Source organism: Maylandia zebra, linkage group LG19 (genome assembly GCF_041146795.1).
Source record: "Maylandia zebra isolate NMK-2024a linkage group LG19, Mzebra_GT3a, whole genome shotgun sequence".
Classification (NCBI taxonomy): domain Eukaryota; kingdom Metazoa; phylum Chordata; class Actinopteri; order Cichliformes; family Cichlidae; genus Maylandia; species Maylandia zebra.
The window spans coordinates 26,880,891-26,952,979 of NC_135185.1; the positions used below are offsets into that span (position 1 = coordinate 26,880,891).

At 41.0% G+C, this 72,089-nt stretch overlaps 1 protein-coding gene and 1 long non-coding RNA gene across 3 annotated transcripts; one reads left to right on the forward strand and one right to left on the reverse strand.

Moving 5' to 3' along the window:
• Positions 1-30,149: 30,149 nt before the first annotated feature.
• On the reverse strand, positions 30,150-55,425 carry LOC143413945 (uncharacterized). Of its 2 annotated transcripts, none has more exons than XR_013094502.1 (5): positions 55,234-55,425; positions 55,082-55,134; positions 44,670-44,867; positions 33,429-33,509; positions 30,150-33,240 (listed from the first exon to the last, which is right to left on the reverse strand). It is a non-coding gene; the product is annotated as an uncharacterized LOC143413945 (long non-coding RNA). The 2 variants fall into 2 exon arrangements; XR_013094503.1 differs by having other exon boundaries at positions 30,150-33,280.
• A 95-nt stretch (positions 55,426-55,520) lies between these two features.
• On the forward strand, positions 55,521-58,514 carry sox11a (SRY-box transcription factor 11a). The gene has a single exon (XM_024806195.2). The coding sequence runs from the start codon at positions 55,691-55,693 to the stop codon at positions 56,780-56,782; it is 1,092 nt and encodes a 363-aa protein (XP_024661963.1). The 5' UTR covers positions 55,521-55,690; the 3' UTR covers positions 56,783-58,514.
• Positions 58,515-72,089: the final 13,575 nt, after the last annotated feature.

The following is a 72,089-nucleotide window of genomic DNA, read 5'->3' on the forward strand; positions in this document are numbered from 1 at the left end:
TGCATCCCTTTCTAAAACCTCATCACTTACAGGGCAGATTTCGGGATTTTGAGCGCAAGGACATCTTAAGGCTTTAAAGGCCTCTATCTACCCGATTCAGCAGGCATGCAATACCAAAACAGCAAGATTTCTCCCCGTCTCTCTTACACACTTACACACCCCTGGACACAACACAGACACACTCACAAATGCATCCTGCTGACAACCCACCACTCCTAATCCTTCCTCATCAGGGCTGCCTGAGCCCTCGGGGTTCCAGTCATTTGGTGTCTATCTACCAGAGGAAACTGCTGCTGCTGTGTTGCCTGTGCAGGTGTGTCAGTGCGCCAGCATGCATTTGTGTATGTGTGCCAGCACAAAATATGGTTTCATGATTTGAAATAGGAATTAGCTGGCTTAAGCTCCTTACTTAACTTCAAAGTTCTCATTCGAAATCTAAACTTAATAATGAAAACAAAATGGAATTAAAGTGTCCTACTGTTGGGTTAGCTTCAGAACAATCATTAGTTTGAATGACTTATAAGTACAACTAAGATTGCATTGCAGACTAAATACATGTTAACCCTGAAATTGCACTGCTGTGGTATGACTACAGTAGTTATGGATAGTTTACGCCTCACTAAATTCTAGGATCAGGATTTTTGTTGATTATTTGGGGATTATTGTATCATGTCGGGACCGCTGTATTCTGTTATACTGTATTCTGTTTCTTCCAAAGTGAGATACTAGAAGCCAAGACTGTCTTATGAATTGCAATTAGTAACACTTATCTTCTCTAGACTGTGAATTCATACTTCTATTAATGAATTTTGAACCTGGCTTTTTCCAGTATCCTGGTATTTGTTACATATGGTGGATATTTAAATAGATTCACATAGCCTGCATTTACATGTTCCCAAAAATCTTAATTTAATAATCATTTACTTAATGTAAACAACTGAATGGGGAAGTTTTAGATGGGACACTAAATGTTAGCTATACTTTTTAGCTTCACTTCATGTTTCCTGACTTAACCTGGATCGAAGCCCCTTTATGTCATTTACTTTTATCACTTTTGGAAAGATAAAAGTAAAAAAGTTGCTTTGCGCACTTTCGGATTTTTCAACACACAGTGCCAGAGGCATTTTAAGTTTCACACTTTGTTCTCATATATTTGTTATTGTATCTCATCATGTCCTATAAGCAACAGCCTATATGGCAGCTAGTAGTAATTAGTAGCAGGATGCTGTGTGATGAAAAAAAATAGTTCCAGGTACTCTGACTCATATTGTAAGTGAGGACAAAGGCAAAAACATGATCTTAATCAAAATGACAAGAACATTAAAAATGCAGCATTGCTCAACAGAGGCAAAGATAAGAATCGATCTGAGCTGCAGATGATGGTTATCAACATTAATTATTGAATTAGATCTCCATCATCATATAAGTGCACTGCTTCATCCTTTAGGGAAGGGAGAGAAACGTGTTTCTCCCTGCTAATGTACAATCTGAATTCTTCCCAGCTCCTCTACATATTGCCCTCGAGCTAAATTCACACTTACAACTTCAACACATAAACATACTGGTTTTTTCCTTATGTTTTACACCAAGTGTCTGGCTCTGTTTCTCTCTTGCCATCTTTATCTATTTACAAAATCTGCTTGAGGAGTGAACTTTAACAAAGTGCTTCCCTACATCTGCAGCTCTCCCATTCCTTATATTGTGATCCTGAGATCCTGCGGCCCATCAGAAACGTCTTGTCCCTCAGAGGTGCATTAATCCAGCACGTGGGGCTTGGCGCTGAGGGCTGCCTAGCTATCTCCTTCCTTGGCCTCCCATGATGCCCTGCTTAGGCAGAGGACCTCCCCACTGACCCCCTGGCTACAGGGGCCCTGTGATTAGCAGCACTCCCCGTACTTTGTATCTGTCACAGGCCAGTGCTGTGGGGATGGATGGGCCTGGATTAGCACAGGGGAGAGCAAAGCTATTCAACACTTCACATAACTAAGAGGGGATTCAGGATTCTGGTCACTGCCTACTGAGAGAGGGGGTATAGATGAGACTTATGAGGTATTGCAGGCATGTGTGTCTGCCTTGGATGTTTGAATTAGAATTAAAACAAAGCTTTGAAAGTTAATCCCAGGGACTGTAAAATATACTGTACAGACACCACGGTCTTAACTCACTAGGGCTGGTGTGTTCTCACATTAAACAAAACTGACATGCACAATAATAATCTAACCACAACCACATAATCACAGACATAACAAAATGTTCTCTTTTTTCTTTTAATAAAGTCAGAATTCAAAGGTAACCCTGTATAATAAACATTGTTATTTGGTTAGTAATGGGTTTGTAGAACATAATCTGTCTGTTTATAGGTTTCAGTCTTGTAAATAGATAACTACTCTATTATGGAACATTATCTGGAATCTTATTATATAGCTATAACTGATTAAATAATACCTTAATGGTGTGCAATGAAATTGACATCACATCCACTGAAACAAGCTGTTGTTTTAGTGTCACTTCGGTGACATGGACATCAATTTTTGTAACCTGGAGCATTGTGCCACAGCTGGGTTAAAGACATAAGTGTACGTGTCGGTCTTTACCACCATATTAATGACATATCAGTACAGATGCTCAGAAATGCACAGTTTATACTGACAAGTTTGCAAAAATTAGACTTTGGAAAAAATCTGGAGTCAACATGCTACGTTCTTTTTGACGCACTGTAACATTTCACTTTCTCTACTGGGTTGGAGTTAATCGGAGAAACTGTTTAGTTGAAGAAAAATGATTTTTGGGTTTGTGTTAAATATGATGAGTTGGCAGAGTGACCTCTGTTTCCCTGTGTCAGACTGGTTACCTGACCAGGGTGTACCCCACCTCTTGCTCTGTGGTAGCTGGGATTGGCTCCATGCCCCATGTGACCCTGTTAAGGATAAGTGAATGGATGGATGAATGGGAGAGTGTCTCACTTTTGCTGCCAGGCATCTGTCACAGGATAGAAAAATAAAAACCTTGTATGCATCTCTGAGACACAAGTGGCTTTGGCTAAACTGTGACATTTAACAACCTGAACATTAGAATTAGTTCACTGTTCAATAATACATAATAATATTACAATAAATGTATATGGGTCTTTTCATGTTAAAGTCATCAATCAAGAAACTATATAAAATGCAACATTTTCAAAGAGAAGCACATTCATACTTCTTGAGACACTGATAAACTTGTCTAAAGCTCCCAAAAATATTGTGATTTTTTATTAATTAAGTGCAAATTTCTATTCTCAAAGTTTTAAAAGTTTTTGAAAAAAAAAACATTTTACCAATAATTACATATTTGGAGGATAATAATCTGCATTGTATCCTAATTCATTTTGCTTCAGCCTGAAGTATTCAGCTAAAGCGACTACTTGTTATTTGCTCGAAAGCATAGATTTACTCCTTCCTTCTTAAAAAAAGGCATTTGATCATAATATCCTGCTGTCTGAAGACTAAATGTAAGTTTTCTTCTCAGGCTGTTACATGGTTTAACTTTTATTAGTGAAATATAATATTACACAGAAATCAGTTCAGAAATTTATGTTGACATGGCTTTATTTGGCCAGCTAAAAGGTGCATTTGCTTCACTCTTCCCATCGTCTCAAAACACTGTGCACTGGCACTGCTCCAAACTTCATGTGCTATATCACTAAGGACTAAAGTTTTAATTGTATATCTTTATTTTTTACCATCCTGACAAACACCCAAAATATATCAGAATATATTGCGGCTGATTCTGGATATTAAAAATGTATTTACAAGTTTAGTCTTAGTTCAAATGTGTCAAAACTACAGATAAAACTGCCCTTTTACCAGTTTCTTTGAAATACTTTCTTGTATTGGGTATTGTTTTTGTTTTTTAAATTACCCTTGGCTATATACACTGCCTCCGTAACTGTCAGTGTTGACAAACTAGTAAACAAATAGCAAATTCATAAAATGTTAACAACAAAATGTTGCACAGAAACAAAAGATAGCCTTTTTTCTTTACCGAGATGTTTGAGTACACGCTCACAGCTAGTGCGACACATTGAGTGATGAAACGAGCCTGAAACATAATGCTAATCAGATGCTCAGTCATCGTAAACAATACACAGTAGACACTAAATATCAAGATGATTGTATAGTTCACATGAATAGTAGCCCAGGAGGTTCCAGGTGTCATTGATAGGACAGCATTGTGAAGCTCCATTACCATATGCTGTAGCTATTGTCATTAGCCTGCTATTTGTCGGTCAAGAGACCCTGACACAGAGAAAGAGAGCACCCATTTATCATAAACATACAACAGTGATTCAGACCCTCACAATGAAACTGTGCAACTCTGCATTAATATTCATTGCTACCCACATTGCTTTTCTCTGTCTTCCTGTTTCTCTGTTTCCCTCCAAGAACTCCTGCTTGCTAAAAGCTTTCCCTGTAATTTTTCTATTATGAGAAGTCTCTTTTTTTCCTATTTGATGTCATTCATCTCTACTTTGCATAATGGTGTCAAGGTTAATAGCCTTAGTAACAGTGCTTACATGGCATATTCTCAAATTCCCAGGCTCTACCAACCATGAAGATCACTTATTCTTCAGAATGCAGCATCTGTACAAACAGAAAGCATTTTAAAATTTTAGTAAGCAAGCCCTAAAACACATAAAAGTTAAAGAAATGCATTTATACAAGAGCTAAGTAACTGTGAGAAACTGCCACACACGGAGGGATGGACAGATAGAACCACCTTTCAGGCAACTTGACTAAGGGTAGTTAATAGTTTCCGACAGCCAGATTCATCAGTGGCTCATCTGTGCTGTTTACACTGTTTAATTGTTTGACAGTTCCTGTTTATGCTGTGCCACTTCCAATCCTCCATGCTTTCATTACAGACTGGCGTTTTCCTTCAATAAACTAGCATTTGGTGTTTGCCAGTAGCCACAGTGTTGAATGTGATCAAACAAATTGCGCTTGTCCAGCTTCCCACAGACATCACTCTTTAATCCTGGAACTGGAGCTGAAGCAACACTTTCAAGAGAGGAGCTACAGCACATGTGCATGTAAATATTTCTGCAAATGTATTCATTTGTGCGCATGAGGGAACGATTCGTTTTACCTGCAGCCACTTTTATCAGACATCTCAAAGTGGGAGGCCTTATCGAGCATCAGTAGAACCTTTGAAGTCTGTTATAAATAAAGGAACCTGTTAAAGGAACCTGCATGGGCAGTGATCTTGGATTGTTGGTCTAAGAAGCTTGATATATACAGGTCATTGACTTAAGATGACTTATTAGCGCACACATGCTGCAGGTAATGGAAGCGTAGCTTGCACGCTGCATGCCATGGCTATTCAACCTTCAACATCTCCTATATAACTGAGAACAGTGGACTCAGGGGAGAGATCGAGTGAGCGAGACTGAGAGAGAGCAAAACAGACAGCCAGAGGGTGGTAAGAGAGAGTCAGGGAGAGAGAGCGAAGGGGGGGCCCTGCAAAGATGAAAGACAATGCAATCAATAAGATATGTAAGATAACAAATAATGCCCTGGGTATCTCATTAATCGTAACATAGGCTTATTATGCTGAGCACAGGTTTATAAAGCTGGGTCACTTTGGCTCTCTTTATTGAAATATCAGCAGAGGTGAGAGGAGGTAAAAACACTACTGAGACTAAAACTTAGTGGTAGCTTCAGCAAAATATGTGACAGAAGGTCACCCACTCACCCCAGTAAGGAGCCTGATGTTTGCTGTTGCACAAAAACATATGGGGGCCATTTTTACACCGAGATGATTCGAGATAGCTTGTGCTCTGTGCACATGCTTTGCTGCATGAAAACTAGCTGGAGAAATGCACGCAGACCTTAAAACCAATCTGTTGTCGCATATCAGGTGGTGTGTGTTCAAGAGGGACTGTGTTGTTGTAGACACTGTGATGACATTGAACCCTCTGTCATTCTTCCCTCCATGCGTAAGAGGAAGAAAATGATAGCTTATCCCTTGATGCCCTTGAAGGCAAGGTGTCTCTACATAGTAGATCCATCACAATCAACACAAGATCATTTATATTAGATGCCTTCTTTCTCTTTTTTTTCCCCTTCTTTTTTTTAAAGGTACACCCCATAATATGTTGTTCTGAATGGAAGGTGAATTTAAACAGAGCAATAAACAGTGATCGTTGCACACAACTTGTCCTTCTAATTTACAACCAGGAGCCGGGCACTGGGCTAAGGAGAGAGGAAGGTTGGAAGTTGAGATGCATAATAACCTAATATGTATTTTCACTTAATCTCTATTCTCTGGGTGCCATGGGCTGTCTGCTGTAAAGGTGCATAAAATCCATTAGCGGAGGCCACAGTTTACAAAGAATATTACTGTAATTTCCATAAATTCAATGTTTTTCAGATCTTCAGATATTTATCGACACTTTTAATAGAAATTTAATAATGGTGGAATGTTTTTCATGTAAAGTGTGGTTGTAGTTGTATACAAGATTACATAATCATGCCTTAAGTCTTTTTTTAAAGTATGCCGTGTTTTTCTCAACAGTGAACTCTGCATCACCCCTACACTGTCTTTTCATTCAATATATCCTTTGAGCTCCTACACTTGTGTGAAAAGCCTTAGATTTGGGTATAAACATCTCAACATGGACGAGTAATCATGAATCCTTTTTATGACTGCAGGAATAAAGTTCCAAATTCACATTCGAGGATACGAAACTGGACTTGTGCTAGTGAAAAAGCATTTGTGCAACCTGCAATTACCAAGCACATTCTGCATGCAGCCCAGAAGGATGGAATCAGCATGCAGAGTAATGCTGATTCACTCACATTTTATTGCAATTGTCTTTCTCCATCTTTAAGTCTACACAAATGTCACCCACTATAGGGTGCCAAATGGCTTTCCTGCTCACATTAGTCTAACAGCAGACAGAGAAAAATGTCACCTTCATCAGGCACTGATCAGTGAGTTCCACAACATTGCCCCCAAATGTATAAGTGCATGTACATATGGAACCTTCTTCATGAATTGGAAATTTTCTATCCCTGAATATTCGTATGACTAATGGCATATTGTTTTCTGAGTTACAAAGATGGATATGGTGCAAGCGCTACCACTGCATAAATAGCTGAGCTAGACGTGGAACATTAATAAACCAACCCCCGCATTTTTCTTTTTGCATGTGATACGTTGGTGTTGGCTTTAAAAGGGGATTTGCTGCTTGAACTAGCAGATAGCAAGTGCTGTTATACCTTCAGACATAATTGATTGAAATCTGGGTCTTGTCATTTCTGGATTGCAGCACGATGTATGCTGCTTCATGTAAACGCTGCTTGCATTGACCCAGGCCCCAGGCAAGTCACAATTCACCTACAAAAATATGCTTGGCTGATTAATGCAGGAATCATGTCAGCCTATTAGGGCTATTAAGGTGTAAGCATGCATGTTAAGGGCTATCCAAAACAGGACAGTTTGGAAAAAGGCTGGGGTTAGCAGAGGGTTTGAATTTGACTTATGCATACACACACAGTCACACACAAACACTAGAACCAATCTGAATCTGGTCCACCCTACCGTACCGTTTCACTGAGTACTGAAATGCTTGAATGAAGATGGATAGGATTTCCTCGAATGTAATCCAAAGGAGACTGCTGGTCATTGCCAGCATACAGAGAAACCATCTTGGTTTCTCTGTATGCTGTCACTTTCTCACCCAGCCAGCTAGTGGTGGGACTAAATGTGATGGGCTTTATGTGCCCTTGATTCCCCTACAAAGGGAAATTACCAGAGATGCTGAAAATGAGCCAGGCATTCATGGCCATGTCTTTACAAGATGTCCAAAGTCAAGGTCTGGGTCACTTTGGCCTCCTCCCTTTCCCCTCTCCATCTCACCTGATCAATATGTCATAGAGCAAAGCCCAATCAAAGTGAAATACCCAGGACACGCCTCCTAATAACATATTTGCGGCCATAAATGTAAAGATTAATGATAACAAATGACCAAGCCAGTTTTATGTATGCCCTGACGCTCTCTCAATGCATGAAATTTCAGGCTAGTCGCTGGTTGTCTTCAGGTTCATTACCTCCACACAGAGGCATGGGAGGTTTCAATCATACCACCCCAAAATATAACCCCCAACCAGCCTCAAAACAGAGTCTACACACACACACACACACACATACACTCACCACCTCCTCCTCTCATAATGAAAACATAGGTTAGGCGCACATTAATCAATGCAGACACCAAGTTCTATGAAATCTAAATGGGGTAAACATCCCCTGAGCATTCATTACCATTTTGTGCCAGGCTACAGAAAAGAAATAAAGAATAGAAGAAGAAATATATTAGTGTATTGATTTTGATACCCCATTTTTGTAGGCGTAAAACCTACAATAAATGCACTGCACACAAATCTTGTGATCCCATGCATTATAAAAAGACTAATGACTTCAGACTAACCCTTTAAAGAAATACGCCATTAAGCTTAAGTCTATAAATGCATATTGTGACATAGTACTGATATAATTCGAATGTAGGTTACAACCAGGTTATAAATATTGACACAATAAAATGTAATACATGTTGAAAGAGAACCTTGTAAAAGCAGGAGTTATGACTGTGAGTGTAAAGGGAAAATAAGACTGCAAAAGTGTGAATTCCTCCCCATAATAAACCTACCAACAAGTCCCCTTCATTTTCTAGAACAAACACTCGTTTTAATACATTCCCATATACTTTAGAATTTCAAAACGGAAGGATTGGTGCCTTTGTATTGTAACGTGTAGCCATGATTCTGTTCCTTTTAAACGATAGTCCCTACTCTTGAGTTCATGCTCTTGCTATAGGGCAGTGGTAAGTCACAGCACGACATACAGATATTAGAAATGTAACAGTCCAAGCACAGGGCTGACCCGAGGGGGTGAGAAAAGAGAAAACGAAGACAAGAGGGAGGGAGTTAGATGCAGAGGCTCTCAGTGCTGTTGGCCTAGAACTGAAGAGCCCTTACCCAAATAAGAAGGCTGGTTTGAATGGCTTTCATGGGCCTCTGTGGGCCTCAGCAGGCCAGGAGCTGGCTGAAAGCAAGCTATGATGTATCCATAGGCTCAGAAGGTCCAGAACATCTGGGGTCTCAAGCAGGATCCCACCCTGACTCATCTTGTCTTAAAGGAGAAAAGTGTGTGTCCACGTGCATTAGTGCATGAGGCTACTTCCTGCTCTCTTTAGGCAGTGGTCTATACACAGCGGACATATTATTGTTATTCTTTGAAGACACATGCTGTGAAATGTGTCTTTATTTAGCCTAAGAATGGAGAAACTGTATTTTTATTTCTGCTCTGTTGACACTGCAAGTAATATGATTCCATCTTTGAAGACAGATTCAGACTAGTAAATATACATCATCAGTGCAGCACAGTGTAAAGCAGTTATCACTACTACCTGCAGCAATGATGAGCCTTTGTGGGAGATGGTACCAGTTGCCCTTTACTGTGGTGCAAATTACATGGCGAAGTGGCATGTCAGACACGTGTGACTGTTGGCCTATGAATACATAGGCAGTAATCAGCATTGTTTAAAATGCTCATTTGCATATGCATGCATCATTAATTCTATGCAAATGAGACAGTGGGGACTGCACTAGTGTGACTTTTCATGTAACCCAATAGTATAGCTGTCAGAGGAAGGTTATGAAGAGATGCAAAGTCATTAATTTGTGATAGTCCTTCCATATAGATTCAGTCTTGGTGATTTATGAAGAAGGTGTGCAAAATGAACTTTGTCACTGATGTGTGATCTGTTGCAATCTTTTCTATGTCTTAATGATATACATAAAAAAGTGCACCATCTACTATGTAGAGTCGTGAGTTATTAGTTATTGTTTGATTTTCTTATGTGATACAAAAATAATCATCCTGCATTGAACTGGCTTGTAAGATATTGTGATTTAAGTGAAACACGGTACAGTAGACAAAGCATCTTGCAAGATATTCAGCTTTTATTCTTTGTTGTAATAGTCATGAAAAATGTTGTGCAAGCATTTGCAATGCACTCAAACATTTCTGATATGAAATGCATGTTTTCACAGAACTAAAATACTGTAAATGCCTGATGTGTATTCTGCAAACACTATTAGTTCAAGTAGAGGCTAAAATGTTTTCATACTTATTAGTGGGGAGAACAAAAGATATGCCAGAGAGAAGTATCAGGAAGAAGCAAACTATAACATCAGTAATATATTGTGAGAATGGACTCGCAAAAAGTGCACTCACACCTGCTTAAATGATTCTACCGTCTAGTTTCTTCTTTGTAATGAGTTAGTCTGACACAGGGGAAAGGTGGCCTCAGCAAATATAGATGAGAATAACACCTTCTGCAGTTTGAGGAGTTGAAGAGGCATCTAATAATGCCACTCTCCTCCCTTCCCTTTGCCTTATATCCCTTAGCTGATGCGACGCTTCCTCCGAAGCCTAAGAAGACGCACGATGACAGCCATGCTCAGAAAAAGATGGTAACAAGATGTGATGCATAACACATGAGAGAAGCTGGGGTGTCATTACAGAGGAATGAGCAGGCTTCATCAAGCACATCACAGATACATTTTGGATGACATCTCTACTTGTGATGCGCTTACTTCAGAGAACACAACATTTATTACCCTGCTATCTTTAATGAAAATATGCAGATCTATTAGACTGCTGTGGTGGACCTGTGGCGCAGATGAACTACTGGATTCTCATTTGCTTTACATAAACTTTTTCTATTACTTTAAAATACTTTTTATTTATTTCATTCTCCACAGAATATTGGATATTAGTATTCTGTTGCTGATAGACTATCCCTTTTTGCTGCTGTGCTCAGAATAAATTTGATATGCCTGAGTGCCTGCAGTAGACTTTGTTTTGCTTCCAAAAAGTGGTTGTTATAGACTCAATACACATCTAAACTGCACGTATCCCCTTTTCTAGTTAGAGAGCACCCAAAAAACTATCATTGGTATGATTGCTTTGGAAAAGAGAAGAGAGTTATGTAAATTAACTACTCAGTAGGACCTTTCAGTGACATGAGGTTGTGGGCAAAACACAAATTCTTCTTAAAGTCAGTGTAAATGATCTGTTTGCAATTTTGAAGCTGCTTTTTTTGTTATTCCCAAAACATGCTTTTTTAAAGCTTTTATATGCATTTACAGGAAGGACTGTACTGATGATAAATCAAAATGACTTGTGCCGTATTAGACAACATTTCCATTGTTGCAAATATAATATATTAAAAACACTATAAATCTGGGTTACGATGCATTTTTGTCCTTATGTATAAATGGAAAAATTATGATTTTGGATATGTTTGTGTTAATTTGTGTTTGTTTCCCCAACTGAATGTTGACACTTTTTCTACAAAAAGAAAAAACAAATCTTGTCGACCATGCATCTATAGTTTTATGGAGAAAAGCTTTTTTTTTTTTAAATTCCCGTATTCCTGCTCCAGTATTCCCTTGCTGAAATCTTCAGAGGTATCCAATAGACTACAGGGATGATGCAGGGAAACAGAGGAGGGAGGAAAAAAACTGCTGTGCTATTAAAAGTTCCTATAGAGTGAGAGTGGGAGAAGGAGGGGGATACTGGTTTCCTCTTCTTGCCTGTTAGCTAATAAAAATGCTTACATACAATGAGAGAAATGCACAAGAGCAATCAATATTTTATGCAACAACTCAGACTGGGCCTGCAGCAGGGGAAGAGGGAGAAGCCAGGGAGGAGATGAAAAATAGATTGCATTAATCCCGTGCAGTGATTTACAACAATTATGTCATCTACCTGATGGACGGAGTGAGAGGAAGGCGAAATAATTCTGGGCTTCCACCTTTGTTTGTTTATGTGTTTATGTGAAAGCTAGACTTAAGTGTCATCCAGATCCTCGCACTAAAAAGAAGAAAAAAAAATTAGGAAGAGAGAGAGAGAGGGGGGGGGGAGAGAATGACAAAGTGCCACCTAATGTATATTCAGCAAGCCCTTCCTCACCCTCAGCTCAAGCCCCTTCCCCTGTTTCAACCCTGAAGCGCAATAGTGCTCCGCCGCGCTCGGCACCGTGTCACCATCCACATTCTCCTTCTCTGCTCAATGTTCCATGACAACAAGGTGAGACAGACAGCAGAGGTTAGGCTGAACAGCTGCTTCCTGGGTTGGAAATTCCAGGCATTGAGGGCCATCTGTCTATAGGTTCACTGATGTATATGGGAGCCATCTATCAGGCTGCTAGCCCTGCAGCTGCTAGGGCCGTCAAAGCCCAGTCTGCCACCCGCCCGCCCGCCCGCCTGCTTGCCTGCCTGCCTCCTTGCGTGGCTGGCTGGCTTCTCCCAGCCTCAACCCCAATACAATGAGAGCTCCTTCTTCACTTTGTGTCACACAGAATGGGCTGATTTGATTAAGTCCTGGGCTCTCATTATGTTAGGTAGGGGTGTAGAATTTCAATGATAATCCATAATGCATGACCAGGGGTTTTGTTGCCATGGTGACATAAATTCAAGGTTACCAGCTCAGACGCATAATTGGGTGCGCATTGAGCGCTGAAGAGGTGCTGTTAAAATTCCCCTCATGAAAGTGGAGCATCAATCATGCTGTCGCAGATTGCAAAGTACTCATAATCAGATGAAATGCTTGGCAGAGAGAAAAACGTCACAACAGGACAAGGCTTCCTACTCCGAAAGCCAATCTAACGTTTCAGAGTGGACTGTGAGACAACATATTTTTATTTTTGCTTTCTTTTAGTGTCTCTTTTCTCACTCCCATGAACCCCCGATTGGTATTTTTTGGCCTTTTTTTTGGTACAGTAAGTTGTTCTCAGTTCATTTGGCCCTTATCTTGCTCTTCCAGGCAGCATTATGCCCTCAGTCTGTGTAGCTCCCCCCCAAATGATGGAAATCAATTCTCACAAGAGATCAGGACCTCTATGACAAGCAGAGCCTCCAGCTCGAGGCTCATCAGACCCATTTGAACGTCAGACAAAAGCAAAAGATTTCTGCCCCTTGTGCCTTCTCCTGAAATCCTATTGAAAATCTGCTCATGCCTCCTCCAATCTGCACCACAGTTCTTTTATTGATGCTCTTTTATTTTTTTTTTTAGGGAGGGTTGGGTGGTGATGGTGGTGGTGAGGGGTGTTCAACAAGGGGATATGCTTGCTTGGAGGCGTGTGCAGGATGGGCATGGTGTCGGGCCCCTAGATAAAACCCTTTTTACCCCCCTCTCCCTTTTATTTTTCCTTCTCGAATCCCTAACAAGGAAAAAAAATCTAAGAACAGATGATTAGCTTGAAGCTACTTGTAAGTTGGAAAAGTTAAAAAAAAAAAAAGAATAGAAAGATTGTCAGAAATAAAATGAAAGGGATGAGGGGTTTTTTCAGGGGTTTTTTTTTTAGGTCAGGTTATTGTAAAGCATGATGTGTACCAACCTTTCTCTCTATTATGTCTGTCTGTGAGCTGGCAGGTTATATCATTTCAATCATATGAGCTTCTATCCTGAAATGCCCCCCCCATCCATCAATACATCACCACTATAATTCTCCTATGGTTAATAACCATAAATCAAATGAGATTCATAAACCATTAAGATGGTGCTTATTATCTCTTATACTAGGTAGTTCAGATATTCATGGCCTGGAGGTACGTGCCTTCAGACCAATAATCTGCTCCATCTATGCAATATTTCCCTCTTTTTATCATATGAATTATGCTTTGTGTCATAATTTACCAGAACATTTCTCATCACAAGAGTCATACTCTTCACTGAATTCATTTTCACTGCTTGCAGTCCGTGCCACTGTGCACCACCTCAGCCCTGTCCAGAGCCACTTAACAGGAAGGAGTTAGAACGTCCGATATCACTTGCGGAAAGTAGTACAGTGTGAAATTCAGACTTTTGAATGGTGCAGTACCTATCTTTAGGACAAGTACATGAAAAATGGATGCAGTTTACTTTAACTCCAATGAAGGCCTACTCTTTTCAAACGGAGGCAACAAACAGACGGGAGTTTCGGCGGTGCTCGAGCATCAAATTAAGGCCCTACAAGCCAACATCTGTGTATGCCAGTCACAGCTCACCTTCAAAGGCCCCGTGTACAACTACAGAAGCCATTTTTTTGAGAGTACAAAGAAAAGCAGGTTATTAGGAGGAAGGCTTTAAAAAATGGAGAGACAGACATTCCTTTTCAAGTCCAATTTTCCTTCCACTACTGTATTTGCCACCTATCATTCCAATGAACAAGCTGCTTAAAAAAAAAAAAAAAACTCAACGGGGTTCCTGCTGAAGATCTAAATCAAGTTTTTAATGAGCCCCGTCATTCTAGCGCTGCTGTCACAGGTGTGGATCTGCTGATGTCGGAGCTCAGTGGGGTTTAACACAGGCTTACCCAGTCAATTAAGGAGTCAGCTATTCACAAAGAACAAGCACCAAAACTATACGCTGTCGAGCTTTGTTTTCTCCCCGACATTCTCCGCTCACTCAAAATCCACGGCTTGACGACAACACCGACGCCCAAGTTAATGCTCTCAGGCCTTAATCAGACGTATGTTGCTTAACTTCTTTATTCGTCAGTGCCTTTAACCTATCAGCACAGTTCTCTTAGTTCCAGCTGTTCTAGAGCTCGTGCTTCACATCTGTATTCCTTTTTGATCCAATTGTTTTATAACTTTACAGTTTTTGGGCCATTTTACATCAGGATCTTGTCACTGGTTTGTGTGCGTGTGTGTCTGAGTATCTAAGAGAGAGAAAGAGAAGAGCAGTGTCAGATAGGAAGAAAGCCTGAATTCCCTGTCCTCCACATGAACCCTCGATACTGTCCCATATGTTATTTTCATCCATTTCCCTTGTCACACAGCTGATATGTGGCTTCTTTGAGAACAAACATGTGTTTCAAATGTGTGTCAGTAAATGCTAGGTAGTGACCTGACCCCAAAGTATATTTTATGTGCATGCTGTTCACTGTCTTTTTTTTTTCTGAGGAGAGCTAATATGTAACTAAACTGACACCGCTTATGTGCACTCAAAGCACGCAGAAACAAAATAAAGCAATACATGTGCATCTGCTGAATAAGAAGTAAAGGAGGAAGGAAAGAGAAAAAGAGAAAAAAATGGAGGGTGATGTGGAGAACAGAAGGAAGGTATTGGTCAAGCGTACAGGGTATCAACAAAGCGGTGCAAAGGCTTGTCACTCTTGGTCACTGTGCTTACTGCTTGGTGACTGGGGAGGAATGTGCTGGTCATTCATGCCCCAGAATAGGCGTTGCTCTTTTGCCCCTTCCTCCCTGTGCAACACTATTGTATCAGCAAGAACATTGTTCAAGAGGTCCCTTTGTCCCTTTAGACTTTTGGAGGTCCCTTTTCAGGACATCTACCAAGACCCCCAGTGCAGTCAGGCCAGAGCTGTTCCTCCAACAGCTGTCTGGGATAAAGCTGAAGTCACTCTAAGCTGGCTTTCATTTGAGCCAATGCATTGCAGATGTTTATCTTTCAGAACTAGACTGCTGGCTTGGTGGCTGTTTGGTAAATGATAATGCTGACTTATCTGGCTGACTTGATGCAGCTATGTGCTTCTGTTTTTGGGGTCTTACTCATGGTTGACCCCTAGTAAAAAGCCAGTTTCCAATGTGATTGAATTCAGCTCCAGCTTAGGGGCCGCAGTAAGGCCTTCCCAGTGTTCTGCTGGGTAGATTTTCAATGCGAAAAAGTCTGGCCTCCCCCTTTTCAATGTTTACAAGGTCAAGGTTGAAGGGTCAGTGTTTCTGGCTTAGTTAAATTGGCATGGGCTTTTTTGGCAAAGGATTACCAACGTGGTTACTGCTTGATGTTTAACGTCACTTTTATCGAGGGCAGGAGAATAATGTGGGGACAAGCGAAGGATTTAGGGCCGAAGGCAGACAATTGAAGCATCTCAATAGATATCGAACCCAGTGGTGGGGATTTGCATAACCTGGTCAGAGGCAGATAGGGTAGAAAAACTCTCTCTTGAAGCTGACAGTCTGAAGGATCATTTGAGTGATTTATGTAGGAAATTGTATTTGCAAAGCAAGGGAGATAATTTAATAAAGCAAGGCCTGGCGTAGTCCTCAAGATCAGAGGGCTCTTTGCTGAAAAATGATACAGCCTCCTGTGTCAGGGGATTGTCAGATAAAGAAGACCAATATTTACCGTGGATTTGTGCTCCTTCCATTTCCTGTCTTGGTTTTACTATTATCTTGAAGAGTATTTTTTTTAAAAAAATGAGCAAACATATTATATGCATAAATATAAATGTTTAATATATGCAAATGCGACCTGTTTCATTTCCTTTATGCAAATGGTGTATCATTATTATTAGCAAAAATTATGAGAATATCAGTGAATCACTAGCCAGCTATAACTACAGTGGTGAAAAATCACACAATTACAGAGAGGAGAGAAAGCACTAAGAAACCAGATAAGTTTATGTACATCAGGCTCATAACATCAATCCTTGACAGATAATTAGGCTCTTTATTTAAAGCCTTTACAGTTTGGCAAGGGACATGTCTTCCAAACACATTCCAGTAAGAGTCACATCACGGGAGATGAGCTGAAATGTGTGAAGGATGCTGACCTTTGTTTGTATTGCTGCATAAAAATAAATGAAATGGACAGAATTGGCATTGGACTGCTCAAGTGGAGTGCTTCGAGACCTTGCCTTTATTAGATGTAAAAAAGAATAAGTAGCCATATAAATATATAGACTTGTGACAAATTAAAAGAAAGCTTGAACCCATGACTTTTACAATGAGGGGATCTATGGCTCTGTTAAGCTGTGGGCACATTATGCTGGCATGGTTTGGGACCATTTGTCCTCTTAGAGGGAAGAGTCAGTGCAGTACAAAGCTATTCTGAGCTATCACTTTAACCTACGATGACTCACTGATATCCTTACAGGAGTAGTTACTTCCATCCCCATGACATTTGCCATAGTGATGGAAGAAATGAACTATGTTTAGCATGGTTATTGTAGCAAAGCATATATTTTGTGTACTTTGTAGAAGCTGTACCAGCGCCTTTAGTAAGCAAGCTTATTTTAAGCCTATTTTAGTACAATTTAAATGCCTCCATAACAGAGTAAAAAAATGTCACAGAATCAATGTGAAATGTCACAAGGGTTGTAAAACCTATGTGATTTTAAAATGAAAAGTATTATTTTAGCTTTAAGAAATTTGTGGCATTTTAAGGGACAGATTCAACACTTAGAAAATCCAAGAAATGCTTGTGATGTATAAGCTTTGCCAAAAATGTGCAGTTAGCAGCTTATAAAGATTCTGCATCCAATCTTGGCAAACTACAGTTAATTTAACTGTAGCCACTAAATTGTAAGTCTGTTTCTGGTAATAGAGAGTAGCTTTTCTGGTGCTCTTTCACAGTTTATCAATAATACATCCTTAATACTTTTGGTTGGCAGTTCCATAGTTTGCTTACTTAAGTTACATCCATAGTAGTGACACAGCACTACTACATATTCAGGGTATTTTCTGGGTATAACACTGGCTGATTACATTGTTTTAATGGAGCAAAGAGGTCTTTTTGGAGCACAAGGATGTAATTCAGTTAGAGAAGTATATCAACAAGCTCACTAATTGTTGTAATGCATTAGAACAGATTAGATTTGCTGTTGTTTTGGACATAAGAGCTTGAATATAATGTAGCAAGGTTAACCTCTGTGGAGCCAAGTATTCTTCTAACTAGTAATGACTTCATGAATTTCAATACAATTACATTTTTAATAATTAGAGAACAAATATTCAAAGAGGTCCCACATTATAGAGGTATCATTATGTATACTAACATTTAAATATTTACTGATATTTTTCTCTCCAATCTTTCTGAGTTAACTTCAATAATCACTTCCTCCAAACCATCAACGTGTCTTTTAGGTCCTACCATTAATTAATGTTTCAACATTAAATATGATCAATCTACCTCTATTAATAAAATACGCACCATAGGCCTTTGAGGTGGCGGTAATTAAACCACTCCTTAAAATGCTGTCACTTGATCCAGCTGTCTTAGCTAATGACAGGTCAATCTCTAACCTTTCTTCATTTCTAAAAATCTTGAAAGAGTGGTTGTCAAATAGCTAATGGATCGTCTACAGAGGAATGGTTTATTTAAGAGTCTGAGTCAGGTTTCAGAGCTCATCACAGTACAGAAACAGTACTGGTGAAGGTTACAAATTGTCTTCTTGTGAACTCATCTCTGTGCTTGTCCTGCTAGACCTAGGTGCAGTGTTCAATACTGTTGACCGTAATATTTTAACACAGAGATCGGAGCATCCCATAGGTATTAAAGGTACTGCACATCAGTGGTTTTAGTCGTGTCTAACGGTTAATTATGGAGTTGCACACGGTTCTATCCCAGGACCAGTTATATTTACATTATACATGCTATACATTATGAGAATGCAAAGCATATATTTTCATTGCTATGTAGATGATACCCAGCTTTATCTATCCCACAAGCCAGATCTCATATCTGTAGAAAGGGAGGCAAAGCCCTCAAGCCCTTCTTCTGAAGAACTACCTTAAAGTTTGGGAGACAGACATCCTCTCTACTTTCAAGGTCAGCCTTAAAACTTTCCTTTTTGATCAAGCTTATGGTTAGGGCTGGATCTGGTGACCTTGATGGCTGTCCATTCCTGAGCCTGGTTCTGTCAAACATTACTTCCTGTTAAAAGGGAGATTTTCTTCTCATTGTCACCGAGTGTTTGCTCACAGGGGGGCTGTCTGAATGTTGGGGTGTTTTTTCTTATATTTTAGGGTCCTTACATTCTAATAAAAATGCTCCAAGGTGACTGTTGTGACCTGGCGCTATATAAATAAAACAGAAAAAATTATTTTGTTGTTCCTCAATAATATTAATGGATAGTTGAAGAAATGTATGTTTTCCTTTGATTTGTAATACATTTGTTTTTCTTTAGGCATTATTATCAAAACATAGACATAGACAAAGTACATATCAACTGACTTTTTATTTCTACCAGAGAAAATTTTTACCAAGACAATTTTACTTTTACTTGAATACAGTTTTTGGTAATCTTCCCATTTCTGTTCATATGGTTCAATGGGTCATTGAGTACTTTGAAGTGTATAAAAATTATGTGATATACACTGTGGTCTTTGTGGTCACTGCATCTTAGCCCAGCGAAACACCTGAGAGATTTTGAACTTATTAAACGCTGCTCTCTCCCACAGATATCAAATCACCAAGTAGGGGAATATCCTTGGAAAGGAGTCCCATTTCTCTGCCGGGGTTTCAGAGACTTATAGAATTAATATTAAGATATTTAATATTACTAACTAGTATATTTAAGTGCACAGTTTCACATATTTAGCATCTTTGAGAACTGTTGTGCTACCTTTACATCAAATCCCCACATGCCTTTTTGCATGTGCACTTTACATACAAGGCCAGTGGAAGCATTGAGAGAGAGTTGGTCTCAGTAAATGTTGAATGTCAGCAGAGTTAGTTTCCCTCTCCTTCTGCAGTAGGTCTGTTAATGTTTAGAGTCAGGGGGCCCAGGGGACCCTAAATCCCATGGACACAAAGAGCCTCTGTTTGCTGGCATGGTCACATCTGCCTAGTGACTCTGTTTGTATGTAGGGAGCACTCTATAGGCCATCAGAGGGGCCTGCTGCAACTGCCCTACTTCCATAATACCACTCTGTGTGCACTGCTCTGACCAGTGGGCTTCGCTTAATGACATTATACCACATGCGCATTAAATTCGCTGTCACATAACACCATTCTTCTCAAGATTCTAGCAGAAATGTAACATCATCAAAATCCAGCTGTAGTGACACATTGAGTTAGAAACATTATTGTTTTGTTCATAAAATTACACAGATAGGACAAAAATAAAGGATCACACCATTACAATGTCATTGCAAGTATTAAAGGAAATGCAAATGACTATCTTAAGGAAATCCATTTCAATGCACCATATCGGTCTTATCATTTTCTGAAAGGCATTTCACCTATTTAAACCTGACATAAAGAGTCACAGCAAGGAGAATGTTGCACATTTGGCTTAATGTGGTGTCTTTGAATAACAGATGTTAGCTCGCTGAATTGCATTTTAGTGTTTCTTTCTGTGATGAAGGTTCTTAAAGGTGAAATTAAAGCTTTAGATGTAATGCTTAACTGAATGTCATTTTTCATGAAGCTTTTAAAAAGAAGTACCACAAGGACTCACTCTTGTTTATCGGGGCCTCCTCACCCAGCAATGAAATATACATACACCTTTGAAGCGATTAGTATTGCTATTGACATGGTAAACAATGATTAAAAATATGTGCCTTTTAATGGGCTCCAGCCCTGCCAATCAGATAGTGCGATGCCTAGTCAGCGGTGCAATAAATCATTCGGTCTGGCCAGTGGAAACCAGGACCACTGAGTACATGGATGACTCGATATCAAGATATCAGTGAAAGCCTTTGTTTAGTCCACTGCAGCAAATTAGACACGCTAAAGTGCTGGGCTAATATACACACTGCAATCTTCTCTGACCTACACAGACTGAATTTAGCACATGGGATTCCTCATAAAGCAGAAGTTTTATTCCAGCTGGTTACACAGATTGAATGTGGCCCGAATGAGAGGATGTCCAGAAAGGCCATTGGCTGGAATGAAAATAATCTGTTAAATGAGACAGTGTTGCTGTCATACAGCCAATCACATGGCAAAGTTAGCATTCGGGCCACTTAGAGTGAGCTGGGCTGTATTTAACCAGTTGTAATCATGTCTCAAAAACATTCACGAAAATTTTTTTGAGTCCAGTCGACCTTTGACCTTGTTTATATGGTACAAGATAAAACCCTGAAACAACAATGGTGAGTGGCCAGTAAAATGTACTCCGCCTGCACCATACACAGAAAGCAGTGGCACTCTGGGGACAAAGTGGAGAAGACCTTTCAGGTGGCCACAATGACAGGAGAGATTGGATGAGGTCAGGGTGGTTTGATACTATCCTATTGGGGCTTTAATTGCTCATACAGAGGCTATAGGGGCCTTCTGTGAAAAGAAGGTAATTTATGACTGGCAGGGTGAGGTTACAGAGGCGAATGTCCCCTTAAAAGAGAGGTATGCATGCCTGAGCCCTCTCCTGAGCTCAAGTGGCTCGGAAGATAGCAATTGAGCTACTTGGGAGGTAGAGCAGCAGTCTCTTTTTCTTTCCCACTCTCTCATTCTTTCTGTCCTCTCGCTAACTCCGCTCGGCTGCTCCCTTGCATGTCCTAGATCAGCTCATCTGGGTGTGCTACGGCAGGATATCAATCTTAATGAAGCTGCCAGGCCAGTGTCGTATCAACTTTAGACTACAGGCCTTGATAAGCATACCAATTCTCTTTAACAATACCCAGGGTAATAACCAGGACAATAAGGTCTCACAAAGGATGGAGTGTGGAGACATCTGAATTTTATGGGTGCTGTGTGTGTATGTGTGTGAGAAAGAGAGAGTGATGGAGAGGTCACATAAATTGTCTAACAGTGGATGTGTGAAGCAGAAGGATGTATTTTAAATTATACGTACAATAATTATACATATATGATGTGCAAGATGTAAACACATTAAAGCAAAGCCAGAAATGAAGAGCAGGGAAGCTGTGTTGTAAGACTCATGCGAGCTTTACCTGTACCACATTATAAAAAAAGAACTTAAACATTACAAGCTGTATAAGCTACAGGTCACTGAGAGAATTTTCTCCTGTGCATTAGAGCTATTAGGTTTTCCTCATCATTATTCAGCTTCCAATGATGTCACTGAGATGATTCAAATGATGTTGTGTTTACAGTATGGTTTTTATCTCCACAGCCAGATAGGTCTGGAGTGGGGAACGTGGGCGCCTGCCTGCTGGCTGCTTCTGATTTGGAGGGCGTTGGAGGACAATGTATGACTGTGTGACTGTTTGTCTGAGTGCATCTGGGGGGTTTGGTCACATGAGGCCAAGATGAACACTTGTGGTCTTTAATTTATTGTGGTGGGTTTTATGTAGCTGTGACTATCGCACACATTAGCATCATTACTCGGCTTTCATCAGCGGAGTTTCTCTTAGATTAAAACAAGAAGGAGAGAAAAAAAATATGCAAGCCACAAGCATGTTTCAGCGGGATGGGGTGGAGCTGGGGGGGGATTTCCATTCTGACTTTCTCGCAAGGGCAATCAGAAGACATGTGGTTGGACTTTTGATGTCAGCCTCAAAGAATTTGTTTGCACAAATAGTTCAAATGCTGACTCCACTCATGTAACTCAGCTATGCTGAGCTATCTTGCATCACCTTCTTCATGTAAGCTAATCATAGACATCACTTTAGAATTCCAGTGCAAAAACAACGGTGCTAAATCTAGTCATGATTAAGTCATCTGTATCCATTTGGAGCACCAACCAGAAATATTCCTGCAAACAGTCCATGTTGCACACAAATATAATTTTCTGCTTATTGTGGCATAATTTCCACACAGAGCAGGCAGAGGGGGTCAAACAGTACTTTACCTCTTAATGTGAGCTAAACAACCAACAAGCATCCTCCCCAAAAAACATTTTTTACATTTTTGTCCAACTCTGAAATCAGCCTAAATGCCAAGCTGGATGATATAATTCTCCAAAAAATGTATATACTGCACTTAGGAGTATATACTTACCCTTTTAAACACACAGAGGAAATAGGTTACTTGTACAGTCTTGAAGGCTCAAGGAACTTCTTCCTCAAGTGTTTGACACTGATAAAGAAACAATAAACACATCTCTTCGGTATGGATATACAAACAATTCACACATTTGATATGATCAATGGGAAGATAAATAAGACGGGGAGAGCATTTTATGCTACGCATCCTGAATCTGTGAGACCAGTTAATGCAGTCCAGTGTGCGGACAGTCTGGCTCAGCTGGACATATGAGATATTTATAGATCCGTCTTCCCTGTGGATTGATTGTCCAGTGTGTTGTTCTTTATTGATCCAAGTTTCAGGAAACAAACACACCGCAGGTCAGACATCCACACACAGCCTGGGAATATGGACACTGTAGAATTATTGTATTGAGGCAGTTGAAGTAGGGGTAGGGGAAATCAGCTGCATATTGATACAGTGTATTTCATTTAGATGCAGCGTGCGATACTCTTGGGGCTTGAGGGCTGACATTCAAATTAGGGTTTGGAAGCAGAGATTTAAATCTAGATAAATTATAGCCCTCTGAGCAGCTGAATGTCCTGCACATGGCTCTTCTCGCTCCTCTTTTGTTCCACCGATGTCTGGGGGGCCATCTTCCACTGTGGGTGCAAGGTGGCACCGTGTTGCATTTTAATTTCTCTTGTTTTTAGGCAGCAGACTCCATCACTGTCAATGGCCCAAATAATAACGTTTTATCGGTGCACACAGTGCAGCTTACTGACGCTACTCAGCAATAAAGATGAGGTAGAGACAGACACAGGGGAAGAGAAAGAGAGGCCTCAGTGCCCCCGCTGCTATAATTTAGGGCACTCTTATCTATGCCATCAGCTCAGATTGTAATTCAAGAAGCAACAGTGTGGAGGGCCCGGTCCTTTTTATGCACAGCCATTATAGGAGCAGTGAGATGCAGTAGTGGCTTTTAGCACAGGAGATGCCAGACATAGATGGGTCGTCCAAGTGTTTTACAATTGAATGTGCTAAACTACTGCCACCATGCAGCCACACAGGCAGCCAAGCATAGGCCCTGATTCAGGTCTTTCTCTCCCCCTCCTGCTGTCCTCTGCTCTAGGCCTCAGTGATGGGCAGAGAGGACTGAGCTGTTATCCCCTCTGGTAATTACCACCATTAAAGCTAATCCTGGTCCAATTCAGGCTGCTTTTGTTTTGAGCTTTATCTCTTCAGTGCTGGAGAGTTTCTCCTTTCAGAGCCGCACACAAAGACACAGTTTTTAGAGTTGGTAATTATCTGTTATATTCCTACTGCTGGGAATAGGATGAAAAAATACCCGGGATGGACAGGAGCATATCTCCTCTTTTTCTTTTTTTCTCTCTCTTTCTCTTTCGCTGAATCTCTCCATCTTTCCCCGTACTTCTGTCTTACTTTCGCAGTCTTTCTCCCCCTTTTTCTCTCTCACCTTTATTTCATTCACGAGAATTTAAAATAAAAAGTAATTGTTAAATTCTTTGCTGGATGTTATTGAGAGATTAACGAGATTGAGCGTGGATTTATCAATCTCTGTGACAATGCTGCGATAAATGTAATTACAGTCAGTACTTATTAGCATGATGGTAATGCTGGCCTCTAATTTTCCGCTGTAATTGCAGCTCTATTTTTATGAGGTGTTAACTGCTATTAATCACATTGATGATTCGGTAAATGTAGCGCAAAGATTTCCATTCAATTCCATTTCCTCTGACCTATCTCTCAGCAGATCTGTCTCTTATCAAAGGAATTAAAGATCATTGTTACATAAAAAGAAGAAAAGGATCACTTTCCATGCAGAACTTGTTTTAATGGATTTTTCTTTCACCCTTCTCCCCCAAATCAAACTCATGTCATAATTTTCAATTTGCCAGTTTTACTTAGTCTATTTTCACCAGCAGGGTGTCACTTTAACATTCGCAGTTGACAATTTGCCAGCTCATAACATAAATACAATGATAAATATATGTGTGTGTGATGGAAGGTCTGCTGCCCTAATCAGTGTTGGTAGGGGGATACAGTGTCTTGCATGCCACATTAATGCCAGTAACAGTATTCTACCCATCATACCAGTTAGGTATCACACACTGGTCTTCAACCCCTATATGAGAGGAATGGCTGCTGGTGCACATCTTTAATAAGCACCATCTGACTAGTAAAATCAGCAACAGAGTGGGTGTGATAGGCAGCATGAATCCAAATGCCCTTGTTATATCCAGAGACACACACACCACCAGCTTTCTTCCAGCATGTCGTTACTTTGTTTCAAATGCCCACTCACAGCTCATCCTCACTCCAGATGGCGCTTCCACTTCCTGGTCGCAGGCCTGCTGTGCTGGGACCTTCTGCGATTGGCCGACCCACCTGCTTCCCCGCTACCTTAGAGATGATTGACAAAAGCCTTCCCCAAACAGAGACCCTTCTGCCGCTGACATTCTGTTGTTGAGTGACAGCCCCCGTGGTGTTGGTGTCCCCGCTGATGTTTTTGGGCATGACATCATTAGTTTTTCTCCATCAAACAGCTGTTCCTTATTCCCGGTGTTCAACATGAAGTGTCCGATTCCACACTTTGGTGTAAACAGTAATGACTGGGCTTTGCATTCTTTGCACAATTCAAAACCTCCTCAAAATGTTGCACTTTTGTTGAAAAGCAAAAAATATACATAGGCCACCCTTACTCACCAAAACAGCAAAAAACCAAGCAACCAACAAGTTTAATTAGTACATTATAGGGGTTTTGTTGTACATATTGCCACTTAAATTCTATAATAGCTAGGCCAAATCAATCTGCATTTATTGTCCTTACACTGTTATAAAAACAATACAAACAACAACTCCATAAATTTCTCAGCTGGACAGTTTTCGCAGAGATGTTGTAATACAGCGGATTGTGTTTTTCTGGTCACATGATATATTTACAGCCTAAAGCATAATATATCCGTCGGCTTCTTCTTTCCTCAGTAGAGAAGGAATAAGGGAATGCCACCTGTGTTGACAGCACCAGCTGATGAGGCTGAGTGACAGGAAGAGGAGTAAGTGGTCAGCTCATCGGAGGCTGCAGCAGCGTGGTCCTCACGTCTTGGCCAGATGGTTGGCTTCAGGTGCACGTGTGTTGGTCTGTGTGGCTCAGGAGTCTCAACAATAGAAGGAAAGCAGACATCAGTCTCTGAATATCCCAGAGGAGCAGTCTACACAGGTAGCTAATGGATACGCTGCCTCAAACACCCGTGGGCATCCTTGGGCAATGCACTGGCAGGGCACCAGCAGGAATCATGCCTGTCATCATTCAGGCCAAAGGCAGAGGAAGACAGAATGAGAGTCTTTTATATGTATATATTATTTATTATTGCTATTTTTTAGTGGTTAAAAAGAGACTTGGATACTGCCCCGATCCTTAAAGGAGAAAACAAATAAATAAAAAGCTCTTTTTCTTCAGCTGTCATCCACTTAATGCTGACCTGACACAAACGCAGAGACACAAATGATTCCAATTTGCAGGACCAGCCTCAAGCCCCGGCAGTTGTTTTATAGGCTAACCGAAGCCACTCCAGTCCGTCTAATTATTGAAACCATTTTGAAGGGACTTTGTTTTATGTCGTTGTCACCTCATTCCAGACAGCTTGTGACCACAAGGCATTTGAATTGTTATGGTGTTTGTGTATGGTTTTTTTTTTCCACTTTTGTAAATCTGATTATAAAGTATGTTTCCTATTCTGCCCAGATTAGCCATCTGGCTGTGGGACACGGGGAGGGAATCTCTCTGCTTGTTAGGGACTGGCTTTCACAGTTCTCCCTCCGCTAAGCTCAAAGCTCGCTGAGTGACACCGCTGCCCACTCACACAGACAAAAATATCCTGCTAACTGGATGGCATATGTGAGACATTCACCACAGGGTACAGCTCTGTGTGTTTCGGTGTGTGTACAACAGAAAGAGGCTGCGGGTGAATGAAAAAAGAAGAAAGGAGAAAGAAAAAATAGACCGATAAGTGTCTTTTCTCCCCTCTTTTTAAGGAATAATACTTTGTCAAGTAGAGAGTGGGGGTGGAATTAACGTACGTTTGGAGGAAGCTTGGCTGATGGCTTTCCTAGATAAACAGCACCTCTCAAATCAAAGTCCGGGGCATCTTTCCCAAGAGGTTTATGTGGGAAAGTGTGAATATTTGTCCAAACTTGGTGCTGAAAGCTGTGAGCAGTGAGCACATGTGGGAAAGGTGGGCTGAGTATGTTGGGCAAATTGGACTGTGTCAGCTCTGCCTGCTAAACTCTTCAGCTGGTCTAATTGAACTTGACATGGTTTTACTTATGTGGCTTCCTCCTTGGCTTGGTCTCTGCTAGTCTTCTCACTCATGCTTCAGTCATTAGAAAAGTTCATCTCATTGTCCTTCTGACCTTCTAAAAAAAACAGAGTGAGGGAAACGGTGGCACCTCTGTGATCTAAAATAAATTATCTCTTTGCTGCAAAACATTAGGCCCGGCTGGAAAGTGTGAAATCTCCTAAAATACTGGTGAAAAAACTAAGCCGAGCAGATGATTAAGCTGTCACTATATTTTGAGTCTTTTCACACTTTTGAAAACTGATTTTTTTTTTTTCAACTTTCTTTGCCAATCAGAAAAGTGTCTTTTCTCGCTTTTAAATGAATAATACCTTGTTATTTCGGGTGTCAGGGAGAAGTGGAATTAACTTACATCTGAAGAAAACTTTGCTGGCGCCTTTCCTAGATAAACTGTACCTCCACATGAAAGCCCGGGGCATCTTTCCTCCAGTTTTATGTGATAAATCCAGACTTGTTCTTCCTCTGATGTATTAAAAACAAGGCATTTAAAGAACACTCCAAAAAAGAAAAAGAAAAACCCTCATAGCTGGCTCATTTTGTATGAAAATAAAATGCAGTAGTTACAGTCAAAGGATACCTCTGTTTTAAAAAAGCACCATATCAACAGGGGGCGCCACACTGCAAACCCTACTATAAAATACTGTACATTGCAGCAAAGTGAGGAAATGCTCCAGAGAGACAGCTGTGTGTTTATTCACTTGCGCACCCACACTCAGACTCCCACACAAGGCATTTAGTGACTGCTAAGAGTTAAAAACAAATCACCTCTCTGACATTTACGCAGGGCTGCTGCTTCTTTTCAGATGCTCTGTGGGATATGACAATACCCGCGGCAGGAGAGGTATTGAAAAGATTTCTGGGGAGACAGGAAGCCTCCACTAGCATGGTGCACCTGGACTACCTAAACAACCAGCACAAAAAGACCCACTTGATTGAGTGAATGTGAGAGGACAATGAGCACAATAAAATAAATGGAGTGGTGAAACAATGCCAAATGATGTCACCTGGCAGTCAACTGGACCCCTGCCACACTGCCAGTTTGGTTGGCCCGTACTGTCTGTTACAAGTCACTTACTCTGTACCTTGTTTGTGCTCCAATTTTCCCACTACAGAGAAACATTTTTTTTTTGCCTTTGGCTGAAAAGGCACCATGAGTGAAAAGGCTTTAATTCTTGCTATTTGGATGGCTTACCAATGCAATTTTTCAAAACACACTTCACAGATACTACTGGTGCCATCAAAGACCCCCAGAGGAACATTAGCATAGAGGAGTGTTTATACTTTGCATTGATAGTCCATTTACTCTGGCAAACATCAAAGAGCAGAAGATCAGCTTTGTTGAATGTCATTTACTGTGGCATGAGATGTTTTGATGAAACAAGCTGAATAAGGTTATCTCCATGCCTCTTCTCCGCTGAGAGGAAACAGCAGAGAGACTGCATCGGCTGAAGCTACAAAATAACATAATCAAATATAGATATATATATTTTTTTTTTTTAAAAAAGGAAGTTGATCTTGACATCCTTGGCTGATAAGATTTCAGCTTTGCCCATAAGCAATAAATAGCTCCACGTGGAAAAAGAGCTGAAAATATCCTCCTCTGCACAGTAAACTAGTGCCATATTGTGGGACAGACTACGCCTTAACAACATCACTCACTGCCAAGATTGACTAACATATGCCAAGATGTTACTACCTTACTAATCCTTATGCAGCTGCTAATCACTGCGGCCACATTCTCAGCACTTTGCTGTTCTGCATCCAGGTTGACTGATTTGATGAGTATCAGATAGCCTGGGCCTAAGCTTCCTGTGTTGCCTCTCCATTTGGTTCCCATTTAACCTGTCTCACAGCCAATAAAAGACCAAGTCAATTACAACAAACCGGGAACTTCATATGCAGGAAATAGGCCAATTACATTAAACCCTGTGAGTTCCTACAGCCAGTGAGCTAGGGGTTAAAAGGAAAAAAAAAAGAAAAGAGTAAAAAAAGGGGAAAATATGTAAAGAGGCAGGGAGTCAAGCAGGAATGAGAGCAGTTTTGGGTTTCAATCTGCCAGTTAATCTTCAAATAGCAAGCCGGCAGTGTGCTGGTCACTGATAAAGGCCCTGGTCTGTCATCACACAGCCTCACCTCCAGTCACTCAGCCCTCCTGTCAGGACGTCATCTGGAATCTGGGAAACAGCTAAGGGCAAGGAGAGAAAGGCCACAGAGAGAGACAGCAGGCAGAGGGGAAGATCCGTTTGTGTGTGCTTGGGTGCATGTGTCTGCTCAGCTCCCTGTCTGCATCTATGTGAGCTTGTCCGTCTGTATATAAATATGCCTCTTTTTTTTTTTCCCTACACAAACCCCATCCGGACCCTCACTCGCTTGCTTGCGCTCTCTCAAAATACATACACTCAGCTCAGGTCTGAGTCGTAAAAAGAAATGCTGATTGTGTGATCATGGGTAATTGTGTGACGAGAGGCTGTAAAGTCAAAAAAGAGGGTGTATTAGTGTTTTGTGGCGGTGTTTTATGGGAAGGTGTGCTTTTACGTCTGGGGATGGCTGTGCTGAAAGGTGAGAAGGGGAGGTATCAAAGAGCTGACTTTGTTGTTTAAAGGCAGTGCCCCTGAGGTAGACTGCTGCTGAAAGACAATGTTTACTGCCTGCTGATTGACACTATAAAGGCACCCGGACGACACTGAAGAACTAATTGGATATGCCAAAAAGAGTCACCGGTCTTAATGTCTGTGGGAATTCATTATTAATTTTGACATGATTTAAGCTGCACACACCTGATTTGGAGAACCTAATTCATTCAGTGAACATTATTTAAAACCTGAATTATTGCAGTAATGCTGCCGTTTTATGCTATTGTGATAAAGAATATAGAACCAGAGACCGTGGAAGTAACAATTAATTACTACACTGAACAACTGTGTTTTTGCACCTTTCTCTCTAGAAATGTCCCTTTCATAAGGCACTTAAATGAGTCCTTTCCTGTCAGTAGCTCACCTCGTATGCATGTGGGCTATTTGCATTCAGTTGAGGTTAGCCACTTATCTTTCCTGTTTGACCTCCAGGATAACATTAATTGTGTGATACTTGTAGAAGCACAAAGCAAGCATTAGCCATTCAAACTTTATTGCATGTACAGATGATTTATACATAACCAAGGTTGCTCAGTATACACTTGGTTTGGGCTTGAGAGAGTCCACAGTTCTGATTTTCCATTCAATCATAGTCACAGAAAGAATTACCTGCAATATGTTTTTTTTGTGTAATTCTAAACACAGTAAAATAACTTGTGCAATTCCAGTTTTTCTCCAAGTACTCTTTTTTCCTTTTCTGTAGTTTTTAAATCACAGCCTTGTGTTCAGTTGCATGTCAAAGCATGGCACAACTGCACTTATTTTCAGTTCACTGCGCTGTGGTCTGCCCGTAACACAGAACCACTGTTCATTTTCAGATTAGTTCACTTTGTGGCCCTGCCTTCAGTCACTGTTCTGCAATGTTCGTTTTTTCCTCCCTCTCTAAGCTCCTAGATCATTTCCAGGCCCTGCATCCAATAATATTTGGTCGAGCATACATACACGCTGGCGTAGTGAGGTGAGTCAGTCAGTCAATCTTTCATTAGGCCTGGGGTGAACAGGGTCACATGCCACTCCTTCGCAGCCCAAGACAGACAAGCTGCCCATCTGCTATTTGGTTGATGCTCGGAATGATAATGCCTCATTCTCCTTTATTTGGGCCTTTCTTCCTCTCCTTCCTTCCTTCTCTCTCTCTCCCTCCACTGCCCTATATCTGTCAGCCTCTTCCTGTCTGTCTATCTACTCTTCTCATCAGGAGGCTTCTGTGGAATAGGGCAGCAGCATTGTGTGGGAGGTGATTATGTGTGATCTGCCGACTCAGACTTGACCTTTTCCATGTTATCCCTCAGATTGAAACCAGCACTTGTGGACTCACGTCCTCCCAAGCTTCCACTCTGTTCATGCTACTTTTTTTGTTGTTGCTTTAATGCTTCATACGCATTTCACAGAGAAGGGACTTCCAGACGTATGCGCTGCGGTAATTTCCCTGCTTTGGTTATATTCCATGACCAGTTTGTGGTTTTCTCTGTGTGCGTGTGTGTGTGTGTGTATGCACGCACACAAGCATGTGCACAGTTTACAATTTAAGATTCTAATTACAGGTGCGGCTATTTTAAGTGGACTATAAAATTAATAACTGATCTTAAATTGCAGACGCATACAATGGGGAGCCCAATGGTTTGAGCGTAGAGAGACATCTGGAAAAGTGCAACTTAATGAACGTAGCTTTTTTTAGTTAGCTAATCATATAGCACTCAAATAAATTTAGCAGCTGTTTTTAAGAGCAAAGCTTAATTTGTATTTATGGTTCGATTTTTACTTTGGGTTTTGTGCGAAACTGATGAAGCACTTGTAAGACGAGGGAGCCCGAGCACTCTGGGCTGTTAGCATAATTCAGAAGGTTTGTTCATCTTTAACTGCAAAGTGCATTGTTCTGTGTGCGCAATCGCCATGCAAAGCAAATGAGACCAACTTGTGAGCAATTTAGCCTGTTGTCACGTAGAGATGGTGAACATACCTCCCTCTCTCTCCCTCTTTCCGCGAGCTTTGCTGTCGCAGCAGTTGCTGTCAGTTTGAGCGGTGCCTGCCCCCAAATATAATAGGGTTTTCTTGACTGCCTCCCCAGGGATTGACTGGCGGTGGAGAATTCACCATGGCTCATTTGGGGCAGTGCAGGGATGGGCTTCATAAAACTAGCTGCTCCATGTCTCCAGGCAGGTTTGTGGCATTCCAAAGAGGGTGTTAGTTTCACTGATAATACTGTCATTGAAAGACAGCGCTTAGGTTTGCTGTGTTGTCCAATGTCTGTGGCTCTGTCTGCGCCACATCTCACAGGACTCGAGAATGAGTCATGCATATTGATGTGTTCGTTGTAAGGACCGTACTTTATGTAGATGAGGCCTATAAGAAACACTGTAGACCTCATATACTGATAAATCACTGTCACTGCTATACTGCCTCTACAATTTTATAATATATTGGCCGTTACAATTGCCAGAAAAGAAGGCTCATGATCAATTAGTTTCACTGTTTTTCATATCAAAATAAAACTAATACATGTCTACATGGACACTGAAAGAGTTATTGCTGGCTGTTGTCATCCCTTTTGCCTGTAGCAGCCATACGGAAATCCCACTTTAAAGGCAATTTAAGCGTTGTGACAGAAGACAGAATCCACCATCCTTATTCCATGTGAAATTGCTTAAGTCCTTAAGTGTACCTACCTCTCTAAATCAGGCATTAGTAGGCTGAGTTAGACAGTTTAACTGGGTGTCTTTCTTTGAATAGGTGTTTGATTCATTACTTACACGTTAAGCGTAGTTTTAATGACACAAATGGAGATGTGATGTGTTCATAAAATGCAAAGCGATTCTTTACATTTGCATGTTTTCATAGACAAACTGTGTATTTGGTGTTACACTTGTGTTATAAAGTCTGAAATCTAAATATTAAAAGCATGTTATCAGCCTTCTAAACACATGTCTCACCTGGTGTGATACTCATCAGCGGTGCACTTTCACAAATTCAGACCCACATGTTGAGTCACACAATATGAACCACGTACACTTTCCTACTCGCACTCCTTAACCACAGGCCAGTATGTGTGGTATGAGTGGTTTCTTGTTGCTAGACAGCTGCATGCTTCGGCCTCTTCACAGCAGTCGACTGAGCTCCGAGGAGCTTGACAAAGAAGCTTAAAGTCCTCCCTAAGTCTCTAGCCCCTGGGTCGTCTGCATACTCTGAGCCCTGCTCTGGAAAAGGCCTGAATGCGAGTTTAGCAGCTATGGTTACACCCCGGCAGACCCCTGCCGCCGCTCTTGCTTGCATTACCATTTTTTCTCTGGGCTGCTTTGGTCTTATAGCCCAGCAACAAGTTCCTCTTGTGCTCTCTTCTTATTTCATAACATGATGAAAGAACTGACAGACATAGTGCTGCTACAGAGGAACTGCTTGCGGGATGAGGAGTGTGTACATCTGTTTGTTTCAAAGTTTCTAGCAGGTCACATTTGACGTTTGTCTTCTCTGCTTCGTTTGTTTTCCTTTGCTGGAGTTTTTCTTATGTTGAGAAGCTAAAGCAGCACATTGCAAGGTGGGGTGTCTTTCCTTGGTCAGCTATCCATGGTACATCACAGCCTCTGTGGACACAGACGGAGGATGCAGACGAGGCTGATTTGTCTGCATGCACACATAGACCGATTACATAAACACACAACAATATGGGCTAAAAAATGCAGACACAATTAGAAACTCTAGGCATTTCAGCAAATGCATATATGTAGAGGGAAGTCTTGGTACATGCGCTCTATACTGGCCCAGTTTGTACCTGTGTATGTCCATTTTGAGAGTTTGCGTGTGTGGAGGAGGTGGTATCCAATGTCGGCAGCTGGAAGTACTCAAGCTGCTGCTGCAGAGAGAGAGAAAGAGAGAGAGAGAGAATGAAAGAGAAGAGACGTCTGCACAAGAAAGAGAGGCTAAGAGAGGCACCAGCACAGTCTCACTCTTTACAGGGGCTGAGCTCTTGCCGAGTGAAAGCCCCTATAGAATGAAAGCAGGGTCATCTTAACGGTGCAGCCTCCTTGCACACATACAAACACATACTCGCTCACATACACACTGGAGCAGAACAACACCATGGCCAGCGTGAGTGCAGAGAGTGCACAGCAGTCCTCCTCAGGAAGCTGGTCTTGTTTAGACTTACAGCTATGTGCAAAGAATAATAAGGACCAGGACAATGTTGGTACAGACATGCAACACTCCCTCGTCGGCCTTTTATGTCTGCATGAATCTCCCTCTTCACTCGGACAGATACTCCCATTGTGTGATATTGCAGATGAAAGAGGATTAGGCATACCTATGTTATGGTCAGTACAGAGTCTCCCACCTGGCAATGCCAAAACAGTCAGATGAAAGATCTTGTGGTTTTTTGAAAGTCACTGCAGGTATTTTGCCATGCTTCTTCTTCTTCAGTTATTCAAGTTCACATCATTTCTTTCTCCCTGCTTTCAAACCTCTCTTTCTTTCTTTTTTCCTGGAGAAAGGTAATGAAGGGGAACTGCACTGCTCAGCTTAGAAGTGCGAAGGCTATGATTTTCACTGTGAAGTGCTAAAAGTTACAGTGCACAGCTGAACTTGTATATTCAAGCCTTTGGCAGAGTTACAGCTAGCTCCCCAGTTAAGCCACATGTTTTAATGTTTCAGGCTTAACCACAAAATGAACAGGTGCTTCAGACAAGGTTTCTGGAAATGTATGTCTGCTGATCTCCTTTTTTTGTCACATTTAACAGTTCAGTCTGGATCATGGACCACTCTTTTTTTTGTTTCCCTTTTCATAGATCTTTACTGTAATTGACACCTCTAGTTTTGTGGAGTGTGGGGGATACAGTCCTGTGCTGTGTGCTTCTCCCTGACAGAAACATCAGTAAATCAACCCAGCGATTTCAAGCGAGTCATTCCGGAAGATTCTGTTACCTTTCAACAAGCAGAGGGCCCCAGGCTGAGGCCAGGGAAAAAAAAGAGGCAAAGAGAAAAGAGGCTGGAAAAATACAGACACCAGAGAGGAGATGTTGAGATTTTAAAGTAAGTTTTTCAAAGGAAGAAACAAAAAGGAACAAGGCAACAGTGCAACTCAGAAAACTTAGAAATAAAGAACAAAAAAAATAATAAAAGATGTGATATGACGGTGAGAAAAGATCTTGAGACTGAGAGAGTGTGTGAGAGTACTCAACTCAGTGGAAATCCTCGAGTTCATACCGTGTTCCAATCAAAGTCCATTGACCTGGCAGGCCTGTGACAAATTATCCCAGCGGCTCTACATATGACTCAATCAGCATGGTGGATAGCTTTCTGATGAGCAATAGGTCTCCTCGTATATCAGCCAAATCACCCCCTGATGACTGCATCAACATGCAGCCTACACTTCTCTAAGTGTATGGCGAAGGGAAATCTTCAAATCAGCCCTTACGCTGGTACCTGTTGTCTAAAGAGCACCTTTAGACCCATGCTGCACTTCATTTTTGTCACTCCTCCACAGTGGGTTAAGACCAGGGCTTAATGTTCAAGTCATGAACTTGACAATGTGACATCCTTCAAATATAATAAGCTCTTTCAAACAGACTACCTCATGTACGATAGAGAACATAGACTACAACCTGTGCAAAGTCCAAACAAAAACAGGCATTTATTATAGAGAAATGTTACTGTATAGAATAAGCGTAAAGGAGAATGCTTTAATTCTACTTATAAACACAGCAACCACGTACAGATGTACAGACTGTGAAGTTTTGTTTGAGCCTCTGCTAGCTGTCCATTACATAATGTCAAGACTGAATGAGTACTGGATGCCATTGCATTTAGCAGAGCCCCATTTGTGGCTGCGGGGTAGATACGCACCAATCACGTGTGAGAGACAAGCTAGAGGACACCTGATATGCAGCTGAGGGCAAGTGGATGGATTTGCTCTCTAGAACCCAACAGAGCAGAGCCCTGGGCTGCGAGTCGTGAACATTTAAAGGCTCAACTCTCTTCTTCTTGTAATTGAAAGTGCATTCACTAGCAGAATGTGTGTGTGTGTCGATATTGAACCGTTCGATACAGTGCTTTCGGTTCGGTACGCATATGTATCGAACAATACAACATTTGTAATTTATTTTATCAACTTTCCTTCTGACGATGCTGTCTGTGTGGAGCGCTCAGTGAATCTGCGTTCGACTACTCCGCCTAGGCTGCACTGTCGAGCGCAGATCCACTGAGTGCTCCACACAGACAGCATAGTCAGAAGGAAGAGCGCAGGGCACCTCCCCCACCCTCATTCAGATCTGGCGTTTGGAATTATTTTGGTTTTCATGTGACGTATGACCCTGAAGGTAAGCGAGTCATGGACTAAAGTAAAACAGTATGTTGGATGTGCCATGCAATGCTCAATTACATGGGTGGGAACTAGTGTGTTAGCGCAGTTAGCTCGTTAACGTGTTAGCCGTCTAGCCCCATGCACGGGGCGATCGGCGGTAGCTCGTTAACGGAGATTTGCCGTGTTGTGGTGTTAAGGTCATTTCAACGAGATTAACCTGAAAGCACTAGTGGGAACACAACGAATATGACTGCACATTTACGCCGACATCATCCTAGTGCAAAGACAAAAACAATAAGCATGCTACTAACTTTAGCCGAGTCATTTAGACAGCTGTTAGCACATGATTCTCCTTATGCTGCTGAGAATATAGCCCAGAAGAAGCGGATAGTATAGCTTTTATTTTGGAAAGAGCCATTTCTCTGTAATAAACTCTCTTTTCCAAAGATGAGTGATTCCTCAATCAGATACAGGGCTTGCAATATCGCTAGCCTGACGTCCTGGGGCTAGCGATTTTTTCAGTCGGGCTACCCTGCCCGTCGGGCTATTGTAGGAAGGAAAAATATATGTCAATGCTTTTGCATTCTTTCAGAAATGTAGCTGGGTAATTATGTCATTGGCATCGGTGAGCCACTGTCAATATGTGACATATTGAAATCGCGTTTGAATTTGCGCTTGTTTTTTTGCTTTCACTTTGCAATCGTGCGAACTGTGTTTAGAGAGCGACAGCACTGATCTGTGAGTGATGATAATTTGCGCACCAATTCCTCTGACATCGTTTTATTAATCGTTAGCTTACTATGCAAACATGACAAGTGAAATCTCCCGCAGCTTAAACATGTGAGAGGTTGATCGCGCAGAGAATCGCTGAGCTTATGTGAGTGAGTGTGTAAAAGCATTTCAGTTCTGCTGAGCCAAACAAGACAGGTCAGGGTGAAGAAGTGACAGCCAAAGAAAAGCTTACCACAAAACGGAGAAGTTATGACAAATCAGACTATAAGGCAAAAAGAAAGTGCAGCTTTATGGTTTCATGGACAAAATAATTTCTGTGGCTGCAATATGACGAGCTAAATAACCAGGGCTGCACATAAGTCCGCAGGTGCGCATTCGCTGTCAAAATAAAAAACACGCACAAGGGTTAGGGTTAAATTTAAAAACTGTACTTTTGAGTTAAAATATATATTTATAATTTTAATAAATGACAAATTAAAAAGGCATGAACATTTTGTATCGAAAAAATACCGAACCGTGACACCAAAGTATCGAACCGAACCGTGAATTTTGTGTATCGTTGCACCCCTAATATATATATATATATATATATTAGGGGTGCAACGATACACAAAATTCACGGTCCGGTTCGTTGCACCCCTAATATATATATATATATATATTAGGGGTGCAACGATACACAAAATTCACGGTTCGGTTCGATACTTTGGTGTCACGGTTCGGTATTTTTTCGATACAAAAAAAATGTTCATGCCTTTTTAATTTGTCATTTATTAAAATTATAAATATATATTTTAACTCAAAGGTACAGTTTTTAAATTTAACCCTATCTTTTATATATATATATATATATATATATGTATATATACAGTGGCTTGCAAAAGTATTCGGCCCCCTTGAACTTTTCCCACATTTTGTCACATTACAGCCACAAACATGAATCAATTTTATTGGAATTCCACGTGAAAGACCAACACAAAGTGATGCACACGTGAGAAGTGGAATGAAAATCCTACATGATTCCAAACAGTTTTTACAAATAAATAACTGCAAAGTGGGGTGTGCGTAATTATTCAGCCCCCTTTGGTCTGAGTGCAGTCAGTTGCCCATAGACATTGCCTGATGAGTGCTAATGACCTATAGAGTGCACCTGTGTGTGATCTAATGTCAGTACAAATACAGCTGCTCTGTGACGGCCTCAGAGGTTGTCTAAGAGAATATTGGGAGCAACAACACCATGAAGTCCAAAGAACACACCAGACAGGTCAGGGATAAAGTTATTGAGAAATTTAAAGCAGGCTTAGGCTACAAAAAGATTTCCCAAGCCTTGAACATCCCACAGAGCACTGTTCAAGCGATCATTCAGAAATGGAAGGAGTATGGCACAACTGTAAACCTACCAAGACAAGGCCGTCCACCTCAACTCACAGGCTGAACAATATATATATATATATATTGTTCAGCCTGTGAGTTGTGTGAAACACCCCATGGACACCCTCCTGGATTTATATATATATATATATAAATCCAGGAGGATGTCCATGGGGTGTTTCATTTTGAGTTGCTATCTGTCACATGGGTAAACTAATCAGAGAGACAGATGAAAGGTGGGGGCTAGAGGAGGGGTCAGCTACTCAGTGATGGCTTCCTCTGATGGCAGGGTGACCCCTGAACCCCTGCTAGAGGATCCCGGGTAAGGGATAAGCCATCTGTGATGATGAAACTGAGAATGCTAGCTCCCAGGGACTGTGATGACTTAATCCAACCTACACAATCTGTCCTATGCATAAAATTCTATTGATACAGATTTATTTAATATTTGCAAAGGGGGTTTGTTTAAAAAATTGATAAGCTTTTGCTCAGTTCCTCTACAGTAAAACAAATGTTTAATGCATTCATCCTTAAGGACAGGTGAAGCTCAAACCAGAAAAGCATAAATAAAAGCTAGACTTTTCCATGTTTTCCTTTTAAGGCTTGTTTGGTGTAATGAATTTTCCATCTGCCTTCAAAGCCCAAATCCAGTCATCCATTTATACATTTATAATTGGACATGTTGCATAAACCAGATTCCTGCACTCAATGGAGCCTTTCATGGCACACTAATCAGATCAGACGCCACCAGACAACAGATATATTTACTTGCATCATGTCAGAACAAGCCTCACTTGAAACAAAATACGCTTACACTTTGGATAAGGTGTCTGTGTACAGCAGCAAACAAAAACAGCCGGGAGAAACATGGAGTCATGGAGTTCAGCCACATCATCAGTTTGCTCTCACTGTACCGTGCTCTCACTGTACCGTCCCCTAAGTGCTGGTCAAATGAACAGCAACAGCTCCGCAGCAGAGAAGTTGTAAAAAGTTAAAAGAAATCCCCCCCCAGTGAACTGAAAGCAAATTTTCACCGCCTTTCTTCTCTGCACGGAAGCAGTATGAACCTAATGCTCAGGGGAGGGGACATTAGACTGTTTATAGTTTATTAATTGTTTCTGAGGGAGTGGCAGTCCAAGCGTGACCTGCTGTTAACTACCATATAAAACATCCACATGTTCACAACATCTGGGGGCTTCAAAGTAAACAATACAGTGAAATATAGTTTGAACATATTACATTTTTTCTGGCTCGAGCAGAAGTCACGTCTGTCTCGGCAGCTGCTTGGCCTTTTTAACTCCCTCAGTCGTGTCGGCACATGTCCACTGTCAGGGAGCAGTGCCAAAAGCGACCACTGTGTTCAATTATATTCCAGTAATTGTGCATGATACACATTAATCAAATCTAATAATCAGTTTTAAACAGCATATGGTTAGCAGAGCTGCACTGTAAAGTGGAGAATATCTCCAAAAAAAAAACTTCACTTAGCAAGTAAGTATTCTGAACCTTAGAATACATTAAGTTAAAATGTCATAATCAACTTTATAACGACCAGAAATGTAATTTCAAAGCCAGCTGAGGTTTACAGATGCAAACGAGCATAGTAAACAACTGAATGAGGTCTCTGTGTGTGCGCGCGTGTGTTTGACTGGGTGTATGTGTGGGGCATAAAACACAGAGTTGGAATTAATTCTAATGTCATTAAAGTCTGGCAGAGTATCACATTATTTACATGATGTAACCTTCCTCTGCCAGGACATGTCACTCAGGACTCCATCTGCTATAGCTGCCACACAGGGGATCATTTTGAGTGTGTATATGGCCGCGAATGCGGGTCTGTGTGTGTATGTGTTTGTGCAGACACCATGATAATACAGCCTCTAATACGTGACCTAAGTGATGGCCTAAAGCTGTCAGCTCTTTCCTGTGGGAAGAAGAGGACAGCTAAACAACTGATTATCTGTTCCAGTCATCCACAAATACTACAGACAATACCTCGCTGCCAAGAGAACATAGTTCAAGTGTGACATGTGCATGCACGCGCTCGCGTGAGAGATGAGGGGAAGCCTGCAGTGTAGTATGTCTTTTTCTCTTTAAGTCATCACAATCTCTCCCTTATAATTGGCTGAATTAAATTTGTTAATAAGAGATTTTGATGTGGTAAATGTATTTAGGTACTTCAGGCAGGCCTCTTTAATTTAATCCTCGGTTTGCAGTTGTCCAGAGGCATTTATGAATTGATTGAGCTGTCATCTGCTTTGATGTTTTCCTCATTTTTCTTTCCATATTATTCTTTTATCCCCCACCCTGTTTTTATACCCACAAAATGAACTAGTTCCACAATGGGGCCTCTTTATTAAGTTCACCTGTTCACTTAAAAGTAAGCAGGCATGTTAAATATTTCTACTGTCCTGTCTATTTTTATGTTTCTTCTGTTTTAACATGATCAAACAGGAAGGCACACATTTCCTGTCTTTGGACCGTGCGGACTGAATGGTAACATCAGCAGGGATACGCACATACTTTCATCTTCTTTTCATATTCTTCCACTTACTCACTTTGTCAGTCTATCATGCTCTCACTGTCTTTGTGAGGCGTGCTTCTGTAAGTGTGTCTACTCACTTTCACACACACAAAGAAAAAGGTAACAAAGTTTTGGTGGAGCTTTGAGTTTTCCCTTGATCTGAATACAAAGCTCTGTGGTTCGTGTCGGCTCACGTTTTGCTTCCACTGCAGCTCAAAGAGCTAATTGTGCTCAGCAACATCCCAGTGTGATACAATCACTGACTAATGCATTAGCCATCGTCGTGTTTGATGGAGACACAAACACACACAGAAGTCCCGGCGCCGCTCTTAACACACCTCAACTCTTGTGATGTAGATATGGGAGACTTGTCGTGGGTGCTCGCTTGTTTTGATGGTGGTCCGTGTCGTGGCAGGTTCACATGTTGTTTTGATCCCTGCTGTCAGAGCCCAGTGAGCTCACACAGACACAGCTGGCTAGGGTGGAGCCAACAGGGGTACATAGGGAGTTGAAGGACATGGATCTTTGCCAGCACATTTTATACATAGTGCATATCTTACAAGTACAGCTGAGAATTAGAGATAGTGGACCCTCGCCCCTCACTGCCCACCCTACCATCTGCCCACCTGGGGCTGGGGGCTCTGTGGCTTAGCTTCCATATTACAAGGCTTGACAGCCCTTGCCCTCAATCAACCTCACACGCATGCACATGCACACATACACATCTTCCCTCCTCTTGTATTCCCTTTCTCCCATCACTTTTTTTTAGTGACAGAAGTATGTTAGTGTGAAAACTTGCTGCATATTAATGTCACTTTAAATAAGAGATTAGTGGTCTTTAACAGCAGCAAAGAGAGATGGCTGTATTTTCCTCTCTTTAATTTGGTTCTTACTCAGAAGGGACTACAAAGCCAGCGAAGGTCAGGTCTTAGTAAGGGTGTGTGTATGTGCATATATCTGGTGTCGAAAATGTGTCAGTGGGTGGTTCAGTGTCTCAATGGAGGTTGCAGGTCTCAGAGTGGATATAATTAGAAACTTCCGTGGAGCTTTAGGAAAAATAGTCCGCTTCCCCTCGCTTATTTTCCTCTCACCATTTATCTCTCTTCTCTGATGACACGATCGGGGAGTTAACCACCAAATCCATCTTTGTGTCTCAGCTTGCTCCTGTTTGTCTCTGCTGGTGTAAATCTCACATCCTGTTCCCCGTCAGCCAAATAAAACAGCAGGACTCGATAAAACACATGGAGGGGAATCCCGAGGAATCGGGATACATGACGCTTCAGTCGCACTGTCTCAATCCTCTCTGGAACAAAGGCTGATTAGAGGACTGAAATGTTTTGATGACTGATATTTGAAAGATGAAAAAGATTAAATAATCTTTGTTTAAAACTAATTTAACAACTTGTAACTACATATTTCAACAAAGGAAGTAAAACACAAACAAATCTTTGCACAACTTTTTGCTGAAATTTATCATTTCCTCGGGTTATGTGTTTGAAGGTGAGAAGTTGTGGACGGTCTGATTTATAAATCATCGCTGCAGTCTCTGAGATGTCAAGATACTGGTCACTCCCTCAAACTTGAAAGGGCATATACATTAAGAGATGACAGTTATTCGTTTGAACCTGTTGGCAGATAACAAAGAGAAAATTTCCCAGTGCTTTTTATCCCTGTACAGTTTTCTATGAATAATGACAGTAATGGCAGGTTACTAAGGATTGGCTGAGTGACTCATAGACCTTCTATTGGCCTGTTTAATCTCCTATAGCTGTTGAAGAGCTTGTAGAGGCACACATACACACACATTCCCATGTGCAGCTATATATTTGCATTGTGTTATATTACCTAAGCCACCAACGAGGGCTGTAGATACAGAAAAAAGTTAGCTTTAGCTTATACTAAAGGCCTCAAGTTACAGTAAGGGGAATAATTATTTGATATCCTGCTGAATTTGTAGGTTTGCTCACTTCCAAAGAAATGAATGGTCTCTAATTTTTATGCTAGTTTGATTTTAATAGATAGACATGTTACATAAAATTTATTAACTGATTTGTATGTCATTGAGTGAAATAAGTATTCGATTCCCTACAACGTAGCCAGACTACCACAGATTGGCTGTGTCCATGTGGCACACAGATTGCAATCAATCAATCAATAACAGATACTCCTGAGCTCACTTATTATGTGTATAAAACACATCTGTCCACCGTATCAGTTTCTTCTATTCCAACCTATCCACGATCACGAGGAAGACTAAAGAGCTGTCAAAGGATGTCAGGAATAAGACTGTAGACATGCACAATGGGCTACAAGGCCATCAGCAAGAAACTAAGTGAGAAGGTGACAACTGTTGAGATGATTATTCAGAAATGGAAGAAATACAAAATGACCATCAACAACCAATAACCCGTGGTCTGGACCTCACGATGCAAGATCCTGCCTTGTGATTTAAGGATGATAAACAGTTGGGACCACAGTCACCAAGAAAACCATTTTTAACACACTACGCCATAATAAATGATGTTTTGCAGTCCGTACAAGGTTCCTCTGCTCAAGAAGATACAGGGTACAAACCCGTCTTTGCCAGTGAACATCTAAATGATTCGGCAAAGGCTTTTGTGAAAGTTATGTGGTCGGATGTACTTGAAGTTACTTGACCTGCTGTGTTTGAAAGAAGAGAAATGCTGAGTGTGACTTAAAGAACTGCATCCAGACAGTCAAGCATGCAGGTGTAAACTGCAAAGGGTACAGGACAACTTCACTGCACTGAGGGACCAATGAACTGGGCCATGTACCATAAAATCTCAGACAAGAATCTCCTTCGCTCAGCCAGACAAGATGCACATTATGGAGCAGGTCATGGAGTGGCTTAGCCAGTCTCCAGACCTCAGTCCTAGAGACAATCTGTGGAGTGTGCTGAAACTTCGAAAGGCCTACAAATAGTCAGGAAACATGAAGGACTTTCTGTAAAGAAGATTGGGCCAAAGTCCCTCCTGAGACGCAAACCTAGTGCCAATTACAAGAAATGTCTCGTCGCTGTGCTTGCCAAATAAAGTTTTGCCACCAAGTACTAAGCCATGTTTTGTTTGAGAATAAAATACTTTATTTGTGTGTGTTTTTTCTGGATTTGTGGTTGATATTCTGTCTGTCCCTATTAAAATCAAACTATGATAAAAACTTAAAGATGTTCATTTCTTTAAAATTGGGCAACCTTACAAATTTAGCAGGGGATCAAATAATTATTTCCTTCACTCAAGAATGTTTCTGTGTTCCTAAGATTCATATTCCACTTTAATACAGCTAATTAAACATTTTAATCAAGGACAGCACTGAATTGATCTCAGTCCGTGCTAAAGGGAGTTTGTGTTAACTATACCACTGTGATTATTCCTGCTTCACTAGAGCTGTCACTCACCCATCAGCTCTCATTTTTGCCACTACCGTGACAGAAGACCAGGAAAAACAAAGAGCTGAACCCATCCCTGACTTATAATTAATCTCTTGTCGACTTCTATTGACACATCCTCTCTTTGATTGAATAATTGCCTAAGTGCCACAAGCTTCTAGGATTGAGTCATAATCCTGAATAAGATATGACCAACTTTGGTCACCTCGTTCACTACAATTAGCTCATCATTTGCTTGGCTGCGAGAACAGCAGCTCCCCATCTGTTGTGCTCTGGTTATGGACAGCAGTTTTGGGGTTCATTTTTTTTCTACAGAGCCTGGCAACAAGTTCTCATTTGACTCCTTGTACAGTTAGATGAAGTGTGTGAAGGTACTGACACGTGCGCAAATAAATTCACATGCATGTCTGCACACTCTGACAAGTGCAGTTTCTCACATTATACTACCGCTGCTCAAACCCAACCACAGCAAACCACACGCACACACCTCCCTACACACATGCGCTCGCAAATACATGCATATCTACCCACCTGCCCGCAAAGCATTCCCACACCTCACACATAAACAGCCTGGCATCTGTCACAGCTTGGGTGGGGGTGGGGTCACACATGTACATGCACGCACACACACACAACAACACACCCAGAAACACAAACACAGTCCTCTTGTCTACAGTGAACGTACCCTTTTGACCCTTTGACAGGTACATGGAGGATCTCAAAGTGAGAGGAGAAGCCTCAGAGCAGGTCTACAAGTCAGAGATGTGCCCTCTCCATAGGTAGCTGTCTAACTCCTCAGGACTCCAGGGGATGGCTGTGCCTCTTGCAGGAAGCCATAACTCTCCTCTCAGGAAGTGAGGTGTGTCTGGAGTGTTATCTACATCTGTCTTGGAAAGAAGCGGGAGCACAAGAGGTCAGACAAGAATGGGACCACTTATATCATGTTTTATGTATGACGTGTGGCATGTGTTTGAATATTTACATGTGTCTGAAGGTGATGCAAATAGAGAGGGAAAAAAACTGGGAAGAAGTTCAGACAACTCTGCTTCCTTTGTCGACAAAGAGTCTCTATAAACAGTTCAACATGATGCAATTCCAGAGTGGAACCAGTAACAACCACATTTTTTTTCTATCTATTGATCAGAGCCCGAGCTGCATATATTAGGGTTTGTATTTCAGTCATCAAGTCCCTATTGACAACTAAATTCAATTATCTGTCCTAAAACTTTTTAATCAAACAGATGAACGTAAATATTTTGCTGCATTAACTTATCGCTTCTTTAAACAACAGCAGTGACCTTCAAATGATGCCAAAAGTTTCTTTCTTTCCCGTTCTTGATGGTGTGACAAATTCCCTCCGGTCCTAAGTATGTCGAACGACCCCTGAAATAAAACGTTTGAAGAATATAAATGATCAGCCCCCACAATGTGGAGCTAAAAGCTTTCAGGGTGATCCTTGTGAACTCTTAGAACACTCCCAGGCATATAATTAAAAGGTAGTTTCTAATTTCTATGAGAGTAAATTAGCACCTCGGCTTCATTGTTACACCGTGGCTGGTGGCAGGTAGCCTGGGGAGATGGATTGAATGGATCAGAGAGGGTTGGACAGTCACTGGATAATTTTGACAACGGGGTTCGGGGGTATCATCCATCACTCAAGTGCTTACATGAAAGTTTTGACAGGTAGAGGTCATGGCAATGTGGCAGGAGCCAACAGAGATGGATGCCTTTAATTTGGGTAATGAAGAGTTAACCATCTTGGGAGAGCAAGAGGAGCGTTAAATAGGAGAGCCATTCGCCATTAAAAGAAAGTCTTATTTAATTCCTCCAACCCTAATGAAAGACATCGAAACACAATCCTTGATTGACAATGAGGCCCCAGCTGTAATTCCCTGCAGACAGTTCACTTAAGTTCCCTCCCTTGTTAATCTCAAATATAATGAATTGCAAAACTAAGGTTAAACGTGGCAGCGTGAATTCATTATCACTAATATGTTAAACCATAAGATGATTTACAGTGTGGTCTCTCTCTTATTTTCATTAACGGTGAATGGCTTTGATTTAGTCGAGATTCCGCTGGCCTGTTCATTCTCACCATCAATCTTGCCGTCTTGGTCATTGTCCTCTTTTATATCTGACCCCTTCGCTCGAAAATGGAGCGAAGAATGGAAATATGTTGGAGCCGACAACCTGGTGAAAAAAATTATTATTCTGCTTTTTAGTGTGAGTACAAGACCCCTTTTTATCGCTTCCTTGCAAATTATATTCATCCCGAGCTGTCATTCAACTTCATCCTTGACCCAGGTCTTATTGTTCCAGGCTTAATGGTAGTGCTTGTGCCGAGATAACGGTTAATGCTCCGCTGTCTAGCAGCAAAGACCTGCAAATGCTATCTTACACTAAAACACCGGGGACCCTATCTGCATACTGAGCTGATATTTATATGGACATTCATAATCCATGTACCTGTTCCCCGTTCATTAACCAAAAGAAAAAGTATTTGAAATGCAAGTTTCTTTCCAAAGTATAATTCCAATATGCCAACCACAAACTATACTGACATACCTTTGCAGGCACTGTGTGGCTTGGGCAACACTCCCTGTTTATTCATATTAATGCTTGAAGGAATATCATACATAAGTCATCCCAGTAAGTTTATACACTCTCAAGCAACATGGCACAGGCCCAGTTTACCTCACCAAAAATGATATATTTGGATTGTCTTCCTGTACTCTGTGTAATGTTTGTGTGTAAATACACATATTATTACAGTATAGCTCTGAGCATGTATGCATACTACCAGACCACAAGATTACTGTGCATAAAAGTGACAAATTGTAACACTGCATCAAGGAGAGGCTATGCTGAGTGATAGGAAGGTTATGGACTCCTAATGACAGGGTTTTAAAGCTAGAGCTTCTACTAATTGGGGTGATGTGTCCATTCCTTTGTCCCCCCAAGACATGTCTAGCTACCAGGGATTAGCCATGATTAAGGTGCTGGTCTTCCTGGTGCTTGAAGACCCCTCATGGTATTTATCCATAGTGGTCAGATTATTCCAGTGATGGACACCTAGAGATCACAGGGGTTGTGATATATCTTGATAGTTAGTATGAGGCCTATTATAGCCACTTTCATTTGGGTGGCTTTAAAAGTTACATATATCAGCAGGCACATTCAAAGAGGCAGTGTAATATTTATGCAGTGGGATTGTTATATAAAAGTAGTTCAAAACCAATGCCTCAGGATATTTTTCACATTTTCTTGTTAAAAGAAAAGGGAGGCATAAAAAACACAATTACAGAGTGTAAAATCATTATGTTCTGTTGGCAAACAATTTAGTCTAGCATCACACTAAGTGCGCTATAATGGTTCTCCCCAATTACCAAGACACTAATTATGTGTTGCTTCCTCCACAGGTTTATCTGGAACACAGTGTTTTATGAGCTGCCCTTTTATTCTTTCAATAGTTTCGTGGTAAAACTGCAATATGACTAAAGCACAGTCTTATTTCTTTATGACAATAGTTGCGCTGATCTTAAGGGGAATAAAAACTCCTGAAGTGAAAAATGAGAACAAAGCTTCTGTCTGAAAGTCAGCAATCATAATTCCCAGCACTTATTCATTACAAGGATTCATACAATGAATCATATTGTGCAAAAAGAATAAACATTAAGCATGAAAATTTATTCAGCATCTCCTTTCCTACTTTTCAACAACTGATTCCCTTTGGCTACTATTAAACACTGCAGTAGTCACAATGAACTCCTTTCCAAAGAAGAAAAAAAACATTCTCATTTAAACCATTACTGTTACTCTGGGTTTGAAATGATCAAAAATCCTCAACCTTCTCTTTTCTTTCTTTAGTCTGTGCCTGTTCCAAAGGAACTTCTCTCTGTGTTTTCATTTGTGAAGCAATCTGCGAATTTAAAGGGAGCAGAACACTCTACCTTGTTAAAATGAATTGTCATGTATGCTTGACAGACACTTATAATGAGATTAGTGTAAGAACCTCAAAGAGGAAATGTTAGAAATAAGAGAAGCGCTAATCCGCTCACACTTTTATGACTAAATTCATTCTCTCTATGGTTTCTCGAAACTTTGCTTTCCTGTTCATTATCCGAATTGTCTTACAGCTCTCATCTTGTAATCCTGAGCTCCTCTATTGACACTCGAACTCAGTTTAAAAAGATCCCATGAGACTGGAATAATAAAGTGGAGATTTTGTGTCGCTCATATCAGATCTGTGTTAATATTTTGTATGCAGGGATAAATCCTGCTTATGTTTTAAGACATAGATTACCTCCACACATTACATTAAGGAGTTAAGAAATCATAATAATGTTAATGATAGATAGATAGATAGATAGATAGATAGATAGATAGATAGATAGATAGATAGATAGATAGATAGATAGATAGATAGATAGATAGATAGATAGATAGATAGATAGATAGATAGATAGATAGATAGATAGATAGATAGATAGATAGATAGAAAAGTAGAGTCCAATGAATACAGCTTACCCTTTGCCTATCCCTAAGTCTCCTCCAATGACCTTTACTGTTAAGATAAAGATAGCTCTTGGCACATACAGAGGGATGTGGAGGATTTGCAAAAGTGGACATTTATGAAAATCTTTCTTGAAGCCTGTCTTAGAAATCCTTCAGAGGCATGAAGGAAAGGGCAGTGAGTCAGTATATGGAGAAGACATACTGAGACTCTGATACGGATGGAGAAAATACCAGTCTATATGTGCATATGTAATGCAAAGTAAAAAGGAAGTCACAGGACTCTATTGAAGATTTTTTTTCTCCTTTTTCTGTGGCACCATTGCTCTCTGCAGACATACAGCATAAATATGTTTGAGGAAAACTTTACTTGCGATTCAGTCAGCATATAAAAGATGATATTGAAGTGACCTTCTGTATTGACTTTCGTTAGTATATAAAGGAGTGTAAAACCTGCATGCAAGACAATACATTTTTTACTGCTCGACAGACACAAAATGAATGAGTGAATGCGATGAATGAGTTTGCAAAATGAATATGGTTAGTCTCTTTGAATTGAGAATTGCATGCAACATCACCAGAGTTGGCTCAGTGTCTGGGAAAAATAAAAGTATGCTTTCATTGTGGGCCACATGATTCTGATTGTGTTTACACAGTTGTACAGTGTTTACTTAGGAACTTTTACAGTCATGCGGAAATTACTTTTTTTTTTCTTTTTTTCAATTTAGACTTTGTGGTTTCTGACTAAATAAAGCTGTTGAGGGTATAACTAATTTTGCTTCAGGTTTTGGTGGTTATTTGTCACTATATGTGGTTTGAGGGATTGATTTTCTCCCTCCCACTACTCTGATGAAACTCCTCCTGGAGGTTCCTCTGGGAATTCATCTTGTGCTGATAACTTTGAGCTATCTTATCTGGTCACTGTTCAAACAAGAGTGAATTCTCAGATTTGCTTCAGGTGTTTGTCTCTCCAAGGGTCCATTTCTTCTTGTTTTTGTTTTCAAGGTTAAAGCCTGATTGATGTGGTTGATTTTTCCCAGTGCTGTTTTGTCCAGCCACGTTGAAGCGCTGTGATTGTTTAAGAACATAAAAACTCACCAGACTGTAGGATATACATTTTTTCTTAAGACATTGGCTGCTTTTTCCTCTTCTTCAGTCCAGCTCTTGTACCTGACCATTTACACATAAAACTGACCTATGAATCAACCCTGCATAAAAAGGGCATCTAACATAAGGGATTAACTTGTGTCGCATTTTAAATTGTATATTAGCCAAAAATAGCATATCTCGGCAGGGTGTGCGGTGTATTCTTAAACAAATTTAAGGAAACTAAACAGAGGCTCTATCATAGTTCAGGTCTGCATTGCTGTGCTGTTGGTGGGCTTGTCATAATTGATGGAATTATCGATGCAGAAAACTACAGTCAATTCTTGATCCGACATGCAGCTTCATTTTTCAGCAGGGCAATGATCCCAAACACAATGCCAATGCAGTAAAAGCATACATGGATAGAAAAACACTACCGGAGCCCGGACCTCAACATTTCTGAAGCAGTGTGGGATCATCTCGACAGAGAACAGAACAAAAGGGAGCCAACAGCCAAAGAGGAGCTTTGAATGTCCTTCAAGAAGCCTGGAGAACTATTTCTTAAGACTACTTAAAGAAATTAGGAGAAAGCTTATCTAAGACAGTTGAGAATTTGTTGAGGAACAAATTCAGATAAGCTTTCTTCTTCAAGCTTGTTGGAATTTTACTCACTCTATTTATGCCTTATATATAATTCCATGCATGTTTAAATATGTTGCAATATATTTTTGCAACTATTTCACATTTTCCACATTTTCCTATAAAGCTATGAAGGAGGGTAGGTTCAAGTCTTTTACACAATACTGTAGATACCCCACATTTTAGCTTAGAACTGTCATTGCAAGGGCGTTTTTTTGTGTAGTCTATAATAATTAATTTACCTTAACTATCGATAAAAAAGTAGATGTGAGAAATCTGTCAAAAGAAAAATAAAAGCAGAACCTGAATCCATTTTTTTCAGTTTTCTATCTAGTAATTAAAAAAACTCAACAGCCTAAGAAAATCCTGCCTAGGATCTGTCCACGGGGCAGGGATTCTCAATTTGTCATGCTACTTTGAACTGTCAGGATTCGACTGCTGGTGCAAAGATCATAAACCAGTAAAACTTCAGAGCACAGGATGTGAATGAGGGTGACTAAGCGCACTGGAGGCCCCACACTAGTCTCTACACACTAGCCTGTAGTCAACACTATCTTATCTCGTGAGAGGGCAAGTCTGGGCTGGCTAGTAGGGAAGCAGAGCCGCGTGGCTTCAGTGGGAAAAGTTCGCTAATTCTTAGAAAATGAACTTCTGAGTGAAACACGATCAACATATCTAGGTATCTTATCCTGATGTTTTGCTACTTGTTTAACTAGAGCAGCTGCATTTTATTGATGAATTCTTGTGACCACTCCAGACAGCTAGAAACTATAAACAATCTCTTTATTATTTCTGGTGACAACATGTAGTTTTTCAAAACTACACATTATCGCCATTTCTTCTCAAATGAATAAATGGAGAGAGCATGACCTCATGAAACGTTTCCTTGATTCTTTTATAAGCCTCCACCAATATGTAAGAGTGCAAGAACTGACCTGGAGCCATACAATCCATCAGTATTAGTCTTACACGGACTCTAGACTAAACACACTCTCATTACAGTTGCTGTGAGTGCCTGGAGGGCTCTTCCTCCACCCAAGTTTATTAACACAAGGCACAAGTACAATACAAAACTAGGTACCCGGGACTCTTACAGTAAACACTGCTTCGGTGCTGCTGGTACATAATTAAAGGATTTAAATAGACGGAGCTTATGGGGAATGGCATGGCAATATGATTACTGTAGAACGTACTGCACTGTGTAAGCCAGTGTTGCTCCAGGATGATGTAATCCCTTTCAGGTCATTTTGGGTTCCCTCTGCTTTGGGGATCAGATCTGCACTGTGAGCTGAGACAAGAGAGCTTTTATGCTTTTTTTTAAAAATTCTTTCACAGAATTCAAACAGTTGTCATCTCCATAGAGGCTGCGTATACGTAGCAAGCTAATAAAAGTCTAATTCAGATATCCCACATTCCTAAGTGAAAGAATTGCCTTAGTCACATAGTATTCAGTTACCATACTTGTGTTCTACACCCACACTGTTCCTCGTGTCTCTCTCTGGCTGCACTGAAAGATTATAGTCTCCCTGTGGAATTATTGCATGCTGGAGTGGTCGAGTATTTAAAGACGTGGTTGTTGAATTTGGTTATATCATCACTGATGAATGTAGCATGTGCATTTTTTATTTAAGGATAAGTGGCAATAACTACAAAGTCATTATACATCATAATTAAGTATGATTATAATAATTATTATTATTACAAATGTAAAATGCCATTTTGGCTGGTGTTTACCTTATGGTAATGTATATGACTCTGTAAAGTTACTCCTTAGGTAATATCCACCATACATCAAACATACACGTCAAATGCAATTTGGGGCACTTTAATTCTCGTAAAACTCGTTTGTGCACAGGTTCTTGTGCAGGAATATAAATTTACTTAACAAGACGCACTGACATGCTTCCGTAACTTGGGAGCTGTTGCAAAATAACTGTACGAAGGGTACCTACAGCTTTGGCCTCTGACTGTATTTGTGTATCCCTGTGACAAACATTTCCAGCAGAGTGCTCAAACGTCAGCTGTTTACATTCACGACATGATACTCAAGTTTCAAGTATCCGCCAAGTATCAGACCTTGAAAGACAGAGGCCACATCAAGGAGGTCAACAAAGAACCTGACACCCTGGAGATACATTTGCATTGAGTCGAGAATGTAAAGCAACAACAAGGCATAAAATGCCCTTGGAGGAACCAAACACTCCAGTGGTAAAACAACTACCCACAAACTGCTGTGAGATTACCCTCATTGTCAAAGCTTTTCTTATCTTGAAAGAGAAAGACAGCATGATCTTTAAGGAATGAGACCACAGCGACAGACAGCCAGTAAAATGCACACAGGCAGCTGATACAACTTGTTTTAGTATCATCTCACAAGTTAAGATAACAAACTGGGTTGCGGTAAGTGGTATAAACTTACAAACAATAAATCGTCAGACTCATAAGCTGGATAATGCATGGCTAGAGATGACTCTGTGTCTGTGGGTGAAGTATATTCACTTGCACACTGCTGGAACTTGTTACATTATTTCTATGCATAACATCAGAGCAACATTAAGTGACTCCGCTGCACGGGCCTGAAAATACCAATTTACTGCACACCAATAAGCATTATAACCTGATTTTATAGGATATCCAAGAGTACATTTGTCAAGTGAACAGTTAATTTGCGTTTTCCTGTGCTATGAAAACAAGCCCAGCTGCCCCACCGCCCGCTTTCAGGCCCCCACCACTTCTTTACCCCATTGTGAAGCCATCAGATAGTGGCTTCCAGGACTCCACACCTGTCTCAGGGCTATGCAGAGGAGATGGATCCATGCATTTTGAGCATCAGATAGCCTCTAGCAAGGGTTAGTATTGATCTAACGCTTCACTGGCCCTTTGTGAGAGCAGCAGCTGCTTTGGGGGGCTTTTAGATAAGCAATGCAAAGGGAATTGTTTCTCCTGAAACCCTCTTTCAATGTTCATACATGAAAACCATCACTTAATTCAACACTCCATCGCTTTGGAATAAAATGTCCTCTCCCTTGACACGCACGCACAAAAATCAGCAAATAAGCATTAAAGCATTTGCCTTTGGGGTATTGGAAAGGGTATTAGAAAGCAAACATGATAATGCAGCTTTTACTGTTTAATTATATGTAATCTCTAGAGTGAAAATGAAAAAAAAAAACACGGCAAATTTCAGTGTCCCACAACTCTCTTCATTCTGATGACAGTCCCAGTCACTGAATGAGGCAGCTGGAATGGGTTTGTGTGGGGGGGGAATACCACTGGTGCATCTGTGTGAGACAGGCATGGCGATGAGACCCTCCCTAAGATGACTCACAGGCAGTATGAGCTGACACCAGCACCTCATTCACAGCCAATAATGAGCCATGCTAATGAGCAGGACAGCCGCCCTGCACGCTCATCATTAAGCAGTCTTGTGATTCACGTCCAGCATATATATATATATATATATATATATATATATATATATATATATATATATATATATATATATATATATATATATATATATGTATACAATTTCATTCAAATATTTGCAGTAACTGGCACAAATAAATCACACCTACATTTGAGGCAATGCCATCGGTTAATTTGACATAACCTCCTTCCCCACATGTGAACTAATCAGAAGATCAAATACTGCTCAAATTAATTCAACAGAAAAAAACAGGCTGACAATAAAACATGCATGTGCGTGTGCCAACCCCATGAGACTCTGGCTCTGACACATATATCTGATAAGGCTTAATCAGCAAGGGGTGGTCATGATAAAGCATTTCAGTCCTATCTCTGTCTGGGTAGACAGACACAGGGTTTGCCTCAGTGTTCCAAGGATGGAAAGGCAAGACGCCCTCTATCTTAGCATTTCTCTTCTTAGCCTTGTCTCTTTTCCCCCTGTGTGCCTCTTTTTCCCTATTTCTCTCCCTCTCTCCACTACCTTCTGTCTGCCTTTCTAGCTCCCTTTCTCTGTATCAGGAGAGACACTTCTTAAACCCCAGCTGGGGAAAATACGGTGGCTGGGTGGGGGGAGGGTTTCAAAAGGGTAAGTGATTGCCCTCTAGGGGACGAAGCAGAGAGAGAGAAAAAAGCAGGACGCCTTATCGCCCCAGCCTCCAATAGCACTGCTGGCTAGCACCTAGCGCCAAGGGGGAGGAAGAGGGTGGAGGGTGTGCAGGAGACGCCAGCTAGATGCTACTCTGCTTCTTGACACAGCAAACTCAGCGGGGAGCCTTCCATCTATCCCTGGCTGTATGGGCTCGATTCAAAGCTGTATACACTAATGTTACCATCTGAATAAGGGTTATTGATTCAATCGCATGTTTTATATGAGCATCTATTGAAAGGTTTTAATATATATATATATATATATATATATATATATATATATATATATATATATATATATATATATATATATAGCATGCTTTTGTGTTTTACCGTCCAGATTACAGAAACCCAGTTTTACATAGTGTCAGCACAATTACATTAATTACTATTTATACGCATGACGTGTTTTTCTCTTATAGCTGTATTTTTATCCGGTGGGGTCTATGTGATGCTGCAGGTGTTTAAAGCGCTCACACACTATAAACAGGATCTGTGAGGCAGAGTGTTCTACTGACCTATTTTCTTAATTCAAGCACAGACATGGAAACGCGCAGGAACGAGCCACGCCAAAACATGTGATAACACGTGGCCACTCAAAACACACACAAAAAAGTGTCAAACGTACAATGTTATACATAAAAAATAAATTTAAAAAACAAAACTACAAAAAAACAAAGTCTTCCTCAAAAGCCATTAACGGCTACTAAAATGCATCCTTTTACAACAGACAAGCAGACGTACCGACGCATCCAGGCGCCTGCAACTGTGTCCAAGCGCCACCTTCAGTACTCAACCTAAGGAAGAAGAAGGGGAAAAAAACAATCATACAGCCTACATCTTTTTGCTCAAGATACATATGCAAAATTGTATTTGTTTTAAGAGCAACTTCTCACATTTTTTAAAGTTAAAGTAAGGAAACAGACATATATCTTATGTGCGCTTTGGCGCATGACGCTCATCTCAAGAGCGCATTTCGTTAACTGTGTGTTTAATATGCCTGTCTCGGCCGGCGTGTTGCCCCAGACGCTGTGTACCACAAATCCCCACCTCCACTCCAATGAGAGCTTCGGGAGGGAGGAATAGGGTTACGGGGAGTCTTGGATGGAGTCTGCTGGGCGGAGTGGAAGGGACGTGATTGGATGAGTGACTGTGACGCAGGGGACATGAAAAAGCTGATAACTAGTTAAGAAGGCAGTTTGTAACTCTGGAAAAAGAGTGCAGAGCTTGAGACACAATACGCAGAGGACGTGAACGAACCGGCGCAAAACACAGAGAGCTGAGCCGTCTTGGCAGTGTGGGGCCGTTAAGACACTGCAGCGTCCGGAAACAAAGTGACTTTGAAACAGGACAATGGTGCAGCACACGGACAACAGCGAGACGGATGGGAGCATGTCCAGGGAGGCTACCGATTCGGAGGAGAGTGAATTTATGGCATGCAGTCCGGTAGCGATAAACCCGGACTGGTGCAAAACAGCCACCGGTCACATCAAGAGACCCATGAATGCATTTATGGTGTGGTCCAAAATCGAGAGGAGAAAGATAATGGAGCAGTCACCGGACATGCACAACGCAGAGATTTCCAAGCGCCTGGGGAAGAGGTGGAAGATGCTCAAGGACAGCGAAAAGATCCCGTTTATCAGAGAAGCCGAGAGGCTGCGGCTAAAACACATGGCTGACTACCCCGACTACAAGTACAGACCGAAGAAAAAACCAAAGCTCGACAGTTCAAAATCATCAGCACCGTCTCCGGAGAAGTGCGGCAAGATTGCAAAGACTCCCAACAAGAAGAGTTCAAAGATAAAAACTAAGAGCGGCTCGAAATCCACGCACGGCTACGCGGAGGATTGCGTGTTTCCCAGCTTAAAAGTTGCAAAGACTGTAAAGAGTGAGCTCACCGATGAGGACGATGACGACGAGTACGAAGAGGACTACCGGATGGGGATTAAGCCGGGTGAGGAGGAGCGCCTGAGGCCGTACAATGTAGCCAAAGTTCCCGCTAGTCCAACTTTGAGCTCCTCGGCAGAGTCCGAGGGGACGAGTATGTACGAAGAGGTGCGGAACAACAACAGACTGTTTTACAGCATCAAAAACATTACCAAGCAAAGCACATTGCACGCTGCTTCCGTCTCACCAGCATCCTCCAGGTCGGTCTCCACATCCTCCTCCTCGTCCAGCATCAGCTCCTCTTCCGGCGACGACGCGGACGATTTGCTGTTTGACTTTAGTTTAAATTTCGCTCCCAGCGCCCCGGGCTCTGAGCTGGGCAACCCCAATTCAGGAAACCTCTCCCTGTCTCTTGTGGATAAGGACCTGGACTCGTTCAGTGAGGGCAGCCTGGGCTCTCACTTTGAATTCCCAGACTACTGCACGCCAGAACTCAGTGAGATGATTGCCGGGGACTGGCTGGAGGCGAACTTTTCCGACCTTGTCTTCACATACTGAAAAAAAAAAAAAAAACAAAACCGAAAAAAACAGTTGAGCTAGTAATAACAGAGAAGGGAGATATGAAATTATATATGTCCTGGTCAAATTGTCCCCAGCCCTGCCTCCTGTGGGGTTTTTTTCTTTTTTCTTAAGGGTCCTGGAGGGAGGTGGAGGACCAGGAGGCGAGGTGAGGTTTGAGGAATGAGATGCTTATGAAGCTGGTAGCAAAAAAAAAAAAAAGCAAAGTCTGCAGACTTTTTTTATCTGGCAGCATGACAGGGTTTTATGGATTGTTTTCCCTCGTAGGTCTGCATTTACTGTTCAGCTTAAAACGGACCACAAAGGGAAAATACATGAACTTCTATGCATCTTTTCCTCTTAAAACAACAACGACAACAACAACAAAAACTGCAGGGAGCTGAACACGGACTGTGTGGACTGTCTCAAAGCAAATCTGTGAACTGACAAATTGTTCAGGATGTTACTTTACAACGGTTTATGTAATTTTTTCTTAATGCCGCAAATGTTTGTTTGTTTTGTAACTGATTCCGTTTTACCTCCTGGTTTGGAAAAATTAAGCAGCCTAAACCTCTGCAGAATACAAGTGTGGAGGAAACATTTTGATACATAACAGACCTCATCTTTTTAAAAGAAAAGTAAGATATTTTCAGGCATATTTTTGTACAGTTGCAAAGGGAATGTTCTTACTGTGCTTTCAGTGAGTTTCAGGCACTTCTTCCCTTTATCATTTGTTTTTAGCATGCAAGGGAGTCCTGGTTTTAAGGATTAAGTTAAATTAAAACTTGCATCAAAAATGCCTTGTGATTTTAAACTAGGTTTTGTACAGTTGTAGAGCAGATTTGTTGAGTATTTGTAGACGATACAATGGCATCATGGGGAACACATACCTCAGAGCTGGAACTAGTTTCAAGATTGTATATGTACTGTAATATAGTAAAGTTAGGAGTTTATGTATATCATACTCGTGATATGTGGATGGGTCCCAATCGCAGGTGTGAAACTGGATTTTGGTATTTTTTATGGCACATACTGTTTTTCCCCCCTTCTCATTTTTTTGTGCAATATATACTCTTAAGATACAGACCATCAACAATTGTAGCAAGTGATGGAAAAACAGACTTGTGCACTGTCGACATCATTTCATGTTATGATGCTGAAGCCTGTCCAGGCAGGAAAATAAACAAATCAGCTGGAACTGATACAAAACAATTTAATATGGCCTCATGGTGTGATACATGCTATTGAAACACATTGATATCGCAATTTGAATGTTATTTGACGCATGATATCAGATAATGGGCATATCTGACACCAAACATCTTAAACCTGACTGCAAATTAGGGAAAAAAAATCATACTAACTCCAAAAGGGCATAGTCTCATACAGTGGTGGTCTGGCATTTTTAACAAGCAAGCAAAAAAAAGAACATTCCATAGTCCTGTTTCATGAAATGAAACTTTATTTTAAAACTGAAGACTGCCTTCTTTTTTTAAAACATTAACCATAAACCTGTATTTTTTATTTCTTGCACTTAAAAAAAGCAGATATTGTTTATTTTTATGTGGGTCTTACATATGAAGTTTGTTTGATAAAAAAAAAAAGTTTTGGAATATGACCTAATTATATGCCAAAACATTTTGTTGGGAAGTTCTAGGCAGTAGTTACTTCACATTCCAAGTGTGAATCTGTCTCTGACTCATCTTTTAATAAATAAGTACCTACCACCATCGACTGTCCTTTCAGTTTGTGAATATATGTACACAGATGTGTTATTTGTTGCGTTTGAAAAGGATGTGATGACGGAATGATGCCTATTTTGTATTTAGGCGGATTCTTTAAATGGATGGGCTCAAACTACCATGTGAATTCACATTTAATAAAAAGAAAAAAGGAAAAACACTTTTAAACTGCAGCGTTGAGGTGCTTTTCTATTCGTCTTCTTTTTCAAATGTGTTGTTTTTTGGATTTTTTTTGGCTGTACTTTCTTTCTCTACACCTCCCTGATAATGGACACTGCGGCTTTAAGAAATTGAATTGCCCGCGTGCTTGCGCCGAGCGATGTGATTGGTGGGCTTGGTGGTCCCCTTGGAAACTGAGCTGGAAACAGGAGCGGCTCCTCTCTGCATGTGGGAGCTCTCAGTCTGTCTGGCTTTCATTCAGAAAACTAGCATACTGCCCAGCAAAGAGCAGCATGAAAAGTGTATGAAAGGAAGGATCTGTGGCATATGCAGCTCAGGGATAAACAATGGCACTTGCACTTAGTGTTTAATCTTTGGAAAAAATCAGGAAGAATATAAATCTTATGTAAAAGAAAACTTTAAAGGGCAACTAAGACCACAAATTCTTCATTTTGTCACTAGTTAAATGTGCATAAGGGGCACACAGTTAGATCACTGTGAATAGTAAAGATGGTTAAAAAAAATAATCCCAGTGGTTGTCAGTGGAGGGTTTTCTTTCTACCCACTTATTGTCTGATTTCCTGTTTGGACAGTAAATAAATAAAATTCATGGGACAAAAACAAAAAGGGGAAAAAATAGAATGAGATGATTTCTTTAAAACTGGCACAGATCTGTATGTAGCACACACTTATATCACTGATTTTAATTATTTAACTGTTTATCACCAGAGCAGATTAAATACAAAATCTTAGTCCTTGATTCCGCTGTATTTTCTTTTCTCTGAACAATAGATCTCAGCTATGTATGATGTAATATAAATGAAGCATTAGCCCTATAACAACAAATCTTTTAGAGTGATTGCATCGCTCCAGTGTTGTGCGAGGACAACAGATGCTGCCTTTTGTCTTGTCTGGGGCCAGATTAGAGCGACCAATCTTTCACGCATTATATTTAAAGAACCAAAGGCCTTGGCCACTGAGAAATTTGTGTTCATTAAAGCAATAGCATCTCATGATGAATATTTGCCTTGCACTGCTGCCCAGGTACTAGCCTCCTCCATTAGGTCAGTTTGCAAATCTGTAATAAAACATTTATCTGGCTATTACTTTACCTGACCTATTGGTCAAAGTTGCTAATGGGTTTCAGAGCTATTCCCAATAGAATCTCCACATTGATTTTGTGTTCCTCTGAAATATCTGCTCAAGGCTAAAGCCACTGGTACACGTTGAAATGAAATTAGCGACCCGCGGAAATTTCCTTCTATTTCCTCCTTAAATAAATAAATGGAAATCGAAATTGTTTGGGAGACACTGAGTGAAATACTGTCTTCCAAGGAATTCAGCTCTACACTCCGCCCCAGATGGTCCTATTGTGGTGACGAAAAAGTAATTTCCAATCCCACGAGTGCTGAAATCATTCATATAACCTGCAATATCACAGACACACACAGTACGTGACACCTATATAAAGTCCCTGCTGCAGAGCTTGGGGAGGGGGCTGGAGGTAAAGCTCTTAGTTTGCGAATGATCATCTAATATATGTCTGCAATGTCACAGTGCTCAAGGATGAAACTCTGCTCTCTATTTCATCCTAATCATGTTAAATCCAGTAACAATAAGGCATGTTATGATTTCTTCACATCTTTTTTTCCCCCTTTCTCTCTCTCTCTCTCTCTTCCTCTCGCCAGTGAGCTCAGAGGCATTACATCACTGCTTAGTCTGTGCCGCCGCTCAGTAAGATTCCATGTTGTGTCATCGTTGATCCACATGTGCTCCTCTTGCCCCAGCGGGAGGCTAGCTGATATTGCTGTGGGAATACTGATATATGCTCTCCTAGCTGGAGGTTTCATCACAACAATAACATCTCAGCTCGCCCAAATTTAAACCAGTTTACTGATTGTTGATTGTTAAGTGGGCAGGATTTATTCTATCAGCTGAAGATCTCCTGTTTTGTGATCAAGATTGTGTTGACACCAGTTTTGGCCAAGTAAGCCCCCCCCCCCCCACCTCCCCCTGCTATGTTATACAAGCATGTCATGCTGTTTCACACTGCCAGTGCTTTACAGGTCCTGCGAGGTGTGTGACAGAGCACTGAAATGACACACCAGCAGTCGGTCTCTTGTGTAACTGCAATATAACCCAAAATGGGGAAAAAAATAAATAACAAAATAAAGCTATTTGAACCATAAATAGCATTAATCATCTTGTGAATATATATGAGAAAACAAGATGTTTATTACTCAGATGTCTATATACCATGAAATCTTAGACGCAATGACCTTATGAGTACTTATTCCTAATGTTGTGTGGTTCCCTTGCTGATAGTCAGGGAAAATGTGTCTGTAAAATTGCCTGCCTGAGCAACAGTGTAGTCCCTGTGTCCTCTGCTCCAGTCTTGGCCTGGGGCGACTCCTGCTGCTGTTGATGGCTATCCATTTGCTCTGCCCTCTCTAAGGATGGGAGGGAGGCAGAGAGGGAGCATCGGCCCCATCTGCCACGCTGATATTTACTATCCCCTCACATTTGTGAGAAGTGGGGGTGGCAAAGGCCCAATTCCCTCATGGTGTTTTAGCACTCTGGCAGATACACACATGTGCATACAGGAAGAGAGAGATCAGAGGCAAATGGAAAGAGTTTAAAAAAAAGAAGTGCTGTTCATATAAAACAGAGTTAAATTCTGATTTAACCTGATGTGGCTTGGATGCAAAAAAGACGACATAATGGATGAGTGTAAACAGAAACAAGAAACCTGCTCGGCATTCCATTCACAGCATCATTGCATGCAGTTTTTCACGATTTAGCAAGAGGCAAAGAGACACTGAAAAGAAGTTTGAGGGAGGCGCTGCACTGAAAGCAGACACAGCAGGTTGCCATGAGCAGTTTAAGCTGGCAGCACTATTGTCCCGGCGCTACAAAAAAACAAACAGTTCAATCACTCCTCCCAGAATCTGCTCTGACACCTGGTAAGATCTCATCGCGAGGAGGTCGCATGTTTTGTGTGGAGCTGCTGGAGGTCACACATCACTCACTTGAATTATCTGGTGAGAGGGCAGGAACTCAGCCGCACACCTGCTTCTTCTTCTTTCTTTCTTTTTTAAACCCAAAGCCCGTGAGTATTGCTCTAAATGAATGGACTTTTCTGGATGTGGGCTTTGCAGATTTAGATGGCGGGCAAACATTCTGTTTGCATCACTCAGCGTGTGAGGGAAAATAAATGGAGCCGTTTTTCATTTAAAAAAGAAAAAAGAAAAAGGAAAAAAAATGCCACAATAATGGGCCCGGTGTAATTACAGTCAACTCGTAATGACATCTAGCTCTGTTTAGAGTGCAATCACACAAGTCTGTTGGCCTGATTGTGGTCAGTTCAGGATTTACATAATCTTGTTTGGAATTAATTGTGACTCCACGCTAGATATTTATCTTACGGCTTTACGGCAGCTGCAGGAGCCCCTTGCACTTCCATTAAGAAAAAGGTCATAAACCCCCTACAGTCTAAAGGACTCATAATATATGCAGAATTTTTAAATTGAAATCATACTTTAATCGAGATTGGGTTGTATTGGTGTGTTTTTTATTAAGCACATACATTTGGTGTAGTCTTTATTGCTTTGGATAATTCAGTAGTCCATACATGTTTGCTGTAAAAGTTGCCGTCAAGCCGCTGGTGCTGTTGCTAATCAGATGAACTGAATCTTGTATTATTAAAGCTCAGCGCTCCTCTATTACATGTGTGTGCCTGAAGAGGAAAGTCCACATGGGCTTTCTGCCCAAATGCCTGGACTAAGACTGCAGTATTGCCTCTTTCATTGTTTTTGGTGTTGGTGATTGCTTTTAAGCGTGAGCATTTGGCTGTAAGTGATCTTGCAATGCATTATTTTTTTCCTTGTTTTTTTTTTTTGGATTAGCAATAAAGATAAAACTTGAAATGCAATTACCGGTGAGCACAATGAGGAAGATTTTATTTATGGCACTTGGTTCTCTGGCTGTAATAAAACTGAGTTTAAGAAAGGTACCCTGCTCTCCTGGAACTCTTCATTTTAATGATACCAACAACAGACATTCATGACCGCCTACCTTCCCACCACAGGATTAAGTCAGGCAGTCATCTAGATTCTAAACTGCAGCCCAAGGTTAGCCCATGCAATTTCCCCCTAAAGCTAGAGCACAGCCAGCAGTTGGTCATTCATATGCATCTGAAATCTAATACCCTGCTGCTGTGCCCCACAGCGGCCCCACCTTTCCTGACTCACCAGTGAACCTCGACTCCTCCAGCGCACTCTGACCATTATACACCCTCCCTGTCTTTCGTTCTTGCCCTCCCCCTGTCTGAGTCTATTTGCATGTTGCCCAGGTTACACTGTCAGGGTACACCCCCACCCCCACCCAACCCCACCCGTGCACCCCCACCCCAATAGTTAGACTCAACACAGGGTTTCATTTGATAGTCTTTGCTGCTTCAGTAAATAATTAGCCACTGAATCCTCTGGGGGCCCTACACAGGAAGCATGGCTTGCTTAACAGGGGGGCTAAGGTTCTAATGACTGCTTTCCTACAAGGTTTCTGATAGCAAGCATCATGCTGCTGTGTGGACAACAAGAAACAGAATATACCCACCAAATATTAATTCTAAATGTGAATCTGAATGAAGGCTATACGATTATTTTAAATCTTTTGCCTATATTGGGAAATACTCTGCTTACCTTTTTAGGTCTGCTTAAGCAGAAGAATTTTCTTGAAAACAGATGTTTTTGGGAACTTTGCGGAATTAAATGTCATTATGTTAACAAATCAGCCAAATTAATATGCTGATGTACACGTCACTTCACTGAGATGGTGGAAACAACACCACCGTGCTGCGAAGTTCAACATAAACTTTCGTTCCAAATGACAGCAGCTACTTGAGCTCTATTACTTTCAATAATCTCATCATTGTGGTAAAGCAAAGCATATTTTACCAAACTAGAAATATCAAACAATTGCTAGATGGATGCTTAACCTCAATGATTTGCAGAGCAGATACTCACGCAAAGTAATTCCCCATCAGGATTGCCTCTATTTAAAAAAATGACAACTCCTGCCAAAAAATCCATTAACCGCATATAGATTTTAATGGTTCTGTCCAACTATAGATGCAGCGACAACTTTAGATGTTATTTCAAGAGATCAGTGTGCCCATACCTGAGTGGGACTTGAAAACTTTCCTCCCTCCATGTCCTCCTGTGCATGTTGAACCCCAGAAAGGGCAAAACCAATCATGTTGCTGAATAATTAATACATATGTGTATGAACAATTCATATGCATCAAGCTGAATGTACAGTAGTCTATATCCATTATGGAGAAATGGCTGCGTTCATAAAAAATACAGCACACCATAAGCTACCTCTCGAAGACTGTCGGGGAACGAGCTAATAAATCTAGTTCCCTGAGATTTACTTCTGTGAATTAAGCACAAATTTGGCAGCTCCCACCTCTTGTAACAGGATTTGTAGTTTGATTTTGTTGGCTCTGCGACGCTCCCATCACAACGCAGACTTTGAGGCTTAGAAGCTTGCGGTCTCCTCAAGATGACAAGCGAGACCGTGTAGAAATGCACTGTTTGGGCTAATGGCACAATCGCAGTGCACACAACCTCTGTGGGAGGTTATGTGTGGCCGTAGATTGTTGTTGTAGCCAGTGGGGAGTGGAGAAGTAGTGTCTGAAGAGATGTGACAAGTAACCCCGCCAGTGATACGCACAAATACACTCACACACACATGTATACACACACACACACACACACCTTATTTCTGTGGTCAGAGTTATTCATTTTGTTGAGCACCTCAGCCGCCAGCGGAGAAACGCTGTCACTGGGTTATTACAAATACCCACAAGCAGTTGCGAATGTCCTCACAGATACAGGACAGAGAGAGAGATGTGGGCCTGCATACCACTGCCTGACTGCTGCTGTTTGCTGGTGTTCTGAATGACCTAGTTCCCCCTTTCGGATAATTCATACCTCACAAAACCATGACACCACAGAATACTTATTTTGTGTCATATATCAAAAGACTGAAAATGACAAACATACTGTACCATCACTAGTTCTATTTAACACACTAAAATCACCCACAATTACATGCTTATGTTCCTTTTTCATGTATGCAACTGACTCGTCCATATATACCTTATGTATGCAACACTGAATACTTCACTGAGTATACATATTTATTCATACATTCCAGACTGCTGGTAAATAAACTGAGTTTTGCTGTTCGGACATGACTCACGCACTGAATCTCGGCTTCTTTACATGTAAGGTCTCTATGTTACTCACCTCTGTGGCGGGACTGTCATTTTCCATTTTTACAGAGTGGTATGATTAGGGACACCGCTGTGATCAAAAGAGGGCTACCGGCTGATTTTCAAAACCACACGTTATAGTGCAAATATATATCAAAGGGAACAGGCTGCATGGGTCTGTGTGATATGTCCAAAATGATTTAAACATGCTATGACCATGTTTAAGCCTCAAGCGAACATATTTTAACAGAATAACAAGGTTTTGCTGCCTCTGTGTCTTCATATAGAAGTCTGGGAGAGTTAAAAAGACATGAAAAAAATAAAGAGAAAATCAAAATTGGTATGGAGGGGGAAAGAGAGAGTAACCAAAATAAATAAATAAATCTGAGGCTGCTATCCAATGAATTATTAAACTCCCTGTTACAGATTTCCCAATTAGAAGGGGTAATCCAGTAATTAACCCAAGGACCAGCCGGCTGGTACAGTATATCACTGAAACGTACTGTCTAATCCCTCTACCAGTATTACTGTGAGCTGCAAATTTCCCTTGCAGCTCACAATAAGAAAAAAAAAACTCCACCTCACTAATAATCCCATTAGGCTTCGTTATAGAAATACTCTACTCATCTTTTAACTGCCAGCCTCAACTATGTAATGGCTGTGTTTTTAAAGCAATTTGGTCAGTGGTGACAGAAACCTGCTTACTGGTGAAAAGTTAATGACACTGAAAGCCAATACTGTATCCTGACCACTTAGCTCTGCCATTTGACAGAATTTGTCATAACACAGTTCCTTATTTTCAAAAAGAAACTGATGAATTTCATGTTTATCTTCTTTGCACTTAACTCTAATTTTACAAAAACGGCAAAAGAGAAAAAAAAAGCCTCTTACCAGTATGCCCGGACGGAAAACTACAGGATTATTAGTGCACAGGGCTCAATCGTGGATTATAGAGACCTAAATTGTGTTTAAATAGAGATACAAGGCTGGCTGAACAGTCACAATATCAGATTTTGTTGATTTAATCCATTTTCAATGAGGCACCTGGCTCATTTCAGTCGTGATAGGGTCCCCTATCGTATTGCATGACTGAAACCTCATACTGTAGATTTCTCAAATCAGTTCAGCCTAAAACCCAAATAGTCCAAGCCTATTACACCACCACATCCTTGGCTCTCCCTTTCCTAAAACTTCTGCAACCCTCTGCATCATCCATCCAAGCCAAACCACCTTTATAAGATAAGATAAGATAAGATAAGATAACCTTTATTAGTCCCACATGTGGGAAATTTGTTTTGTCACAGCAGGAAGTGGACAGTGCAAAAGTTATGAGGCAAAAATTAGAATACAATAAGAATAAATACAGTACACAACTGTACAGAATAGAATAAAATAAAATACTATATACAGTAGAATAAAATAAAATAAATATACAATAAGATAAAAATAGAATACAAATACAAATACTATATACAACTGAGTAAAAATACAACTATGACAGAAAGGATTATTGCACTTAGTATTATTGCATATGTATGGATGTGTGTGCTTGATCAGTTAAAGTCTTTATTATGGAGTCTGACAGCAGTGGGGAGGAAAGACCTGCGAAATCTCTCCGTCCCACACCGTGGGTGCCGCAGTCTCCCACTGAAGGAGCTGCTCAGTGCTGTCACAGTCTGCTGCATGGGGTGGGAGATGTTGTCCATCAGGGATGACAGCTTAGCCGCCGTTCTCCTGTCACTCACCACCTCCACTGGGTCCAGAGGGCATCCTAGAACAGAGCTGGCCCTTCGGATCACCCTGTTCAGTCTCTTCCTGTCCCCAGCAGAGATGCTGCCGCCCCAGCAGACCACGCCATAAAAGATAGCAGAAGCCACAACAGAGTCATAGAATTTCTTCAGGAGTGGGCCCTCCACTCCAAACGACCTGAGTCTCCGCAGCAGGTACAGCCTGCTCTGCCCTTTCCTGTAGAGGGCGTCTGAGTTATGAGTCCAGTCCAGTCTATTGTTCAGATGAACACCAAGGTACCTGTAGCTGTCCACAGCCTCAATGTCCATACCTTGGATGTTCAGTGGTTGCAGTGGAGAATGCTTGTGCCTGCGGAAGTCTACCACCAGTTCCTTGGTTTTACTGGCGTTGATCTGGAGGTAGTTCAGCTGGCACCAGTCCACAAAGTCTTGGGTCAGACCTCTGTACTCCTTGTCGTCCCCATCAGTGATGAGGCCGACTATTGCAGAGTCATCAGAGAACTTCTGCAGGAAGCACTGGGTGGAATTGTGGGAGAAGTCTGCAGTGTAGATGGTGAAGAGGAACGGAGCCAGAACCGTTCCCTGTGGGGCCCCCGTACTGCAGACGACCCTGTCCGACACACAGCCCTGAGTCCTCACATACTGTGGTCGGTCGGTGAGGTAGTCCAGGATCCAGGTAGTGAGGTGATGGTCCACTCCAGAGTTCACCAGCTTGTCCTTTAGAACCGAGGGAAGAATGGTGTTGAAGGCACTGGAGAAATCAAAGAACATGATTCTCACAGTGCTTCCAGCGGTCTCCAGGTGAGCGAGGGAACGATGTAGGAGGTGAATGACGGCATCATCCGCTCCAATGCCAGGCTGGTAGGCAAACTGAAACTTATGGCCACATTTCTGCAAAGTGTGCTGCTTTGATTTGCTTTGGCATTCCTGTCCTTATTCATCCAGTGGGGCTGTGAGCTGGAATAATTAGGAGAACGCCATAAGGGCCCTACCACCTGACAAGTGATCAACAAACAATGATTTATGAGACCATCTCGTATCAGGGGATGACCATTGATTTAAACACACAAAGAAAACACACATTTACGCATGGACACATGCACACACGCGCACCACTTCTGAAACAGATGACCAGACACATAAATCAGACTCAGCATCCTTATATTTCAGGATCTGCTGTTTTATGCTGACCTATCTTATTTATCCTTCGTTCGCTTTAATAAACACCCAAAACTCATAAGCTCAGAATTGATATGGATTTCATAAGTGATCTGACTGGCAACATCGAGAGCTGCTGAAATTCCCTTGAAAGCTTGAATGAACCTCCCGCAAATCAATTTTGTCACTCTTTTATGACAAAAATGCTGATTCCACTTTTTTTTTTTTTACAGTTTTTTTACTGCCTGGAAAAAGTACAACTACACTGCAATATCTATATGTTGCTGTATGGAATTAGCGCAGTAGATCACATTGGCCTGTCTGTTGTTTTGGCATGCCTAGGTAAGATTTCTTGACAGACAACTTGCATACTGTGTTTTATTACCCTGCCAGCTGCACGGTCATTGTATATCGCTCTTCCTGCGAACGCGCAGGATCATATTTCTATGTGTACTGCAAAGCGGCGGCTTCAGATACTGATTAATGAGTAATGAAATAGCTTTTAGTTATTACAGGATGAAAATATTAATATGAGAGATGCTGAGTGAGAAGAAGGGTGCCTTTATTATGTTACCAGTCTGCTTCATCATCTCATAGATTTGTCTTAGGTTCACAGCATCAGTCAGATTAAGAAGCCATATTACTCATCAAATGTTAAGTGAGCCTGGTCCTATTAGACGCGGTAGAGGATGTCATCATCATACAAGACTCCTTTTAGCAACTCAGTAAATCTAAGTCTACATTCATTTTGTGCTTTTGATATACTGTCATGGGCAACATTTCCAAAATAGTTAATTAATAGTCAGTAATGGGCTTCTGACTGTTATAGATTCAGTCGTTTACTGTTGGGACTGGGAAATAATTGCTGTTTTTTACAAGTGTACGACATATGCTATGTGCCTAGAGACGCTGCGCAACGTGTTGATGAACTGTGCATTATTGTCTTTCCTACCACAGATTGATCAGAGCTGCAGTCAGGTCAATATGTGTCTAAACATGACTTTAATAAGGTGACTGCACAGACACTACTGCAATACCACAAAATGTGGAAAACAGAGAAATCTGTGCACATGTAACAGAGTGACAGAGATAGTCTACAGCTTTAGTGCTTTTTCCCTCATTCTTCCTCCACCACCGGTGTGAAGTGATCACAACGCGCACTGTTATGGTCACTGCAGTTATACTGTTATTAGCGATTGTTGTCAGTCAGAGGCAACAGATCAAAAAGAGTGAATCCATATTGATTAACCGAGTCGAGCTCTCACACACTGGCAGAATTTGCGCTATGTACATGATGATTGACTCCTCCTTTGCTTTCCCTTGCACTGTGGCAATGGGATAATTGAGCATCCACCATGAATCCAGTATTAGAGATTCATGTGTCTCACCCCACCTCTCCTTTTCTGTGTTACATTCAGCTGGCAGATGATTGAAAGGCCTCCGGTGTCCCCCCTGCTCTATGTGGATAAGCAGTTTTCATATGAAACATCAATACTTGAATGGATAGACAGTTTTATCCATTGATTAAACACTGAGTGAATGCGCAAGTACTCACCCTTGCAAAGACTGACGCCCATGCAAGCAGATTCCCCCTCTCCATTTTTGTGATTTAGGGCACATTTGTGCAATGGTTTCTAAGTGGAGTGTCATTACTTCACCTCACCATATTTGCAAGGGCATAATCAATAACTTCATTTGAGCACCGATATGTGTGGACTGAGAATCGTGGTAGTGGGGACCGCAGTGTTTCTCCCCCTTGGAGAACTGTTTGAAAATAGCCCTGTGAACATTGATAAAGCAATGACAAATGGGGATTATGGTATGACAGGTCAAAAACTGCCACTTGAAAATTTTTAATCAATCTCTATTCCCTTCATTTTGCTGTGTGAACTGTGATGTTTCATTCATTGTTTTCACTTTTAGACTGATTAAACAACATACATATTATTTTAAGGATAAAAATCCACTTTTCCAAATCCCATGCATAATTTGAATTGTATTAATCCAAATACACAAGGATTTAACAGACACTTGCACACCTGCAGCGTCTGGTCAAATAGGATGCTTATTGGAGTAGGGATCTCATTCAGATGGTCATTAGACAATCAAATGAGAATAATCTGCCAGGATCTCTATTACGAGGAAGCCAATTCTCCTGGTGCGTCAATGGCCTTTCAGAGTATTACCAGGTGTGTGGCTCATATACTGATTGCTCATTTGTGCCTGGGAGAGATCACTATATATGAATGCCCTTTATGATTTAAATGCCAGTGGGAAAAGTACTGTTCGTCAATATGGAATTGAAAGGGTAAAACAAGCGCAAGCTCTTCCTGGATTTCATTCATGACTTTCATTATGAAGTGACACAGTGACATGACATGTTTTTTTAAAGTGTACAAGTTGCTGATTAGATCATAAACTACTATAGATTTAAGACACCCCATATTTGTAAGTGACTCGCATATGTAATATTATTTTTATTTTTGTCCTTTGTTGTCTTCAGTATATTTTTTATTTAATGTGCTGTTATGGCCTTAGGCTCTGGTGTGTGCTGGTGTTCTGTGTTGCAGAAGTTTCATGGGTGGAGATTCAGGAGGAAATGCACAACACCTGGCCTGTATTTTCCTTGGATATTTAAAACTCTAGGCCTGTTGGTCTCTACTGTTACTGGTCTGCTCCAGTCCTTTCATGGTGTCTGCATTGTCTCGATGCCTCTATGCCCCACTTTGGTTCTTTCGTATAAGTTATCTTAATTTGCTCGTTAAGTCACACATACTTGCCAACCTATGTTGTTTATGCTTCAGCATGAAATTTACACTGTAGCCATGTTGTAACTGCAAACACCTCTGAAACTCTGTAACCTGCTGTAACCTGATGTGCAGGGACACATATGTTTGCTTTACTACAACAAAGAACAGGAGAGAAAAAGTCACATCATTAGATTTGTTTCTGTGAGCTAGCACTGTAAATAAAACAATGCGACCCGACCACAGGCTAATTAACACATGATGCACAAGTGTAAGCATCAATATCAGCAATGGCATCGGCCACTTATAGGTCCCTCTATAGGCACTAAAAAGATCAGGCCTTTCATAAACATCATTATCAAGTTAAATCATTATTTGGTTATTCATATTCAGTTGGTGGTGTAACTCTATTGTTGTGGCCTACGAGCTAGTAATAACAATACTACATATAAGCTAAAAGAAATGTAAAATCCATATATGCCAGTCTGAAGCATGTTCTTTTCAAGATTTTCATTTTCTCACTCCAAGGCCAAAACACCTCGCCCTCAGTACTAACCCCTGCTGGTGCCTCGAGGTTAACGTGCTCTCTTAATTTTAAGCAAGCGGTGGACACAGGCAATAAAAAGATGTACATTTTAGCTGTGTCATAGAGAAACAAGTGCATGATCTCAGCAACAGACCACCCACCTTCCTTTTCCTCAAAAACATGTTTCATGGCTGTTGCTCTCAAATCATGGAGGAGTTTTCATTTGAGGAGGGTCAAAGACCTTTTTATCACCTCCTTAAACACTCATTCAAGGAACCTCTTGTATCGCACGACTGGACATCCCTTCTCTGTATCTCCAATTGTTGGTAAAATGGGGCAATCTGTAATCTGTATATCCAGTTTTGCCAATGAACTGTATGTAAGCAACCTTGGAGAATATTCTGTGCTTTCAAATTGTTTCATGTCAGCAATCAACTCATTGTTTACACTGTTTATAGTGTTAACATTTACCACGCAAACAGTGCACATCCAGCATGTGGACATCCTTGACATCTGCCTTTTGGCTCAAGTATAATGGACAGATTAAATGTCACCTTAGCACTGGGTATTTTAATCAGTTTATGTATGGAGGATATTTTGTAAGCAATTTTGATGTTTGTTTCCACGAGATGTTAGTGTTGTGTCTGTCAGTCTTGTTGGTGTCTCTGCTTCTCCTGTCCCGACGTGCTCTGCTGCATCCTGCGGCATTTGGCACCCTCTCAAGTCACCTCCTCCTTTGCTATACAGACACACACTCACACACACAAACACATCCACAATTAGCTGAGATAAGCTGGGATTCTGTGACTTCCTGCAGATTCTTCCTCTGATAAGGGAGAACAATTTAAAACCCCTGCATAGAAAAAGACACGAGTATAAAAGAACCTTTCTGGAAGGCTACAAGAGAAAAAAAATACAACAAAAGTCAATGCAACCAGGCTCTTGGC

What these genes read in the sequence shown, in the direction of transcription:
- sox11a (XM_024806195.2), top strand. Translation starts at nt 55,691, where the DNA reads ATGGTGCAGCACACGGACAACAGCGAGACGGATGGGAGCATGTCCAGG.